The 72,089-nt window shown below is 32.6% G+C and overlaps 2 protein-coding genes and 1 pseudogene across 4 annotated transcripts; all 3 read right to left on the bottom strand.

Moving 5' to 3' along the window:
* Positions 1 to 22,539: 22,539 nt before the first annotated feature.
* LOC115717732 (uncharacterized) lies at positions 22,540 to 39,238 on the bottom strand (annotated as a pseudogene).
* A 5,671-nt stretch (positions 39,239 to 44,909) lies between these two features.
* Positions 44,910 to 48,894, bottom strand: LOC115715575 (RINT1-like protein MAG2L). 3 transcript variants are annotated; one of them, XM_061115476.1, is made up of 4 exons: positions 48,297 to 48,894; positions 48,108 to 48,206; positions 47,014 to 47,132; positions 44,910 to 46,921 (listed from the first exon to the last, which is right to left on the bottom strand). In XM_061115476.1, exons 1-4 carry the CDS (start codon positions 48,607 to 48,609, stop codon positions 45,071 to 45,073), a joined length of 2,382 nt encoding a protein of 793 aa, XP_060971459.1. In that variant the 5' UTR covers positions 48,610 to 48,894; the 3' UTR covers positions 44,910 to 45,070. The 3 variants fall into 3 exon arrangements, with proteins under 3 accessions (XP_060971459.1, XP_030500070.2, XP_060971460.1); XM_030644210.2 differs by having other exon boundaries at positions 44,910 to 46,906; positions 48,297 to 48,891; XM_061115477.1 differs by having other exon boundaries at positions 48,293 to 48,483.
* Positions 48,895 to 52,175: 3,281 nt separating this feature from the next.
* On the bottom strand, positions 52,176 to 59,084 carry LOC115716734 (uncharacterized). The gene is made up of 5 exons (XM_030645616.2): positions 58,613 to 59,084; positions 54,908 to 55,038; positions 54,485 to 54,610; positions 54,239 to 54,366; positions 52,176 to 52,749 (listed from the first exon to the last, which is right to left on the bottom strand). The coding sequence occupies exons 1-5, from the start codon at positions 58,803 to 58,805 to the stop codon at positions 52,437 to 52,439; spliced, it is 891 nt and encodes a 296-aa protein (XP_030501476.2). The 5' UTR covers positions 58,806 to 59,084; the 3' UTR covers positions 52,176 to 52,436.
* Positions 59,085 to 72,089: the final 13,005 nt, after the last annotated feature.

Raw genomic sequence — 72,089 nt, 5'->3', positions numbered from 1 at the left:
TCGGATCCGATTTTAGCAAGTTTCCCGTTTCTGGTCAGATCTGCTGCGTCAACATCCGAATCTGATGTAGCAGATCGTGTTTTCTTAGGAAAGTTTTTGTACAGCTGCTAATTCGAACTTGTGGTTGCCTCTTTGGTTTCTATGTTCTATAAATAGAGCCTGGAGAGCAACCATTCGAATTACCTCTTCCATTATTCATTTTTTTGCATTTATCTTTTGAGAGAAGAGAGTGTTTCTTTGTTTTGTGAGAGCCTAGTTGTTCATCTAGGTTCTAGTTGTTATATTTCTGTTCTTACTCTGTCCTAGAGGTTGTGAAGAACTACTTGACTGAACAAGAGATTGGTCTTCGGGAGAAGACTTGGTAAAGCCTTACTTCGGGAGGAAGTAAGCATTTGGTCTTTGGGAGAAGACTTGTTGAAGCCTTACTTCGGGAGGAAGTAAGCACTCACACTTCAAAGACGAAGGGAGTTCGGGCTTGAAGGTGTTTCAAGAAGTCAGATTCTTAAAGTGGATTACAAAGGATTGCGGTAATACTTTAGAGGGAGTCTAAACTTGTTTAAGTCAATTGTCTTTGTAATTTTGATACTTTACTAATTGATTTCATTCTTTGGGCGTGGCCCCGTGGACTAGGAGTGTTCGTGAGAACACTGATACCACGTATAAATCTCTTGTGTCAAGTTATTTATTTTTCTGCAAATATTTTATATTCTCGTCCGTTCGTTTGTGAAAGCGTACTACTTTCGCCGTCGCAAACACTTACAGTTTTTATATTTTCTTATATACAACCGACATTTGCAAAAACACGGTTTTTCAATTGGTATCAGAGTGGGACACTAAACTCTTAGTGTGGTCCTATAACGTTTTTGTGTTAAAATGTCATTTTTTGCAGAAGGAAGTTCGATTTCTAGACCACCATTGCTTAATGATTCTAACTATCCTTATTGGAAAGTTAGAATGAGGGCCTTCATCAAATCTCAAGATGAGAAAGCTTGGAGAATGGTTCTTTCAGGTTGGTCTCTTCCAGTTGAGACAGATTCTTCAGGTAATACTACTATAAAATCTGAACTGGAATGGTCTATTGAAGATGATAAAATCTCTGCCTACAATAGCAAAGCCTTGCATGCTATCTTTAACGGTGTAGGTGAGGGTTACATTAAACTTATATCATCTTGTGTATCTGCTAAGGAAGCTTGGGAGATCCTTCAAACTCAGTTTGAGGGAACTTCTGATGTGAAAAGATCTAGATTTATCATGCTTCAAACTAAATTTGATGAGCTTAGAATGTCTGATAATGAAACCTTAACTGAATTCTATGAAAAATTATCTGATATTGCTAATGAATATTTTGCTCTTGGTGAAAAGCTTGATGATTCTATTCTTGTGAGAAAAATTGTTACAGTACTTCCAGAAAGATTCGATACTAAACTTTTGGCAATGGAGGAAGCTAAAGATTTTAGCACAATGAAGGTAGAAGAATTGATGGGTTCCTTACGTACTTTTGAATTAAATCAACAGATTAAACAAAAGGACAAACCCAAATCCATTGCTAATAAAGGTAAAAGTATTGCTTTGAAAGTTGTTGATAATGAAAATTCTGATAATGAATGTGATGATGAGATTGCTTTATTAACTAAGAATTTTCAGAAATATATGAAAAAGATGGGAAATAAAAAGAATATTTCGAAAGGTTCAAAAGGTAATTCTTTTATTAAACCATCTGTCTCTAACAAAAAGGGAATTCAGTGCAGGGAATGTGAAGGTTTTGGGCATATTCAAGCTGAGTGTGCAAACACTTTGAAAAAGAATATGAAAAGTTTCAATGTCACTTGGAGTGATGATGAAACCGAAAGTGATGAAGATAATTCTGAAAATGTTGCCCTAACCTCTGTTATGACTAATGTGTTGTGTGATTCATAGGTGAAAGCTAAATTGGTATGTCTGAATAATACCACCGAACAAGAGGAATCAGATTCAGATGAGTCTGAAATCTGTGAAGAGTCTCTTGCTGAATCATACAAAGTCATGTATGAAAAATGGATTCAGGTTGCTTCTGAAATTAGAGAGTTGAATAAATTGAATAAAAAATTGTCTCATCAAATTGAAATGTGTGAATTGAAAATAAAAGAGTATGAGACAAGTGTTTATGATAAAGATGACAAAATTACTCTCTTAAAAAAGGAACTTGAAAATTTAAAGAAAAATGTTCAAATGCTTAACCCTGGATCTTCTATTTTTGAAAAAGCTCAGAATGCAGGTCAAAGAGGTTTCGCAGGCCTTGGTTCAAATGGAATGGAGAGTTCTGGAGTCACGAAGTTTGTAAAATCCAGTGTTCCAACGAACCACTCTGAGGCTACAAAGTCTGCTGTAACAGTTTCACAGCCTGTTGCAGCAAGAGCAGTTTCTGATGCTGCAAAATCTCCAGGATTTTTGAAAAGAGTAAGATCTCAGGTAAAAAGATTTGTTCCCACTTGTCATTTTTATGGTAGAAAAGGACATATCAGACCTAAATGTTTCACGTTGAAAAATCTGCTTAAAACAAATTATTTTGATAATTTGGAAAAATCTCAAAAGAAACATAAAGGCTTGAAACAAATATGGGTGAAAAAGAATTGTCTAGCTGGTTTTTCTGATAAAACTGCTGCATCTAAAATGTGGTATTTTGACAGTGGTTGCTCTAGACATATGACAGGTGAGAAGGACTTTTTGACTAACATTCGACCTATGCAATGTGGTGAAGTCACTTTTGGTAATGGCCTATCTGGAAAAGTTGTTGGTATGGGAACTCTAAATTTTGAAGGGTTACCTAGACTGAAAAATGTGATGTTAGTTGAAGGACTGAGGGCTAATCTACTTAGCATCAGTCAAATTTGTGATCAAGGGTTTACTGTTTCATTTGATAGTGATCATTGCTATGTTCTGAATGATGATAATGAATGTATCTTGCAAGGATTTCGATCCAATGATAACTGTTACACTCTAACCCCTGTGTTTACTTGTCATTCAGCTATCAACAACACCACAGATCTGTGGCATGCCAAGCTTGGGCATATTAATTTTAAAAACCTGAAAAAATTGTCAAATGCAGGTATTGTTCGAGGACTTCCCAAGCTTGGTAAGGAAAGTGAAGGTAAGTGTGAACCGTGTCAACTTGGGAAGCAATTAAAAATCACTCACAAGCCTGTGTCTGATATCATTACCTCAAAAGTATTGGAATTGCTTCACATGGATCTTATGGGTCCAATCCAAGTTGAAAGTTTGAATGGTAAACAATATATCTTTGTGTGTGTTGATGATTTCTCTCGTTTTACTTGGGTAGATTTCTTAAGAGAAAAATCTAACACTTTTGATGCCTTTAAAACTCTTTATTTGAGATTAAGAGTTGAGAAAGGTTGTAATATTGGGAAAATTGTTCGAATTCGAAGTGATCATGGTAAGGAGTTTGAAAATTCTGTGTATGATGATTTTTGCAAGTCTACAGGTATAACTCATGAATTTTCAGCTCCCAAAACTCCTCAACAAAATGGAGTTGTTGAGAGGAAGAATCGAACATTGCAGGAAATGGCAAGAGTGATGTTAAATAGCAAGAAGTTGACAAAGCGCTTATGGGCTGAAGCTATTAACACAGCTTGCTACATAATAAACAGAGTGTTTATTCGTCCAGGTACCTCAAAAACATCTTATGAAATCTGGAAAGGTAAGCGCCCTAATGTAAGTCATTTTCATGTTTTTGGATGTGTGTGTTATGTCTATAGAGATCGTGAGCATATTGGTAAATTTGATGCTAAAAGTGATGTTGGTGTGTTTATTGGATATTCCTTAAATAGTAGAGCTTATCGTGTTTATAACATGAGAACTCAAACTATTTTGGAATCAGCTAATGTGGTTGTTGATGATTTTAAAGATTTTTCAGAATTTTCCACAGAAGCCAAGATAGATAGTCTCATGGATGCTCCTCCAGAAGCAGCAAAAGCAGATCCTGATGCAGCAGAACCCATTTCTGATGCTGCAAATGACGAATCTGCTGCTGCAACTGAGACTGGAGAACCAGAACCGTCTATCTTGACTCATCCAAACATCATCACTGATTCTATTCAGAAAGAACCAAGCACTAGAGTCAAATTGAATCATCCAAAAGATCTCATTCTTGGAAATCCTGAAGAAAGCATGGTAACTCGCACAAGGTATGTTAATTTAATCAGCTTTCTTTGTTTTGTTTCTCAATATGAACCGAAAAATGTGAAGGAAGCCATGACCTTTGAGGAATGGCTCAATGCAATGCAAGAGGAACTCAACCAATTTGTTCGCAACAAGGTATGGATTTTGGTCCGAAGACCAAAAGGTATAAATGTAATTGGAACAAAGTGGTTATTTAAAAATAAAAGTGATGAGTTCGGTACAATTGTGAGAAACACGGCTCGTTTGGTGGCACAAGGATACACACAGGTAGAAGGTATTGATTTTGATGAAACTTTTGCTCCTGTTGCAAGATTAGAATCAATTCGTTTACTTTTGTGTATTACTTGCATTTTGAATATTAAATTGTTTCAAATGGATGTAAAATCAGCCTTCCTAAATGGTATTTTGAATGAGGAAGTTTATGTTGAGCAACCAAAAGGATTCGAAGATCTTCAATTTCCAGACCATGTATACAAGCTTGAAAAAGCTTTGTATGGTCTGAAACAAGCTCCTCGAGCTTGGTATGAAAGGTTGACTCAATTTTTACTTTCTCATGACTATCACAGAGGTAGTGTGGATAAAACTCTTTTCATCAAGCATATAAAATATGATTTTATCATTGCTCAAATTTATGTTGATGATATAGTTTTTGGTTCTACATCTAACCATGAAGTGCAGGTATTTGTCGATCAAATGAAAAGTGAATTTGAAATGAGCATGGTTGGTGAGCTTAATTTCTTTCTAGGTCTTCAAGTGAGACAAATGGAAGGAGGTACATTTGTATCTCAAAGTTAGTATGCTAAGAACCTTGTCAAGAAATTTGGCCTTGAATCGGCTAAACAGGTAAGTACTCCAATGAGCACCACACTGAAATTAACAAAAGATGAGGATGGAGTAAAGGTAGACACTACACTCTATCGTAGCATGATTGGAAGTCTTTTGTATTTAACTGCTAGTCGTCCTGATATTTGTTACAGTGTGGAGTGTGTGCTAGATATCAAAGTAATCCTATGGAATCTCATGTATCAGCTGTAAAAAGGATTATTAGATATGTTAATAGCACCCCTGATTATGGAATTTGGTACTCGAAAGATACTAATTCTAATCTTGCTTGTTTTAGTGATGCAGATTGGGCAGGCAATGCTGATGATCGAAAGAGCACAACTGGAGGGTGTTTCTTTCTTGAGAATAATCTAGTATCTTGGCATAGCAAGAAACAGAATTCCATCTCCTTGTCCACTGCCGAAGCTGAGTACATAGCTGCTGGCAGTTGTTGTACTCAACTACTGTGGTTGAAACAAATGTTGATTGATTATGGATTTGAATTGGGTGTTTTGACTATTTTTTGTGATAATACTAGTGCCATAAATATTTCCAAAAATCATGTTCAACATTCTAGAACAAAGCACATTGATATAAGACATCACTTTATCAGGGAACTTGTTGAAAATAAATCATTGCAATTAGAATATGTTGATACTGAAAAACAATTAGCTGATATTTTCACAAAGGCCCTAGATGCAAGTCGCTTTGACTCCCTCAGAAAGTCTTTGGGAGTATGCATTGTTTAATTTTATCATGTCCATAATTTTTGTACAATAGTGTTATGTGATTCTTCTCTAGCTTTTAATCTCCTATCATTGTATTTTGACAAATCATGTTTATGCTTTTGGATTATAATTAGTTAGGATCTCATTCTTATCATACTTTGTGATGTTGTATTAAAAGGTTCATGTTACTCTTTATTTGTGTCTAGGATTAAATAATGTACTTATACAGAGTTGAGCAATTTTTGTTTCAGTCTTGTCAGGCCTTTTGCTGGAATAGAGCTACCCATACTGAGGTGTGAAAGCCATCTGTTGAGTAAGCTGGAACATTGTAATTAGCAACTATGATGAGGATGCACTACCATAGAAAAGGGCTACCTTCAGTATGGTGTGATAGCATCCAGTTGCGGGATCAAATTGAAAAAGGCGAAAATGAAAAATCTTGCCAAGGACAATGATCCTATTTTCACTGCACACACTTATGTCTGACAAGTGTGTTCAATTTTGTAAGTCTCCTCTATTAAAATTAAATTGATAATCCTGGTTCACAATTTTTAGTAACATACATATCTTTTTTCCTCAACATCAATTAAGTATGAGTTATTCCTGAGATACTAATTAGTTATTTTTCTTAAAAGCATAACATGTATTTTATTTTGTCAATTGTCAATGATATTTGATTTCTTTGCTTGATTCGAATCACGTATATTTATTGTACACATTGTATTTTATTTTCGGTTTTAATTAAAAAAAAAAGGAGGCGTGGGACTTGCTTCATGGGTTAAGGAAATCTTGTGCCTAAATGGTAAGTATCAACATTCATTCTTCTTTGATTTATTTTGATATTTTTACAAGTAAAGATTAATCTTTATATGGTAATGTGCCTTTATTCTTGAAAGATTGATTTATTTTTGGAAAAATTATTGGCAATTCTAGTTTCTTTTTATTTTATTTTTTTTTTAAAAAAAAAAAAAAAGGGAAAGGAGTTAAGGAGTGGGCGGTTTCCTTTTATGTGTTCATGGGCTGGCGGTTACCATTTAAATTTTCAAAATTGGTTTCCTTTTCTTGTTTTGATTCCAAGGTTATATAAACCAATCTTTGTCATTTAACTCACCACCTACCCGAACCCTCTTTCTTGTTTCGTGTATTGTCTATGTTCATCTTCTCTTTCAGATCTAAAATGGTGAGAACCAAGAATCTAGGGCACACTAAAAAGTTAGAAGAAACCGTTGCAACTCCTTCCAATGCACCCCCTGCTGCCTCAGTTCATCCTCCTGCTGTTGCAAAGCCTGGAGATTCATCGCTTCCCCAGCGTGAATCTCAAACCGAGAAGCCAAAACGTCCACCCAAGCAAGTTGCTCGCAAATCAGTAAGACCCATTCGCACCTGGACTTCCTCTTCTGAATCTTCAAAGGAATCTCCTCCTCCATTGGCAGTTCCACCTCCTGCTGCATCAATGTCTGGCTCCACTCCAACAGGCCCTTCTACTCGAACTCGAGCCCAGCAAGCCTCTGCTGAGAAGGAACTTCGAGCCTCTCAATCTCGTGAGAAAACCGTCCCTCCAACCAAGAAGAAACTCAAGACTAATCCACCCTCGGCCTCATCAAGTTCCAGTTCAGAAGAAGAGGATCCAATGGAAGTTTCTTTAGACAAATCAGTCTCACTTCACTCTGAGAAGGACAGTGAGGACACAGAACTCGAGCCTGAGCTTCCTCATCCAAAATCTGCTTCTGCAGCAAAGGCCTCTGCTGCTGCCAAAGGCAAGCAGCCCATGGAAGATCCTTCATCTGGTAATGTCCCTTCCTCTCTTTCTGGCTGTCCTCGATTTTATTATCGTGACAATGAACGTGACTGGAATTTATATGCAAACCGTAAGTTTGAAAGTGAGAGGAACTATGACTTGCATGCTCATCGTGTTTATGGTATTGTAAAGTTTATTCCATTTCATCAATGGGAAAATACTCTTACTGGTTTCATTGGATACATTGCAAACATTGTTAAGGATTTTTATGCTAATCTCACTGATGACTTCCTTAATGAGAATTCTAGACTTTATCGAAGAGTTTATGTTAGGGGTCATTGGTTCTCTTTTTCTGAAAAGGATATTGCTCAAGCTTTGCAATTGCCCGAGAATGTATCCAATGCAGTGATGTCCATGGATCGTGAGTTGATGCACTCTGAACTCACAGGTGCTCGTTCAGAGTTGAAACCAGGGGAGAGTCTTCGAATCACTCACCTCACTTTTGCTCATGCCTCTCTTATGCGGTTTGCCTTAAGAAATTGGGTTCCAAATTCAAACAAGACCGTGGTATCTCAAGATGTGGCTTCACTCTTATACCGCATCACTTCGGGCACTTCAATTGATTTGGCCTCCCACATTCTGAACCAAATTGTCTCCTTCCGAAGAGGTAAAAAGCCAACCTTTAAACTTGTGTTTCCAAATCTAATTTATAAGGTTTTATCTTCTCAGAAGAATGTGGCCCAATCACATGAAACTCTTGAGCCTCCCATCAGTGGACCTACATTCCAGCCCTCTGAATACTTTGATGGTGTGTTTCAAAAACGGCCAAAGGCTGGTGCTGCTGCTGCTTCTGCTGCTGTAAGTTCAGAATGTGCATAATCGCCTTGGAGCAATGGAAGAAGTCCAGCATGAGATGTCCAAGCAACTGTCTTCTTTGATTAAACTCTACTGAGACTAAGTTGTTTCTCCTTTGTTTTTTGATTAAACTTATATCTATTTTTCTTTCTTTGTTTACTTTGGCACTCCGATAAACAAAAAAGGGGAGAGATATTTTTTTTAATGTTTGTTGCCCAACTCTGGACCCTTTTTCCAGGGGGAGTTGTGGTTGGTTAGTTCTTGTGAACATATCTTTTAAAGTTAGCATGTTTTTGGTTTCTTTGTGATATTTGATTGTGTTACTCAGGGGGAGTAGTATCTTTTGCTCTTGCTAACTTTGCCTTGCAGGTACTTTTTGTTAAAAATTATTTTGTTCATCTAAAGTGCCAAAGGGGGAGATTGTAAAGTCCTTTTTTGGCAAGTTAGGTGACAAAATAATTTTTCCATTTATGGTAAGATTGTTATGCATTCATTTTCAATTTCTTACCTTATAAATTCGATTTTTAGTTGCCCTTTTCCTTGTTTGGAAAGTTGCACTTTCAGCTGAACTTTCCTTTATTGAAAACTTCTCAAAAGAGAAGGAATTCTCTTTTGGAAAGTTGTCTTTTTTAGGGAAACTTTGATTATTACCTTTTCCTTATTAATTTCGATTGTATCTTGATACAATCAGAATATCTAATCTATTTTTGGCAGGAATCAAGCATTGATAGAGGATCGAACCCGATTTTAGCAAGTTTCCCGTTTCTGGTCAGATCTACTGCGTCAGCATCCGAATCTGATGTAGCAGATCGTGTTTTCTTAGGAAAGTTTTTGTACAGCTGCTAATTCGAACTTGTGGTTGCCTCTTTGGTTTCTATGTTCTATAAATAGAGCCTAGAGAGAAACCATTCGAATTACCTCTTCCATTATTCATTTTTTTGCATTTATCTTTTGAGAGAAGAGAGTGTTTCTTTGTTTTATGAGAGCCTAGTTGTTCATCTAGGTTCTAGTTGTTCTATTTCTGTTCTTACTCTGTCCTAGAGGTTGTGAAGAACTACTTGACTGAACAAGAGATTGGTCTTCGGGAGAAGACTTGGTAAAGCCTTACTTCGGGAGGAAGTAAGCATTTGGTCTTCAGGAGAACACTTGTTGAAGCCTTACTTCGGGAGGAAGTAAGCACTCATACTTCAAAGACGAAGGGAGTTCGGGCTTGAAGGTGTTTCAAGAAGTCAGATTCTTAAAGTGGATTACAAAGGATTGCGGCAATACTTTAGAGGGAGTCTAAACTTGTTTAAGTCAATTGTCTTTGTAATTTTGATACTTTACTAATTGATTTTATTCTCTGGGCGTGGCCCCGTGGACTAGGAGTGTTCGTGAGAACACTGATACCACGTATAAATCTCTTGTGTCAAGTTATTTATTTTTCTGCAAATATTTTATATTCTGTCTGTTCTGTTTTGCTGTAGCAGAATTACTTTCTGCTGCTGCAAACACTTACAGTTTTTATATTTTCTTATATACAACTGACATTTGCATAAACACGGTTTTTCAATTCTATATATATATATATAAAATATTAATTAGATTAAAAATGATATTTTAATTATTTATATGTGATTACAAATACTATTTCTTTATTTCATTCTTACCAATTATAATCAAATCTTTCTAAAACAATTTGTAAATAGATAATCTTTTTATATTCTATACAAATAAACTTTTTAATCGAAAAAAACAATAATAACGAAAAAATATATATATTTATAAATTACCGACGTATTTATTTATAATATATGATCAGTGTAAAAAATTGGTCTCAAACAAAACTTCTATCTATTTTTTTGTCTACATTATTCTCTTTTTTTTTTTCTAAAATGATTTCTTAAACTCATTTATAAGGGTAAGCAATTGTGTCTATACAACTTACATTTGAAAGAAAAAAATTGCATATAAAAAACAAACATATTTTAATTAGTATGTTTCCAATTATTACATACTGAATGTTAATTGAATGTTTTTTTTGCATTTTCTTTCTCTCATCATATTATTCCACTAATCTCAAAATCTTTAATCAAATAATTAAAATGTGTTCAATTGTAAGGAAAAGTTTAAAAAAAAAAAAAAGACTAACACAATATATAGTCAATATATATATACATAAATAATATACATTCTACACAAATAATTGAATAGGAAATATCTATCAATGCCTAAATAGAAATAATATACTGTTATAAATAGTATTAATTATGTGGATGTCCAAATCTTTTATTTATTACCATTAATGTAATTAACATTCCCTTTTTTTTAGTTTCCCTTTCTCTTAGTTTCTTAATATTTGACTCTTATATGTGTATAAATAGGAGATCACCTATTGGAATAAAACACTCAGAAAATTCTAATCTCTTCTCTATTTTCTTTCTCTAAATTATAATATTACATAATACTAATATTTCATAATACGTTATCAGCACGAGCCTCTAACCAAGTAATGGACATTTGTCATTCTATACATGATTCTACAAATAATGGTGATGATATGTGTTTGGTGGATAGCGCAACCACTCATACAATACTTAGAAGTGATAAATATTTTTCAAATTTATCAAGAATGAAGGCAAATGTTAATACAATATCAGGCACTGCAAATTTAATTGAAGGCTTCGGAAGAGCCATTATATTGATGCCTAGAGGAACAAAAATTATTATAGATGATGCCTTATTATCCACCAAATCAAAAAGGAAGCTGTTGAGTTTCAAAGATATACGTCGTAATGGATATCATATTGAGACAATAGATGAAAATAATTTTGAATATCTTTGCATTACATCTATTGTTTCAAGAAAAAAAATGCATATTAGAAAAATTACCTGGTTTGTCTTCAGGTTTGTACGTTACACGTATAAGTACAATAGAAACTCATGTTATTGTGAACGAGAGGTTCACAAACCAGAAAAATTTATTTGTTATTTGGCATGACCGGTTAGGCCATCCCGGTTCAATTATGATGCGTAGAATAATAGAGAACTCACATGGTCATCCATTGAAGAACCAAAAGATTCTTTTATCCAGTGAGTTCTCATGTGCTGCTTGTTCTCAAGGAAAGTTAATCATTAAGCCCTCACCGGTAAAGGTTGGAATTGAATCCCCTGGATTTCTTGAACGAATTCAGGGCGACATATGTGGGCCTATTTGCCCACCATGTGGACCATTCAGATATTTTATGGTATTGATAGATGCATCAACTAGATGGTCACATGTTTGCTTATTATCTACTCGTAATGTAGCATTTGCAAGATTGCTTGCTCAAATAATCCGATTACGAGCACAATTCCCAGACTATGCAATCAAGACAATCCGCCTTGATAATGCTGGTGAATTTACATCACAAGCTTTTAATGATTATTGTATGTCAATAGAGATAAATGTTGAACATCCTGTTGCTCATGTGCATACACAAAATGGTCTAGCAGAATCATTTATTAAGTGCCTCCAATTAATCGCAAGACCATTACTTATGAGAACAAAACTCCCAATTATAGCTTGGGGACATGCTATTTTACATGCTGCGACACTTGTACGCATTAGGCCAACATCATATCACAAATTCTCCCCACTACAATTGGCTTTTGGTCAGGAGCCAAATATTTCCCATTTAAGAATCTTTGGTTGTACAGTATATGTTCCGATTGCTCCACCACAACGAACAAAGATGGGTCCTCAAAGGAGGCTGGGAATATATGTTGGGTATGAATCTCCATCTATCATTAAATATCTCGAACCCACAACTGGAGATGTATTTACAGCACGTTTTGCTGATTGTCATTTTGATGAGACAAGTTTCCCAGCTTTAGGGGGAGGGGAAAAGAAACAGCTGGAAAAAGAAATTATATGGAATGCACAATCATTATCTCAATTTGATCCTCGTACAAATCAATGCGAACTTGAAGTTCAAAGAATAATTCATGTGCAAAATATTGCAAATCAATTACCAAATGCATTCACTGACCCAAAGAAAATTACAAAATCACATATTCCAGCTGAAAATGCTCCAATTCGAATTGAAGTCCCAGAAGGACAATTAATTAATGATTCTAAAGCACGTTTGAAACGTGGTAGACCAGTCGGTTCCAAAGATAAAAATCCTCGAAAAAGAAAGGGAGCAAATAATCAAGATGACCCTAATGAAGAGGCTGAAAATTTCGAGGAAGATGTTGACATAAACAAATCTCTTGAAGAGATTCAGGTACCTGAAATATTAGCAATAATGAGATCTCAATAAATTATGTCAATACAGGAAAAGAATGGAACCGACTCGAAGTAATTGTCGACAATATTTTTGCTTATAATGTAGCGCTAGAAATTATGAATGAAAATGAGGATCTTGAACCTAAATCTATCAAAGAATGTCAAAATAGAAAAGATTGGTCAAAATGGAAAGAAGCAATTCAAGCAGAATTGAATTCACTTGCTAAACACAAAGTATTTGGACCTATAGTCCAAACACCTGAAGGTGTGAAACCCGTTAAATACAAATGGGTATGTTTACGTAAAAGAAATGAGAAAAATGAAGTTGTGAGATACAAAGCAAGACTTGTAGCTCAAGGTTTTTTTCAAAGGCCAGGTATTGATTATGAGGAGACATATTCTCCTGTGGTGGATGCAATAACATTAAGATATTTGGTTAGCCTGGCTGTGAGTGAAAAACTCGATATGCGATTAATGGATGTAGTCACAGCTTATTTATATGGATCACTAGATAGTGATATTTACATGAAGATCCCTGAAGGATTTAAGATGCCTGGTGCATATAATTCAAGCAATCGAGAAATGTGCTCAATTAAATTACAAAGATCATTGTATGGATTAAAACAATCAGGACGCATGTGGTACAATCGACTTAGTGAATATTTATTAAAAGAAGGATATAAAAATGATCCTATTTGCCCATGTGTTTTTATAAAAAGTTCAAGTCCTGAGTTTGTTATCATTGTTGTATATGTTGATGATTTGAATATTATTGGAACTCCTGAAAAACTTTCAGAAGCTGTGTAATATCTAAAGAAAGAGTTCGAAATGAAAGATTTAGGAAAAACAAAATTTTGTCTTGGTCTACAAATTGAGCATTTAAAATGTGGAATTTTCATTCATCAGTCAACTTATACTGAAAAGATTTTGAGACGGTTTTATATGGATAAATCACACCCATTGAGTAGCCCAATGGTAGTTAGGTCACTTGATGTAGAAAAATATCCTTTTCGACCTAGAGAAGAACATGAAGAGCTCCTTGGTCCAGAAGTACCATATCTTAGTGCAATAGGAGCATTGATGTATCTTGCTAATTGTACAAGACCTGATATAGCTTTCTCTGTCAATTTATTAGCAAGATTTAGTTCTGCTCCAACATATAGACATTGGAAAGGGATTAAGCACATACTCCGCTATCTCCAGGGTACTATTGATAAAGGATTATTCTATTCTAATAATTGTGGGTCACAACTTATTGGCTACGCAGATGCAGGATATTTATCTGATCCACATAAAGCCAGATCTCAAACTGGCTATTTGTTCACTTGCGGTGACACTGCTATATCCTGGCGATCAACAAAGCAAACTCTGGTAGCTACTTCCTCAAATCATGCTGAGATACTTGCAATTCACGAGGCAAGTCGAGAATGTGTTTGGTTAAGATCAATGACACAACATATTCGAGGAACATGTGGATTAACATCTAATAAAGAAGTACCAACAATTCTCCATGAAGATAATGCTGCTTGCATCGCTCAACTTAAAGGATGGTACATTAAAGGAGACAGAACTAAACATATTTCACCAAAATTCTTGTTTACACACAATCTTCAAGAAAATGGTGATATCGATGTTCAACAAATTCGATCAAGCGATAATCTCGCAGACTTATTCACGAAGTCATTACCAACATCAACTTTTGAGAAGATGGTTCACAAGATTGGAATGCGTCGATTAAAGGATCTCCACGAATGCCAAAATGAGGGGGAGTAATTTCATACTGCACTCTTTTTTCCTTGACCGAGTTTTGTCCCACTGGGTTTTCTCGGCGAGGTTTTTAATGAGGCAGTTATTATGGACATCCAAGGGGGAGTGTTATAAATAGTATTAATTATGTGGATGTCCAAATCTTTTATTTATTACCATTAATGTAATCAACATTCCCTTTTTCTTAGTTTCCCTTTCTCTTAGTTTCTTAATATTTGACTCTTGTATGTGTATAAATAGGAGATCACCTATTAGAATAAAACACTCAGAAAATTCTCATCTCTTCTCTATTTTCTTTCTCTAAATTATAATATTACATAATACTAATATTTCATAATATATACCTATTTATTGTGAATTTTATATGTAAAAATAAAATAATTTATTAAAAAAAAATTGTTCGTGGATAAAATTTTACAAACCTCTTTAAATAAGTCTATAATAAAGTTGCAAAGCATAATATACAATAATAAATGACTAATATTGTACCATTTACAAAAAGAAAAATAAATCAATTTCTAAATTAGATTGAAATTGAGAGAGAGATTTACCTTTATTGCACACCAAGATTAGCAAACAAAATTTCTGTATAAACTTTTATTTTTTCGACAGAATTGTTTGCAATGCACAATTTGTTTCAATAGTATAAATCTTGTTGGTATTTAGTATGACATAATCATCATTCACATAAATAAAATATAGCTTAAAAGAGAATGTGAGTTGGAGAAAATTAAAACTAACACAGTTAATAAACTCTATTAGCTCTTTTAAATTCTTGAATATGGATGCAAAGATTGATAAACACAAATGTAGCATTTTCCTCTTTCTTTCTTCTTTTCCAATAGTGTCATTGTACTCTCTTCTTTTTGCTTTGTAGCTTCCCACTCTAATAGTTTATCTCATCTCATACATGAGAAAACGTATATAAAGAATATATAAATAGTTTTTTAATATCACTTCTTCTAATTTTATATTTGATAATTAAGAGGTGAAATGGAATAGTTGTAAAATATAATTATGATAATAGTAAAATATGAAAGGAGTTATAATATTAGTGTTATGAAAATGAAAGGTCCCTAATTAAACATTCTACATTATTAAATAATGAAAGGAGTTATAGTATTAGTGTATGAAAATGAAAGGTCACTAATTAAACATGTTATATTATTAAATAATAAATGATTAAATGGAAAAAGTATTAAGAAAAGATTTTTGAAAAATAGAAAAACTAAGAAAGCAAAGAAAATACAAAAAAACTTATATAAGATGCTATGTCAACCACCCTAATAATAGAATTATATAGATATATAGATATAGATTGACACATGCAATAGGTTTAATATTAATAAGTAATTTTCTTCAAAAAAAAAAATATTAATAAGTAATTAGTATAAAAATCAATTCTATAAAGTTGTTTTTATTTATTAGTTATAATATTTATTTAATTAATATTTATGAAATCAAAGTTGAAAGATCATAACCTTTTCGTGTCTCCAATACTAAAATTAAAAAAAATCTATATCTACATAATAAATATTTATAAATATAATTATTATTATAATTATTCCTATATAGTAAAAATATAACAATCAAGTAGAAATAAAAATTGACTATATTCATATATGTATCTATTCTATATAAAGTGTGCCTATATAACTGAATTCTTGGTTTATGAGAAATTTATGGGTATGATTTTTTATTTATATTTAATAAAATAATAAATATTATTTATATATAATAAAATAATAAAATAAAAATAAAACAAATCTCGTTTAAACTGATATTTGATATTTGAACTGATATTATTTATATGTATACAATATTATATATTATTTAAACCATAAATTTACTATCCTATTTTAAATTTAATTAAAACCAACAAAATATATATACTTGTACGTATATCTCTCATTTTTTCTATTTTTTTTATTAAAGTTAATTATTTTAAATAAATAAAAACCAATAAAATATATATACTTGTACGTATATCTCTCATTTTTTCTATTTTTTTTTATTAAAGTTAATTATTTTAAATAAATAAAAATTCATAATAAAAATCTAATTTCTAAATTTTCTCTATTACTATACTATTTTGAATTTAATTAACAACAATAAAATATATGTACATATATTTTTCATTTTTTCAATATAAATTTTCTATATACATATATATTTATATAAAAAAAATAGAGATAAAAAATAGTAGTGAAGAGATCCAAAAAATTTCACATAAGCTTCAAACACACTCTAAAAAAAGTATCATTTATAATTCTATGTGTTACTAATTTATTTGTTTATTTGGATGATTTTAGTCTATATATCTCAAATTATACTTTTTAATTTTTATAATTCGGTTATAGCAAGTAAGAATATTTGGGTTGATGTAATCATAACAGTATATATATAGCTTTAGTTGAGCATGAATTGTCCATTTGATTTTGTTTTAAATTTAGATTTTACAATTGTATTTGAATACTTAGCTATATATATATGTGGATCTTGAGTTTATCGGGTTAATTTGTTAAAAATATATGTTTACTAATTTGCTCAAAACAAATATATATAAACACATATATTTTGTTGAATCTATCATGGAGTGCTATGAGATTGATGAGAGGCTTCAAGAGAAGAATGAGATTACGATGGCTGCAGTTCAAGTTTCAAAAAAAAAAAAGTCAGAAGTGGCAACTTGCATTGTGAAGAAAGCTGGAAGCCCAACTGAGAAGAAAGTTGGCCCAAATCTAAATATAAGGTTATGATGTTATAGATGATATTAAGAAAAATTTGGAGAGCATTGCTTTGTTATAATATTATTTGGAAGCTATCATATTTCTTGTTGTTTATATTCTTTCTTTCATATGTCCAGTTATATGCCTGCTACTCTTATTCTTTATAATTTTATTATTACCGGCTCGAGTTAAGTATCCATAGTAAGTGTGTAGCATTATTATTTTTCAAATATATTTCAAGCTAATCTCCATTCTTCTCTTCTCTTTCTGCATATTTTAAATTTGACTTTTCACTATTGATTTTCAAATAACCCCACACACTAATTAAAATTAGTTTTTAAACCATTTTAAATTATATGATTATTTATTGAATCTTTCTCAATTAAATTATAGAGCACCTAATATAAAACTAAGTATACGTGCTTGCACGTAACTTTCTTCTAGTATTAGAACTATATGGGAAAGAATAAAGGTTTGTGAGGCAACAAACCTTGGAGAGTTCTTTTATCCAAGAAAACTTTGTCTTTTTTATTGGTCCCTTCAGAAGATGCATCAATTTGTTATTAAGTATTTGACACGAAAAATAAAAGAAAAATTAACGCATAAATTCTAACAATAATAAAAAGAATGAGAAATTGCTATTAATAAAATAAAATAAAAGATATAAGCACTTGAATGAGGAAAGATAAATAATTTTTCAAGTATGATAACAAAAGGAAAAAAAAATTGGACCCATTCCATTTATCACATAAAAAATATGAAAATATAAAAATTTAAACCTTAGCAATATATTGATAAGAAAGCTAAGAAACACCATATGCAATACAACCAACATAAAATAAATAATAAAAAAAAGAATAAAATATCATGATATTAATCATCAATAATGGAAAAAAAAATAAACGTACAAATTAAGAAATAAGAACAAATAAAAATACCTGTAAAGACTTTCATTGTCTTATTGTCTTGTTTATATAAAGAAATCATAGTTTTTGTCTTGCACATTGGCTTCTTGTAGAAAATGAAACATAGGAAAATACTTTAGTGAAATAGATATATATAAAATTTGGGAGTCTTTTTAAGAAATGAATAATCTTCTTCATCTTTAAATATTGAGATAATTAGGAGTTACAAAATAGAAGCCTAAAAGATATTTGATGGAAATTAATGAATTATGGGGAGTGGAAGAGTTTTTTTAATTAGTTAAAAGAAATAGAAAAAATTTATAAACATTCATCAATAATTTTTTAATTTTTAATCCTTAATTAGTTATTAATTAATAGTTAAATGGGATAATTAAATTTTTAATTATTAAAATGAAAGAAAAATTGAGAAAATTAAAAATTGGGAAAGAAATTCATTGAAGTTGCCACATCAAACTCTATAAAACACTCCTTTATATATATTGATATTGATTATTAAAAAATTATTTATCAAGATGTAACAACAATTGTTAAATATAATATAAATATTATATAGACATTTATATAATAAATAAGATATTAGACTTAATTAAGTTTAATTTTAAATTTAGACTAATTAGGTTTAATTATGTCAAATATATATAGAATTTTTAGGGATTTCTTTTCCGGAAAGGTTAAAGTATTTAAGTTTGCAATTCCATACTAAAAAATAAAAGAGATTGCAAATGCAAATTAGTTTTTGCATTGTAAAAATGAAATTATAGAAATAGAGTAATTTTTTTTTTTTTGAAATCAAAAGAAATATATTTTTTTTTTGGTAAGTATCAAAAGAAATAGAATTAATAGTGCTAAAAAAATACAAATTTGAATAACAAATAAACTTCACTTTTCTTGAAATTAAAGAAATAAATAATTAAATAGATAATAAGCTGCTGAAAAGGAGATATAAGGCTTAAAGCGAAATTAAATTTTAAAACCTTTATATAAATTATTGTAATTAAAGCATTTTTAATGGTGCATTTTTTCATTTGTGAGTCCAAGGATGGGGAAGACTTTATTTTTGACAGAGGAAAATAAAAAATCATTTGGAATCCTCCTTCTCCTTCTGGGATTCACTTTTATTTTGTTCACTGTGAATGGGCAAAGAATGTCAAGCTTCTGGGGTTTTTCTTGGAAAAGGATGCGACTTAGACATTGGTGCAATATCGAGTCTTTGATCGAGGTCGAAAGTTGATGTTTATCAGAGTTCTTTTGTGAACCAAAATCATGATTTATGAGGCGGTGGCTATTCAAATGACATTGTTGGAATATTTTTTTATAGAGGTCGACTCGTTAGCGGTGACTGTTCTTTTGTAGCTTATGTGACCAACCAAATAATTGACTCAACTGGCTTTGTTCTCCTCTTTGATACCCTTCAATTGAAATTCCTTCCACTTCCATGGTTGTTGATAGAGGATGAGCTTATTCGGATTCAACACTTGGTGCCATCAATCAACTTGAGGATAAGGTGAATTTCGGGCGATCGGTAATGTTAGGATCTAGGATTTAGTATAGTGTGCTAGCTTTTAGTAAATAATAAGGGTATAAGGGCTCGTTTGGTACTCCGTATTATATTGTATTGTGTTGGATTGTCTTACTATTATTTAATACAATTCTATATTTAGTATTTATTTGTATCAATATGTTGTGTAACGTTATAATATATTTTCAATAAACTCAACACTAACTTCGGGTCTAGGTCCCGAGTCCGGTCTGGTCACGGTCTAGCTCGTATCCCATCTGAGTCCGGTCTGGGTCTCGGTGAGAGATTGAGGTTGACCCCAAATCTTTTATAAATATTATAATACAAAACATAATGTTATTTATCATTTAATACAATACCACCTTTAACTGCCTACCAAACGACCCCTCTAATTTAAACTCGGATAACAAACACTCTATAAGTTTCCGTTGAACTTGATGACTAAACTCCCTCTAATTCAAATCGCATAACAAATCCATATTTGAACCCAACCCAAAATGTATAGGATTTTTTTTTTCTTAAACTAAATATATAAGGAGATTTTAAGAAAAATATGTAAAAGGTCAATATTATTTTAGATTTTATGTATTGCCAAAATTATTGAATGGATTCTTTATTTTGTAAAATGACACATTATACTCTAAAAAAATTAATTCAAGATACTCTTGTTATTCAATAAAACAAATTGTCATTTATTTCCTAGCTCATTTTCCGGATATGAGCAAATTAATTTGGTAATTCAAAATCCTTTTAATGTAATTGATTACAAAAAGGATTTTCCTTAACACATTAACTCATGGTAACACTATTAATATGAGTTGACTAGATGATAATCCCTTTATAACATAATATAATATAATATAAAACGCCCTATATTAAAGCCAAAATTAATCTATATATATATATTATAATGCTTAATTTCCAATTGTAATAATCATTAATTAATAAAAAAATCATATTTCACGAGAATAATTTATGGACTTAAATTCAGAATATTATAGATTCGTGATAAACACACAATTATGCCTTAAAATATATGATCACCCCGAAACCAAAGTATCCAAATATATATTTCTTTAATTTAAAAACATTTACTCTCAAATTAATTTTAAAAAAATCAATTACACATACACATATATATATAAGCTAAGTATGCTTGGCATTGCATACAAGCTAGAAAATATATCTTATTATAATATATAATATAATTCTCAAAGAGCTCAATTACACGAAAATTATAAGCATAATGGCTAGACTTCAAGTTCTCTCTATTATTCTTATTGGATTTCTCATTTCTTCCTTATTAGGTTGGTCTCAATTATATTTTTATTTATACATTTATATATTAGATCTGCATTTGTAATATAATATGCATATATTCATATAATATGCAAAGTGGGTAATTGTATCCTAACTTTTTCTATCCCAACAAACTTATTTTGTAATGACTATAAGGTCTATATCAATTCACGTTTATATTTTAAAAAAAATGAATGATTTGAAAACATGTAAAATATCAATATATTTAGATTACTAATTATTAATAGTGGATTTTTTTGTAAAGTTTTTGAATGTGAAGGTCAAAAGAATGGAGCTCATGAGTGCTGCAAGAGCTTTAAAAGTGGTAATTGTCCTCATAATGAGAATCAATGCAAATTAGATTGTGGTGGTTGTCGTCATGGAGATGGAGGAAAATGCAAAATAGAAGGCGGTGATCATGTTTGTCATTGTTATTGTTAATCCAATAATAATTTACATTATTATTAAATATTTTTAATAAAATGATGATTAACAATTTATTATATATTTTTATTTTATATATCAATATCCATCAACGAGAGTCTTGTCTCTTATTATTTTTGTTTTTGTGTGGTTGTGTTACTTTTTATATATATGTGTTTGGATGCATCTCATTCTCAATTGTGATTTTGTGAATGATTATTTCTTTTGTTAGAGGATATAAATGTTAAATTTATGTTAAAATTATTAAAAAAATATTTATCAAAATGTAACAAACATTGTTAAATATAATATCTATATTATATAGACATTTATATAATAAATAAGATATTAGACCTAATTAAGTCTAATTTTAATTAAGACTAATTAGATTTAATTATGCCAAATATATATAGAATTTTTAGGGATTTCAAGAAGGTTAAAGTATTTAAGTTTGCAATTCCATACTAAAAAAACTAAAAGAGATTGCAAATGCAAATTAGTTTTTGCATTCTAAAAATGAAATTATAGAAAAAGAGTTTTTTCAAAAAAAAAAAAAAGAAATAGATTGTTTTTTTTTTTTGGTAAGTATCAAAAGAAATAGAATTAATAGTACTAAAAAATACAAATTTGAATAACAAATAAACCTCACGTTTCTTGAAATTAGAGAAATAGTAATTGAATAGATAATAAGCAGCTGAAAAGGAGAAAATGCTTAATATAAAGATACTAGTAGACTCTAGAGTCATTTACTACAAGAAAAAACAATCTTGATTAATGTTTTTAAGAGGGAAAATGAAAAATAAGATATAAGGCTTAAAGTTGAATTAAATTTTAAAACCCTTATATAAATTATTGTACTTAGAGCATCTTTAATGGTGCATTTTTTTATGAAATTGGTATGGAATCTTCACATTATTTTACTCTAATAACATACTAAATTATACACTAAATTGGTGTACACCAAATTCTACATTATTAATGATGTTAGTTTTTAAGTATACACCAATTTGGTGTTAAACTTTTTTTTTTCATTCTAGTCCTTATTTTAATTTATTTTAAAAATTAATCTTATATTTTAGTCCTCAACTAAAATTTATTACAAGAGCAGGGTCGTCTCAAATATTTTGGAGGCCCTGTTCTAATTTTAAAAAATAGGTCCCTAACAAAAAAAAAATAATTTGCAAATATTATTTTTAAATATTATCAAATTACGAAAGTATATTTTACATAATTAAACACTTAAAAATTCAAACAATTTTATTAAAATTGTTATTAATTCCAATACAACTTCAAGCTAATATCAACATTCTATTTAAAAAGGGTCATCCTTCGAACGCTTTTTGAAGCAAATTCATCAACCAACTCTTCATATTTTATCGTCTCCAAAATCTCATTTTCAATCGCTATCGATGCTAATCCATTAAGCCTTTCTTGTAACATGGTAGACCGCAAGTAGGACTTCAACAACTTTAACTTTGAAAAACTTCTTTCTGCAGAAGCAACTGTCACAGGAATAGTCAACAGAATCTTATATGCAATAATTGTATTAGGAAAACAATCTACGCCTTTCAAAAACTTTAATATGTCGATAGCTCTCATTTTCTCTCTAGGCAATATTTTCCTTAATAGCTTCAACTCCACACATAATTCATTCCCATAAATATCAGATTGTTCATTATGTTTCAATGCGTTTTCAAAATGACAACAACAATAAGACTTTAAATTTGCATTGTCTAATGATTGTAACTTGTCAGAAGTAAACAAGAAACCAAAAATATTTTCATACTCTTGATATTGTTCAATTCTCTTAGTAAGAGAAGCAATGCCTTGATCAACAAGGTAAAGAAAATAATTAATTCTAAAATATTCCTCTCCAGATAACTCAACAGATGGAATATTTAAATTTTCATCAAATTGTCTTTTTCTTCGAATTGTGCGCCTTTAAGGAAATACTGGATCGATATTCATTTCAATAGCAATTTCCTTAGCATTATCCAAGGCGTTATAAAAACTTGTTTCTCTATATCCCGCGAAAAAAGAAATTAACCCTTTTATTTTGTCCATAGCAATATCAATAAGCATATTCTTTGATTGTAAAAGCTTACTAACCAAATTAATTGTAGATAAGATTTCAAACCAAATAATAATTGCTATTAAAAACTCAAAATCACCAAGTTCATTTATTGCTAAGGATTTTGCTTCACTTTTGATTTTAGAATGAAGTTCATCTTTTTCTGACACTTCAAGTAAAGCTTCTCTAAAATCTGTAATTTGAGATCTTATAGCTTTAACACTTTCTACACGACTCTCCCAACGAGTGGATGACAATGATTTCAGAGTCAATCCTTTCACATTATCTTTCAAAATTTGCCATCTCTTAGTAGAATTGGCAAAAATTGTATAAATGCGTTGAATAACTCTAAAAAAATCTCTAGCTTTACTACACGATTCAGCCATGTCACACAAAATTAAATTAAGACTATGACAACTACAAGGAGTATAAAAGGCTTTTGGATTTATGTCTAAAATTTCTTTTGTACACCTTGATGTTTTCCTTTCATATTTGACCCATTATCATAACCTTCCCCTCACACATCAAATATGTCAAGATCAAGTTTTTTCAGCTCATTTTGTAGCACATCAAAAAGTCCTTGACCAGCTGTATCATTCACATTTAAAAATCCTAAAAAAGATTCTTCAATGGTAACAGAATGTGGAGAAACATCCACATATCTCAATATCAAGGACATTTGCTCTTGATGGCTAACATCAGGAGTACAATCAAGTATCACAGAAAAATATTTTGCTTGTTTAACTTTTTTAATGATTTCAACTTTAATTGCAGAAGTAAGCAAAATTATTAACTCGTTTTGAATGTTATGTCCAAGATAATGAATGTGAATATCATCATTTGTAATGCGTTTAACATGTTCTTGGATAATAGGATCAAACTCTGTCAATATTTCAATTAAGCTAAGAAAATTGCCATTACTATTTTGATATAATTTCTCATTAGATCCACGAAAGGCCAAATTATGTTTAGCAAGAAATTTAACTATTAAAATAATTCTTTGTAAAACTTTTTTACAGTGATCTTTTTCTTTTTCAATTAGTCTTTGAGTCGATTTATCAATGGTTTGATTCTTTTGGAGTCTTAGACGGAATTCGTACCAAGTGGTCATATTTTTAACATGTTCCATGCTTATCTCATGCTCTCTAAGTCTTTCACCAATAAGCACCCAATCACTAAAGCCTTCATTTATTAATTGTCCTCCAACAATTTTTGTTTTAAAAACTTTGCAACAAAAACAAAATACTCTGTCTAACTCTTTTGAATAAAAGCCAATCTCTATCACACTTCTCTCCATTTGATAAAACTCTAGTATACAAATTAGCAGTGAATCGTCTAGAAAATTTACCTTTAGGACCGGCCATAATAGAAAAATCTCTTTTTGGACAATTCATCACTAATAAATCAATCATTTTTGGATCAAGTGTAAAGACCGCTTAGTTTAATTTGGAAATTAGCAGTTAATTATGATTTAATTATGAAAAATTATTTATAGATATTTAAATAATTATTTATGTTGTTATATTTGAATTCTGAAATGCATTTTATGTCATATAGTGAAATTTCATAATTTTGCATTCTCGGTGCCCGGCAACATGGAACTCGGTGTTTGGCTCAGTAGAATCACAACTTAGCATGTTAGTATTGTGGGACGGTTTAATTAGACATTGGAAATGTCGGGATTAGTCGGGAATTTAAAATTTCCCAAAAATACTCTTTAGTACCATTTTATGTTATTTTAGTGTGGAGGGGCAAAATGGTCATTTTGTCCCATTAATATTTTGTCCTTTAGTGGACTTAGTGTTGAGAAAATATGTGGTTTATTGGTTAATTGTTGGCTGATATAAAGGTTGGAATTATGTTTTATCATTTATTCAATTATTTTTAAAATTGAGAAAAAAATCAAAGATAAAGAAAAGCCAATTTTCCTCTCAAGCTCTCTCCTTCTTTCGGCCCTTTGAGCAGCAAGGAATTGTCACCTTTCCTTTGTGGATTCAAGCTTATTTTGTGTTCAATCCAAGCTCCAGGTTAGCTCTTACTCTTTCTCTCTTTGATTTCTTGAAATTAAGAATAGATGAAAGTTGCATGTTTAGTTTTTTGGGTTGTGCTTGCTGCAATTTGTTGTTGTTGTTTTCAGAAGTTTTGAAGTGTTTATTTGAGTCAATTCATGCTTGTTATGTTGTTAGTTCTTGGGTACCTTGTGTAGAGATTTTAGCTCAAAACTATAATTTTCAAGGTATTATGTTAATTTTCGTTGCTGTAGTTGTTGTTATTGTTTAATGTTGTTTTCTGGGGTTACTTTATGGTGAAACATGGTGAATGGAGCAGGTTTTAATGCAAGTAGGTGAGCTTTAGCCAAGTTTGAGTTTTGAACTCAAAGCTTGGAGCTCACATGGTGATTTTTGATTCTGTGATTTCTGGGTTGTTTTGATGCTTTGAAAATGTTTAGTGGGGTATTTAGAATAGGTCTGGAAGTTTTGGTGTGAATTGTGGTTGATTTGAATGAGTTATGAAGTTTTGGTTGTTTCCTACACTGAACCGGAATTCCGGTTCAGGGAAGCCTCCAGCAACCGGTCTACCGGTTGGGGCTTCCAGGAATTCCCAGAACCGGAATTCCGGTTGTAGAACCGGTCTACAGGTTGGGGAAAAATTAGGAACCCTAATTCTTCCCATTTTTATGTTGTTTATGGTATTGCCATACTTTTTATCGATAGAGAAACTTCTAGTTTCTAGTTTAAGTCCCCGGGAAGTGATTTAGCGTATCACTTATCAGTGTTGTGATTGTTATGGTTTATGAGCCTGTAAATCGTCGTGCAGTTCGTTCCACTCAGGCTGACCGGCACACCTGAATTCAGAATCAAGGTAAGATTAGTATAACAGTATGCATATGTATTACATGTTTAGCGTGCATGTTAGGAAGCCTGTTAGATTACATTAGATATGTATGTTGGCTTCGTACCATCCGACAGTATCACATCGGTACTGCTAGAGTATGACTAGCAACTAAAGTATGACCAGTGTACCGAGTATAGGGTGATATTATAGTCGATGGTACTGTACTGTTTGACTGTATCACATCGGTAAGGCTAGAGTATGACTAGCAGCTGGAGTATGACCAGTGTACCGAGTATAGGCTGTTACTTTGTCAAAAGTACCGTCGTACGAACGTTCGGGACTCAGTATCGTGTGGGACACGGCAGTTAGGGTTGTGATCAGGGGTATGGGCGTCTGATCATAACTCGGGAATTATGTATGTTTTATGATTTATGCTTTTCTTACTGAGTCTGTCGACTCACAGTGCTATGTTTATGTGTAGGTAAAGTCAAGGCCAAGGCTGAGGAACCGTGAGGACGAGCCGATGAATATTGTACATGTCGAGGCAGTTAGGCTTGGAGCGTACAATCCTCGGGACACCAGTGCTTTTGTAGTTGGTCGCTGGGCGACAAGTATTTTGTAATGGACAGTAAACTTTTGTAAAGTATTTTGTAATCAGGATCCCGAGTATTTTGTATAAAATATTTTAAGTTTTAATTAAAAAGCAAAATTTTAATTAATCACGATTTCCATAAACCTCGTTGATTAGCAACGAGCTGCACAGTACGTTTAAAAATCACGTAACACGCCTAGTCTAGTTAGGGTGTTACAATTTAGTATCAGAGCCGCCAGGTTGTCTTCCGAAGATCGTCACGACATGTACAATCATCATCAGCAGTTAGCTCGTTCTACGGTTCAGTAAGCTTTTATTGCTTTAGTAGCTTATTTTAATTATTATGAAATGAGAAAAGCCTGTTAGGAAGCATGTTAGTAGCCTAATAGTAGAATAGGCGCATGTTTTTAATTTTCAAATTAAGCGGCATTAGTAAGCTCTCGTTGATCATGACCTGATATGCCAACTCTTGGTTTCGCAGGCTGTTCAGACTAGATGGACACCAGGCAAAATACCAGGAGTCAGGGCAACTCGGTCGGGTCAAATCAAGGTCAGGGAGCTCAGTTTCCCCCAAATGTTAGGGGCCGAGGTAGAGGTCCCAGGGGCAGGGCTCGTGGTCGGGATGATGTTAACCCGCCACAGGCTGCCCAAGCTAATCAGGAAGCCCAGAATTGGGAAATTAGGTTTGCAGAAATACAAGCCAAAATAGAGGAGCAAGATAATGAGATTCAGAGATTGAGACAGTAGGGTGCTCCTGCAGTGCCTGTGCCAGAAGTTCCAGTGGCACCTGCCCCTGTTGTCCAGGCCGAACCAGTAGTAGCGGCAAATAGAATGGAACCCCTGTATGAAAGGTTCCGCAAGCAGGCACCTCCGGTTTTTCCAGGAGGTCCGAATGTCATGAAAGCCGAGCAGTGGCTAAGAGTGATTACGAGAATATTGAATTTCATTGGTGCCACCGCGAATGACAGGGTGGTGTGTGCCACCTTTCAGTTTCAAGAGGATGCGTTGGTCTGCTGGGACATGGTGTCCCATATACATGATGTCATTACGATGACCTGGGAAAAGTTCCAGGAACTCTTTAACGCAAAGTACTACAATGAGGCCGTCAGAAGTGCCAAGAGAAAAGAGTTCACCCATCTGACCCAGAAGGAAAATATGAGTGTGACAGAATACACAACGCAGTTTGATCGGTTGGCAAGGTTGGCCTCAGGAATCGTGCCAACCGACTTCAGTAAAAAGGAAAAGTATTTGGATGGACTAAATGTGAAGATTAAGCATGACCTAATGATCAGTACAGACGACAAGACCACCTATGCGAAGATGGTAGAAAAAGCAATGCGAGCTGAGGGCACAGTTGGATGTATGTCGGAGTTAGTTAGGACTCCAGTGAGTGGCGAGGCTCCTACCCCTCCTGCATCAGGCTTTAGTAGGGGAGGTAGTGGTTCAGCCACGGATCAGAAGAGGAAAACATCCACTGCATCCGGTGGCTCGGGGCAAAACAAGAGGTTCTGGGGGAACCAGAGTCGAGGAGGTCGGCAGGGTAGTGCTGAGACCTGTTTTTCGTACCCAGAGTGCCCCAGTTGTAAAAGGCACCATCTGGGTGAGTGCAGAGGTCAGGGGTGCTTTCAGTGTGGCATGCCCGGACAGTACAAGAGGGATTGTCCCCAGCTCAGAATAGAAGCACCAAGGGCTCCGGCGAGACCCACTCCAGCTAGGGTGTTCGCCATTACGCAGGCTGATGCAGAAGCCAGCCCTTCAGTGGTGACAGGTCAGCTCTCAGTTAACAACTCATTTTACTCAGTATTGTTTGATTCTGGGGCCACACATTCTTATGTGGCAGCCAGAATCTTTAGTAAATTAGATAGACCGTATGATAGTTATGAATCAGGGTTTGGAACCCTATTACCTGGCGGAGAGCTAGTTATCTCCAAAAGGTGGATTAGGTCTATGCCGATCAGAATTGACGGTAGAGAGTTAAGTGCTGACCTAATAGAAATGAGCTTAGTAGATTTTGATATTATTCTAGGAATGGATTTCCTATCTAAATACTCAGCCAGTATTGACTGCAAGAGGAAGATGGTAATCTTCCAACCGGAAAGTGAAGAACCATTTGTATTTGTTGGTTCGGTTCGGGGATCTCAGATCCCGGTGATTTCGGCCCTGTCAGCTAGGGAACTACTATGTGGCGGCTGTTTAGGGTTTCTGGCCGTGGTGATGGACACCACTCGGCCAGATACCATTCGGCCAGAGGACATCAAGGTGGTTCAGGAATTGTTAGATGTTTTTCCCGAAGAATTTCCGGGTTTACCACCTCAGCGGGAGATTGATTTTGTTATTGATTTGGCACCCGAAGTGGAACCAGTCTCCAAGGCTCCGTATAGAATGGCTCCAGCTGAGCTTAAAGAATTAAAGATTCAGCTTCAAGGGTTACTTGACATAGGGTTTATTCGGCCTAGTGTGTCACCCTGGGGAGCTCCGGTATTATTCGTCAAGAAGAAAGATGGGTCTATGAGAATGTGTATTGACAACCGAGAGTTAAACAAGCTAACAGTGAAGAATAAATATCCACTACCTAGGATCGATGATCTTTTTGATCAACTTCAGGGGAAGACGGTCTTCTCCAAGATTGATCTCCGATCGGGTTATCATCAGTTGAAAATTCGAGAGGAGGACATTCCGAAGACGACTTTCCGTACTAGGTGTGGACATTACGAATTTTTGGTTATGTCGTTTGGACTAACCAATGCTCTTGCAGCATTTATGGATTTGATGAATAGAGTATTCAAGGATTTCCTCGATATCTGTGTAATTGTGTTTATCGACGACATCCTTGTGTATTCTCAATCAGAAAATGAGCACGAGTTACATCTTCAGATGGTTCTGCAACGACTTCGGGAACATAAGCTTTATGCCAAATTCAAGAAATGTGAATTTTGGCTATCTCACGTGTCTTTCTTAGGGCACATTTTTAGCAAAGATGGGATCAAGGTGGATCCAGGGAAAATAGAATCCGTTAGGGATTGGCCAAGACCGAAGACAATGACAAAAATTAGAAGCTTCTTAGGTTTAGCTGGTTATTATCGTTGGTTCGTGGAAGGATTTTCTAAGATCTCAACACCCTTAACCGAAGAACATCCACTGCAACCGGTGGCTCGGGGAAGAATAAGAGGTTCCGGGGGAACCAGAGTCGAGGCGGTCGGTAGGGTAGTGCTGAGACCCGTTTTTCGTACCCAGAGTGCCCTAGTTGTAAAAGGCACCATCTGGGTGAGTGCAGAGCTCAGGGGTGCTTTCAGTGTGGCATGCTCGGACACTACAAAAGGGATTGTCCCCAGCTCAGAATTGAAGCACCAAGGGCTCCAGCGAGACCCACTCTAGCTAGGGTGCTCGCCATTACGTAGGCTGATGCAGAAGCCAGCCCTTCAGTGGTGACAGGTCAGCTCTCAGTTAACAACTCTTTTTACTCAGTATTGTTTGATTCTGGGGCCACACATTCTTATGTGGGAGCCAGAATCTTTATTAAATTGGATAGACCGTATGATAGATTCGAATCAGGGTTTGGAACCCTATTACCTGGCGGAGAGTTAGTTATCTCCGAAAGGTGGATTAGGTCTATGCCGATCAGAATAGACGGTAGAGAGTTAAGTGCTGACCTAATAGAAATGAGCTTAGTGGATTTCGATATTATTCTAGGAATGGATTTCCTATCTAAATACTCAGCTAGTATTGATTGCAAGAGGAAGATGGTAATCTTCCAACCGGAAAGTGAAAGATTACGATTGTGAGATTCTCTATCACCCCGGGAAGGCTAATGTAGTGGTCGATGCCTTGAGCAGGAAAGGTCCCGGGCAGGTAGCTAGCATGATTCAAATCTCACCTAAGTTAGCGGAGGACATGGTTAGATCTAGCATTGAGTTTGTGGTAGGCCAGCTTCACAACTTGACGCTGCAGTCTGATCTGTTAGAAAGAATTAAAGTCGCTCAGATGACTGATCCAAAGTTAGTAAAGGTTAGAGAAGAGGTTTCAACTGGTCAAGCCAAGGATTTTTCAGTGTCAGACAACGGGATGCTGTTGTATAAAGCTAGGGTTTGTGTTCCGGATAGTGTGGAACTCAGGAATGAAATCTTTGAAGAGGCTCATTCTACCCCTTATTCCCTGCATCCCGGCACCACTAAGATGTACCAGGATCTTAAACCATACTTCTGGTGGAGCGGTATGAAGAAGAATTTGGTAGAATTCGTATCGAGATGCCTAACCTGTCAGCAGATTAAGGCTGAACATCAGAGACCAGCAGGGTTGTTGCAGCCTTTAACCCTACCTGAATGGAAGTGGGAGGATATCATGTTGGACTTCGTGGTTGGGTTACCTAGAACCACAGGTTTGTTCGATTCCATCTGGGTTGTGGTGGATCGATTCACGAAGTCTGCTCACTTTATGCCTGTTAGAACAACCTATACAGTAGACCAATTGGCAGAATTGTACGTTAAAGAGATAGTAAGACTTCACGGGGTACCTAAGTCTATAGTTTCGGATAGGGATCCGAAGTTCACCTCCAAGTTTTGGCAGAGTTTGCAACGAGCAATGGGTACAAAACTGAAATTTAGTACAGCATTCCATCCTCAGACAGATGGGCAGTCCGAAAGGACAATTCAGATATTGGAGGACATGTTACAAGCCTGTGTTATGGATTTTGAAGGCTCTTGGAGTAAATATCTACCGTTGATAGAATTTTCTTACAACAACAGTTATTAGAGTACGATAGGGATGGCCCCCTATGAGTTGTTATACGGTAGGGAGACCTATCCACTGGGATGAGACAGGGGAGAGAAAGTACCTAGGTCCAGAATCAGTGCAGCGGCCCAATGAGGCAATTGAGAAAATTAAAGCTAGAATGCTTGTCTCACAGAGTAGACAGAAAAGTTATGCAGATCCAAAGCGCAGAGATGTTGAGTTCCAAGTTGGGGACCATGTGTTTTTACGAGTGTCTCCAATGAAGGGATCAAACGTTTCGGGAAAAGAGGCAAGTTATGACCTAGGTTTACAGGACCTTTCGAGATTCTCGAGAAGGTTGGTCAAGTGGCATACCGATTAGCGTTACCTCCAGCTCTTTCAGCAGTTCACAACGTATTCCATGTCTCTATGTTGAGAAAATACGTTTCAGATCCTACTCATATACTCAGTTATGAGAGTCTTGAACTACAGCCATACATGACTTATGAGGAACAGCCAGTGCAGATCCTGGATAGAAATGATAAAGTCCTTCGGAATAAGACCATAGTATTGGTCAAAGTACTCTGGAGAAACAGCAAGGTGGAGGAAGCCACCTGGGAACTAGAGTCAGATATGAGAGCTCAATATCCAGAGTTGTTCAGGTTAGATTTCGGGGACGAAATCCTTTTAAGGGGGGGACAGTTGTAAAGACCGCTTAGTCTAATTTGGAAATTAGAACTTAATTATGATTTAATTATGAAAATTATTTATAGATATTTAAATAATTATTTATGTTGTTATATTTGAATTTAGAATGTATTTTTATGTCATATAGTGAAATTTCATAATTTTGCATTTCCGGTGCCCGGCAACATGGAACTCGGTGTTTGGCTCAGTAGAATCACAACTTAGCATGTTAGTATATTGGGATAGTTTATTAGACATTGGGAATGTCGGGATTGGTCGAAAATTAGAATTTCCCAAAATACCCTTTAGTACCCTTTTATGTTATGTTAGTGTGGAGGGGCAAAATGGTCATTTTGCCCCATTGATATTTTGTCCTTTAGTGGACTTAGTGTTGTGAAAATATTTGGTTTATTATTGTTGTGTTGGCTGAAATGAGTAAATGAAACCTTTTTATTTTCATTTTACAAAATTGGAAAAAGTTAGAAAATTGAGAAAAAAAAAACATTTCTTCCTCTCTCAAGCTCTCTTTCTCTCTCTCGAAATCCTAGGGGCTGCTAGGGTTGATTTTTGTTCTTCAATTCAGCAAGTTTTCAACAAGTTTGGTGTAGTTCTAGTTGAGGTAATCTTTGATCAAGCTCCTCTTTGTTTTCTTGAAATTTTAAGAATTGAAAATGTTTGCATGCTTTGAGTTTTGCTTGCTGTAGTTGTTTGTTGTTGTTTTCAGAGAGTTTGTGTTGAGTTTTTATGTTGATCAATGCATGATTTAATGGTTGTTGGTTGGATTTAAGTGAGTTTGGAATTTTAGCTTAAAAACTATGATTTTCAAAGTGAAATGATGAAATCTGTTGCTACACTTGTTGTAGATGTTTGTTGTTGTTTTCAGAGGTTATAATATGCATGTTTGGGTAGATTCAAGCTGGTTTGAATGCATGTTAGAGGGGTTTAGCCAAGCTTGAGTTTTGAACTCAAAGCTTGGAGCTTTAATGGCATTTTTCGTATCTGTGATTTCTGGGTTGTTTTGGTGCTTTGAAAATGTTCTTTGGGGTATTTAGATCAGGTCTGGAAGGTTTGGTATGAATTGGGTTTGATTTGAATGAGATATGAATTTTTGAGTGTCTCCTGCACTGAACCGAAATTCCGGTTCAGTGAAGCCTGCAGCATCCGGTCTACCGGATGGGGCTTCCAGAAATTCCCAGAACCGAAATTCCGGTTGTAGATCCGGTCTACTGGTTAGGGAAAAATTGGGAACCCTAGTTCTTCCCATTTTTATGTTGTTTAGGGTATTGCCATGCTTTTTATCGATAGGGAAACTTCTAGTTTCTAGTTTAAGTCCCCGGGAAGTGATTTAGCGTATCACTTATCAGTGTTGTGATTGTTATGGTTTAGGAGCCTGTAAATCGCCGTGCAGTTCGTTCCACTCAGGTTGACCGGCACACCTGAATTCGGAATTGAGGTAAGATTAGTATAACAGTATGCATATGTATTACATGTTTAGCGTGCATGTTAGGAAGCCTGTTAGATTACATTAGATATGTATGTTGGCTTCGTACCATCCGACAGTATCACATCGGTACCGCTAGAGTATGACTAGCAACTGGAGTATGACCAGTGTACCGAGTATAGGCTGATATTATGGTCGGTGGTACTGTACTGTTTGACCGTATCACATCGGTAAGGCTAGAGTATGACTAGCAGCTGGAGTATGACCAGTGTACCGAGTATAGGCTGATACTGTAACACATCGGTAAGGCTAGAGTATGACTAGCAGCTGGAGTATGACCAGTGTACCGAGTATAGGTTGTTACTCTGTCAAAAGTACCGTCGAACGAACGTTCGGGACTCAGTATCATGTGGGACACGACAGTTAGGGTTGTGGTTGTTGGAAATTATTCTACCAGGATCTTAGATCTACTCACAAGTATGTTGATTAATACCCTTAATATGAACTTTCTAAAACGATGAAATAAACACATATAAAGTTTAGTAAACCTTACATTGGGTGAAGCGGAATAATATGACTCCTTCCGTTCAGATATCTAGCCCTTGATTCCTTTCTGTAGCAGAGCATTATCAATATCTGAACCCTGATCTCTTTCTCTGATTCTTTAGTGCTGAAACTCCTTCGTGCTGAAAGTCTTTCTTCACAATCTTCTTCACTATGATTGAGGTATCACTTGCTGTGCGTGGGCACTACTCCAACACTAAGTATTTCGAAATCTTTAGGAAGAAGAGAGAAAGGGAGTGGTCGGCCAAAGATAGGGAGAGCGAGAGGCTCAGTTTTTTCTGAATGAAAAGTCAGAAGAAAAGTGTAAAATTTTAGTGTAAATTTCCTGAAGCCTTCACTATCTATTTATAGCATTCCACTAGGGTTAGGTTTGAATTATTTGGCATTAAATTAATGAAAATATCAGTTTGAAAAATCATTCTAAGTGGCCGGCCGTGTAGTGTAATGGGCCTTACTTGGATTTTGCAGTTTTCTCAATTCTACATCTAATTTTCTCAAAAACGCCAATTTTTTAATTCAACCATTTAAATGCCAATTCTAACTATTTAATAACTATAAATAATTACTAAATAATATTTTCATTTATCATTTTTATTAATTGAACCATACAAAGTATCATAATTAACAAATATGCCCCTAAAACTCTTTCTTTACAATTTCGCCCTTACTTAGTGAAAAATTCACAAATAGACATAGTCTAATTTGAGAATTATAATTTATTAATCAAAACAAATTATATGAGTCTTACAAGCAATATTATCTCAACTAGTAGGGGGACCATGGGTCTATATAACCGAGCTTCCAATAAGCAGATCAAGAATTTATTACCTAAATTCACTGACTTATGAATTCTTCGTTGAATCCACGCATAAAACTTAGAATTGCACTCTCAGTATATAGAATGCTCTATATGTTCCACCATATAGACACATCATTAGTTATCCATTGTTATAATCCTAATTTGATCAATGATCCTCTATATGAATGATCTACACTGTAAAGAGATTAGATTACTGTTACACCCTACAATGTATTTAATCCTTAAAACACTTAACCCCGTATAAATGATATTTCAGCTTATGTGAAATGAGATCTCCACCATTTATTTTCGTTTGGTCAAGCTCGAAGGAGATCATCCTTTACTTACTATTCGCCAGATAGAAGCTATAGATTCCATGTTTATGTTAGCGCTCCCACTCAATTGCACTACCGTGTTCCCAAAATGTACGTATCACCTTGACCAAAAAGTAGGCTTAACTAACAAATTAAAGAACATGAATAGCCTCTCGAGATCGAGCCTAATCATAACAGGATTAAGATCATTTGATCTAGGATCAACTAGGCGATATTGACTTGAATAGATATTACGGTAAGTTTAATAAATCTAAGTCAAAGTTCAATATCGGTCCCTTCCGATGCATACTCCATGCATCCAACCTGAGCTTTACTTTAACCAATGCTCTGGAAAGAACATAGCATTTCTCCAAATGCAAGTAAACTCTTGTTGTAGATTATCATATCAGTAAAACCCTGTGTCTGATAAATCTAGGAAACTTTATTCACATAGTCATGTTTACTTTCCAATGTGTTGACCACACAATAAACAGGATCAAGTATGTGAAAAGGGTTTCAGATGAATTCATATATTATGTACATATAATCATGAAATAAATCATGTGAACCATGCAACATTAAATGTTATTTCTGATCTATATTAATAAGTAAATCTGATTATATTGAAATGAGTTTTATTTAGGGCATAAAACCCAACAGTGGTCAGGGGTATGGGCGTCTTATCATAACCCGGGATTTGTGTATGATTATGAATTATGCTTTTCTTACTGAGTCTGTCGACTCACAGTGCTATGTTTATGTGTAGGTAAGGGCAAGGCCAAGGCTGAGGAACCGTGAGGACGAGCCGATGAAGATTGTACATGTCGAGGCGGTTAGGCCTGGAGCGTACGATCCTCGGGACAACAGCGCTTTTGTAGTTAGTCGCTGGGCGGCAAGTATTTTGTATTAGACAGTAAACTTTTTTGTAAAGTATTTTGTAAATAGAATCCCAAAGTATTTTGTATGAAATATTATATAAGTTTAATTAAAAGCAAAAATTTTAATTAAGCATGATTTCCATAAACCTCGTTGATTAGCAACGAGCTGCACAGTACGTTTAAAAATCACGTAATACGCCTATGCTAGTTAGGGTGTTACAGGTAAGGCTAGAGTATGACTAGCAGTTGGAGTATGACCAGTGTACCGAGTATAGGCTGATACTGTAACACATCGGTAAGGCTAGAGTATGACTAGCAGCTGGAGTATGACTAGTGTACCGAGTATAGGCTGTTACTTTGTCAAAAGTACCGTCGTACGAACGTTCGGGACTCAGTATCGTGTGGGACACGGCAGTTAGGGTTGTGATCAGGGGTATGGGCGTCTGATCATAACCCGGGAATTATGTATGTTTTATGATTTATGCTTTTCTTACTGAGTCTGTCAACTCACAGTGCTATGTTTATGTGTAGGTAAAGGCAAGGCCAAGGCTGAGGAACCGTGAGGACGAGCCGATGAAGATTGTATATGTCGGGGCGGTTAGGCCTGGAGCGTACGATTCTCGGGACAGCGGTGCTTTTGTAGTTAGTCGCTAGGCGACAAGTATTTTGTAATGGACAGTAAACTTTTGTAAAGTATTTTGTAATCGGGATCCCGAGTATTTTGTATAAAATATTATAAGTTTTAATTAAAAAGCAAAATTTTAATTAATCACGATTTCCATAAACCTCGTTGATTAGCAACGAGCTGCACAGTACGTTTAAAAATCACGTAACACGCCTAGTCTAGTTAGGGTGTTACATCAAGAGCATCCCAATTTCTTGGATCAAATATGTCAAGTAAATTTTTAAATGAGTTTGTTTGCTCAACATTATTATTATCCTCTAAAATTTTATTTTCGAGTGAATTATTCTAATGATCATCATCACAATTATCATAATCAAAATTTTGATTTTCCATATTATCATTTTCAATAGGCACATCACCTTTATTTTCCACATTATTATATTCAATAGGCATGTCACTTCTATTTTCTACATCATCACTTTCATTATGATTCTCAATAATAGGCAACACATTTTTAGAAATTTCAGTATCGACAACATTATGATTATGATTTTCAAAAGAAACTTGTGGTTCTTTTATAATGAATTTATCAAGAGCTCCTCTTTGAGATTGCGTTAACTCCTCAATTTTTTTCTTTTTCTTACGCTTTTCATACCCAGACTCATATTTTTTAATTTTATGAGACATAGTAAAAAAAAAAATAATAGCAACAACTAATATAATATTTCAAAGAACAATCAAGATAATAATAATTATTAATATAAAAGTTCAAAAAGGGACGAAAAAACCTGATATTCGTTGCTAATTCCGTCTTCAAAGTTTAAAACTTCAAATTGTAAAAATTTGCAGTCACCAATTGCCCAATGCTCATTTAAAATTGATTTTCTGATTTATGGAATCATATTTTTAGAATAAAGTTATTGTACTAATAAACAATAATTATATAAATAATAATTGATCTCAATTAAAAAAAAATACAAAAATATGATTGATTGACAGTATTAAACAAGGGTGAATTACAACATATACATATTACATATTTTTTTTTCTCCATTAGTTTCAGCATTAATTATGTAAATAGGTATATTTAGTTTTTAAGAAAATAAAAGGTAAAAAGACAAATAAAAAGAAACTAGCTAACTACTAATACTAACTACACTGTTAATCATAAAAATTGAGATACGAATATGATTGATGATGACTAGTAGTCTAATAGATCAAATATAACAAAAATACAAATTTGAGATTAAAAGTAATAAACAATATTGATACAATGAACAAAGAGTAAATATCAAATACATACCTTCTATTAACCGTTGATAAATTTGCCTCATAAAATTTCAATGAATGATATTATTCTCCAATTCTTTTATTTTTTATATATATATATAAAAAAAGAAAACTAAAAATATAGATGATAGCAAAATATATCTAATATCTTTCTTCTCAATTCTCATAAATAATTTTGATTTTTGATGTTGGTGAAAAGCTTAAAATGGGATACATATAGTCATGTAGATGAATATAAAAAGTTTAAAAAAAAAAAAATTAAATGGTATTAATAAATTTAGTACCGTTAGTTTATTAGAAACTAAGAAATTTGGTAATTAATTGACTAATATTTAGTTTATAAAAAAATAAAAATAATAATTAAAAAGGTTAAAAATTAATGAGGTTTTGTTGGGAGGGAGAAGATGGAGAGAGATAAGACCAACGAATTGAAAATTAGAATGCTGACCAAGTCAGTTTTTTTTAAAAAAATAAAATAAAATAAATTGGGCCATTTTCTTGCGTGGGCCCTGTGCAGTAGGTCTGCCAGCACACCATTAAGGTCGGGCCTGTACAAGAGTAACAGTTGATTAAGATTTAAAGCACGCTAACATATTAAAAATACAAAATAACAATAACAAAAATACTAATACTAAATAAAATAAAAACAATATAACACTAAAAAGAATAATATAAATAAAAATAAATGTTAAATAAAATCATATTTAATAAAGGTTGTGAATTAAGTTGTAACGCTCTAAATAAATAGGCACGCTCCCAATATACTTATGAAACCCTAATCCTCTAATTGGGATTACTAGTAAAATTAGCGCGGAAATTAAACTTTAATTACAAACATAATGAAAATAAACTTGTAATACTTTTTCACTTTATAAAATAAAAGATACAAGTGTTGGGATCCCAAAAGTACTTAACAAAATATTATTACAAGTTTGTTTCCTCTAGCCGACCTATGCGGCAAAACAGAGTACAAAACACATCACTGGTAGACCCCAACCCGCTTGGTCTAGTGTGACCCGAACATGTACATTCCTCGTCGAGCTTCTACACTCATGGTTGATCAAACACAGCTTTACCCTTTCCTGGACAGTAGAGCACCCATGAGCCAAGCCCAGCAAGACAGTATAAAATATCAATAACATATTTATCATATTATATAAACAATAATGCCAATCTCATATACCTGTATGTCACAGACCTGCATGTTACACTCACATGCCTATTTATGTTTACATGGCGTAGACCTACGTGTTGCGCTCACACGTCTAAATACAATAAGGCCTTAGAATAGTTCATTTCGATTCTGGTTACCGAGTCCAACCTAATTATGCCTTGAACGCATAACCCTTAATCTCAATATATATATCACATAATTAATGGTGCCACTGCACTATTTGTCTATTTGCTATAGACCTGCATGTTATGCTCACACGCCTATACATGTCTATGTGGCATAGACCTATGTGTTGCTCTCACACGTCTATATATGTCTATATGGCATAGACCTACGTGTTACGGTCACACGTATATTTACAATAAGGCCTTAGTAAGGTTTATCTCAGTTATAATTACCGAGTCTAACCTGGTTATGTCTTGCTCACATAACCCTATTCATATATATTTACGTAATCCATAGATTACGTTCTTTCAGTGGTTTATCCTAGTAATATACTGGTCTAACCAAGTTATGTCTTATGCACATAACTCTTGACATATATGCATGCATTCAATAGATATCAAAGCATATAGAATCTTAGGGTAATAACCCTAACTTGCATACTAAATACTCATTCCTACAACATATTACGGCATGCCTGAAATAACATTTATTGAGGGTAATAACCCTAACTTATTCCTTCATTTAATTAACAACACAACCATACATTATTGCTTCCTTACCTTTATAATATTCTAGGGTAATAACCCTAGACCACATTAAAATTAACTCAAGGTACTAGTTTACCGAGTCTAGCTTAATCATGCCTTAGACGCATAATTCTTTATTCCAACATATTTATCATGGTATAACATTCAACATCTTTTAACTAACAGGGTAATAACGCCAGACCAAACAACAGCTCAACCCTAATCCCGGTTCTTAATTATTCACAATCACAATATCCAATATGAGCGCCATTGCGCTTAACTGTATGTGCATAGTACTGTCTTACCTGATGTCCCGCAATAGTAGGATTCCAAATCCCCGGGTGCTCCTGACCAGGTGCCGGTAATCCTCAAGCTCAATTCAAGAACAAACCCAAAGGTCCTCAAACTCAAAGCTTAATCCAAGCCAATATCAAGCAAATTCTCTTCAAGAATCAAATTTAGAAAAAGAAGAGGGTTTGAGGGAGAGAGGGTACGGGCTAGAGGAAGCAAAACCAGAATTTTTCCATTTGATTTACTCAAAATTTCATCTTTTATCAATTGACAAATAAAGGTCAAAAGATCATTTTGCCCTTAGGCTAAAATCACACACATATTCACTCACAAGGGAAAAAATGACATCTCACATATAATAAACCCAATTAATTTTTAGATTATTCATCAACAATTAAAATGCCAATATTTCAACTCAAATTGTATTTTGGGCCCGAACTCGATTCGGCCTGAAATACCCGGTTGTGACTATATCGCGCCAACCTATCAGAACACACCTGAAAAAGACATCACATGCATACTATACAATAATATAGTTCCATAAACGCGTAAATAAATTAATTTCACTGTTTTACCTTTCTCGAGTTAAAATTACTAAAATGCCCCTGGCTCACCAACGGGGTCTTCACATGTCATAAATCATATAAATTCTCATATATTAAATTATATAATAATATAATTTCTCAATTATCATAATTATCTAGTTAGGATTTTTCTAATCCATTTCATGATTCTAGTGTATTACATAAGTGGTAAGATAAATCCTTCCTTACTCAAACTCATATATCTAACTCACTTAGATTTGAGCTTCAATTTTTTTGTTGGCACTCAATTCCTAGTTTCATCGGTTCTATGGTCAGTTTAAAATATTTAAACTTCGTTGAAGCTAAGTTTGAGGGAAAAATCCCCCACCAACTTGGAAATTTATCAAGTTTGAGTAACATTATTCTTACCAATAGGGAAGTTGACATGTTATATGCTGATAGTCTTCATTGGATATCTAGTCTTTCTTCACTAGAATATCTAGATTTGTCAAGTAATAACCTTTAGTGCAACATCTGACAGTTGGCTAAGCTCATTAAACAAAATCCCTTCATTGTTAGAACTACACATGGCTTGGTGTAGAATTACCAATAGTCACCCCTATCAAATGTTAATTTTACTTCTCTAGAGTTTCTTAACTTATCAGACAATAATTTTCAATCTTCATTGCTGAACTGAATTTCCAATCTCGCTAAGCTTGTTCATCTTGATCTAAGACCATTCTTTTTAGATGATTCATTTCTTAAAAATGGTCCTAAGAGCTTATCTTCTTTAAGATACCTTGATATTTCTTCTTCTAATCTTAGCTCTCTACCAGATGTGTTTTTTGGTCTTAAAAATATTCACACTCTTATACTTGAAGATAACTATCTCGATGTTTCAGTTGTATGTCATTTATATAACATGACTTTATCTGAAACATCTTGATATATCTTCGAATATTCACACAAAAAGACCAATATTCCCAACTGCCTTTATTTTCAAAAATATAAAAAAAATTATTAAGGTTATGATAAATATGACATAAAAAATTATTAAGGTTATGATAAATCAAACTAAAAGTATAGTTTTTTTAAAAAAAAAAAAAAACCATATAAAACATTAAAAAAAAAAAAATCTGAATTTAAAATTCATAAAAAATAAAAACTTAATTAAATTACCATAAAAAATATTAAAATTTCCTTCATGTTTATTTTTTTAAAAAAAATAGTGATCGCCGGAGTTTTCACTCGTGCAAGAAAAGTTACCGGAGTTTGTTGTCGGCACCGAAAAAGTCGTCGGAGTAGTTGTCGGTACCGAAAAAGTTGCCGGAATTGCTGCCGGCACCGAAAAAGTCGTCAGAATTAGCATTATCGCCGGAAAAATCACCAAGAAACTGGTTTCTTGATGAAGAAATCGGTTTCTTGGTGATTTTTTCGGTAATTTTACCGGTAACAATGCCAATTCTGACGACTATTCTGGAGTTTGATGTCGATGCTGTAAAAGTCACCAGAGTAGTTGCCGGTGTAGGAAAAATTGCCAAAATTATTGTCGGCATTAAAAAAGTCATGAGAATTGGCATTGTCGCCAGCAAAATCACTAGAATAATCACCAAGAAAGTGGTTTCTTCATCAAGAAACTGGTTTCTTCACCAAGAAAGTGGTTTCTTCATCAAGGAACTAGTTTCGTTACACAACAATAATAAAGATTATGAAAACAAAACAAAAATGATATACACTGAAAATAATTGATACCAGTTTTATTAATCAACCAAATAGAAAAAAAAAACACAAAAAAATACTCATAAATATAAACAAAACAACGCACAATGCACAACAATAATCTAAAATAAAATATAAAGGTAAAAACCAGTTTCAAACCTAGAAACAAAATAATAAAAAGAAACTTAAAATAAAAAATATACAATATCATCATAAAATAGAAATACCTCATTACAGAACCCTTAAAACCTGTAAACCAGTTTTAAACTTATGAACCATGTGAAACTAGATTCGACACTATGAAAATCATAACGAAATATAAATGCTAAACAATAAAGTTAACTGAAACAAGTTATCAAAATTGGCATAGTCGCTGGAGTTGCTGCCGGTACTGGAAAAGTCATTGGAGTTGCTACCAGCGCTAAAAAAATCATCAGAATTGGCATTATCGCTCGAAAAATCACAAAAAAAATTACCAAGAAACTGGTTTCTTTATCAAGAAATTGGTTTCTTAATGAAGAAAAGAAACCATTTTCTTGGTGATTTTTTCGGTAATTTTTCCGGCGACAATGCCAATTCCGACAAATTTCCCAGAGTTTACTGTCGGTACTGAAAAAGTCACCGGAGTAGCTGTCGGTGTATTAGTCGTCAGAGTTGCTACCAACGCCAGAAAAGTCGTCAGAATTGCCATTGTCGTCAGAAAAATCATCGAAAAAATCACCAAGAAATCTTCTTGGTAATTTTCCGGCGACTATGCCAATTCTGATGACTTTTTCGAAGTTTGCTGCCGGTACTGGAAAAGTCACCGGAGTAGCTGCTAGCGTCAAGAAAGTCGTCAGAATTGGCTTGTCAATGGAAAAATATGAAGAAAGTGGTTTCTTTCTCTTCAAGAAAGAAACCGGTTTTTTGGTATTTTTTCAGTGATTTTTCCACCGACAATGCCGATTCCGACGAATTTTTCGGCACCAGCAGCAACTCCGACGACTTTTCTGGCACCGACGCTACTCCAGCGACTTTTCCGGCACTAGCAGCAAACTCCGGTGACTTTTCTAGCATCAGTGACAAATAAAACTTCCTAAACAAATAAAAAATTAAATATGGGACTTGAAAACCTAATTACATATATATGGCATATCAAATACCATAAAAAGACCTAAAAATAAAAAAATACCATATAAATTAGTCAAACTTAAATGTGTCATATTTATCATAAGAACCTTTAAAATTCTATAGTAAGTGTAATTTCCTCATATGGAAACTACCTATTGGGGGGTTATATTTCTCCCAAAAATTAAACACAAGGGTTCGCTTTACCAATTTTTTTAATTATTATTATTATTTCAAAACGTGTACTAAACATTAGGGTTGTTCAAAAAAATTAATAAATGGCCCAACCCAAATAAACCGTCCAAATTAAACCGAATAAACCGACAAAAAATACAACCTGAATAACTTTACAAAAAATTCAAACCGCCCAATGAATATATTGGGCGGGTTGAATATTATTCTAACCCAGCCAAATAACTCGAATAAAATGAATAAACCAACTTACATATATTTTATAAAAAATTATTTATAACATAATATATAATATATTTTACATTTAAAGTTTGTATTTTATAGTATTATTTTGAAATTTAGAATGTAGTTGATAATTTTAACTGTATTTGAATATTGAAATTGAAATTTAAAATTTACATATGAGTATATTTTTTTTATTCTATTTTTTGAAAAATATTATTTAATACTTTAATGTTTATTCAATTCATATTTATTTTTTAATATTAATTTAAACTATAACTATTTTAAATTTAAAAGGCATATACTATATATTTTTTTTTTTTTTCAAATCAATTATTTGAACACCAAAAACTAACAACAATAAAAAATAAAAAATAAAGATCGGTTTAAATGGGTTAACCCGACCAAACCGACAAAAATCATTGGTCGGGTTACACTTTTTTTTTCATTGGACGAGTTATATTTACAACTCGACATTTATATTAGATTGGTAAAAATACACTATAACTCGTCCAAACCGACCGATGTACACCCCTACTAAACACATTAATACTAAATTCAAACCTACTCAACCCACAGTAACAAACAGCCCCAAAGTAATTAGCAACTTTTCGTGTTATTTAATAAATTAAAATTTGTTAAAACTCAATTTAAGATTACATATGATCATTTATAGTGTTCTTTAGCAATTAATATAAAACAAAACATAAACAGAAGAATCTTTTGTTGCTCAAATATTTGACAAGGATTTAATTATAACTATTTAAATGATTTTACCACCAATTCCCTATACATAAAAAGATAAATGATACAGCCTTTTTATTTAAGAAATGCTAAAGGACACTCTTACCTATTGTTATTGGTGTAATTTAATATCGAACCCCACTTATTTTAGTTTAATAAAAATTATAGAGAACTACTAACTAATTATAAAACTACATGTCACAGGGATGCTTAGTGCCCCATAGCAATGCACTTTTTATTTAGCAATATAAATGAAACAACTTTACAACATTTAAACCTAGGTGGTATTTCCCCAAAAAAAAAAAAAATAAACATAGATGGAGAAAGATAAGCCAAAAATGAAGGAAAGGTCTCCAGCCCTTCTTATTCATTCATTTACCTCTTTCCTTGTTTACTTTTAAAAGCTTTAGACCTTTTCTAATATTGGGAAAAAATGCTTCCGGCCGAACACAATAAGATTTAAAAACTGAAAACAAAGCCTGAATATCTGTCTCAAACTGGTTCACCCTATTGGCATAGAACTGAATCTCAGCAAAGATATTACTGAAAAATATAAAATGATCCAGCCCCTCAGCAAGACTTCTCCACAAATCTAAAAAATCTTTGGGGTTAAGAGTCATTTCCAAAGCATGGAGATGACTTTTCAAAGCATCCAATGCATCGACAAAATCAACCGAAACGGCTAAATTTGAGGCAACTGATACTTCCTGCTGAAGATGTTTGGCTTGTTTGACATAATCCCATGAAAGAGTTTCAAATTGACGAAGAATAACAGCAATAATGTCCATCAACCAATTTGTTTCAATCTCACACAAGCTCTTAATTTCTTCCTCAAAAAAGCAATTATGATCAATATTTCCAACATTTCGCGGATTCTTGCAATCATTTTCAGCAACTTTCATCTCCAGAAAATCAACAGAATCACTCCATTGTTGCAGTCTAAACTCAATGTATCTAGCAGCATTGATTAATATACATCTTCTACCCAAGGCATCATCATTGAGATTTTCAGAATCAATTTCAGTTCCTTTGTACCTTAAAAGCAAAACTTTAAGGAAGTACCAGAGAAACCTTACTGCAGTTGACCTAATAAATTGTATACGTGGTAAAACAGCCGGCATGGTTTGGCACCGGTCAATCATCTCCCAGGCAATCTTTAGGGCAGATTCTGCAATAAATGGAGCTTTGTGATCTTCTCTAGTGGAGAGTATATAATGCCCGCGTTCTGTATCGGGGAGAAATCCAGCTTGGAGTTTGCTATCAACATTCCAACTTTTATGATCCTGCAATTCTGCTTTAAGTTTCTTGTAGGCATTTTTCATTTCAATTTTCGCCCATATCTTCAGCCATTCAGGCCTATCACAAAACATTGTCAGCAAAGAAATACCTCTTGAAAGCCCTTGAAATCTATCTGACTCTGTCAAAAAGTGACAGATTTCCAAACTAACAAGAGATTGTATTTGTTTATTGAAGGTGAGAAGTAGATCTATAAGATGAAGCCATGACGGTATAACCTCAACTTTCATATGTTTATCATTATACTGGTCAGCAAGAGAAGAGAAAAGTCTTGTTTCCAAAAACCTAGAAAGTATTTGGACCATTGCAGAAACCCAAGCTTCTTTAGCACTACAGCTTACTAGTCTTGCTCTATCTATCAGAGGTTGTAACACTTCATCTATTCCCTCAATGAAATCTATTGTTATTTTGTATGCAAGAGCAAACATAAATTCGGGCTGATCAACCCACTTTGAAAAGTGGTGCTCCATTCGTGATGCAATTGGAGATACCAGTTCATCAATGGCCCAAAGTCGAATGTTACATTTTTCTTGTTCCAAACGATTACTCTGCCGTTTTTCCCTCCGGATTTGAAAATGTTGTAAAGCACAAAGACTTATGAAGCTATTTGAGTAAGTCTTTCTTTTTTCACCTTCCATGATAACTAATGGGTTTGGAAGGTCTGAAATGTGTCCGCCTTCGACTTTAGATAGTGAAAGTTTTGGGGGCCATCCAAGAGAAATGAGAAGAGACCGATGATCTGCTGATACTTGCGGTCGAAGAATAGTCAAATTTTTTTCAACCCTAGCATCAACAGATTTTAAAAGATGATGCCAGTGTGGTTGAAGTAACACAAGATCAACCAGCTTGTCTTCAATATCGTTCATGGCTTTTATGGCTTGAAGCAACTTTTCATGCTTTGTTCCAAACTCCTGCATTCCGAATATCTAGGTCATTATGTAACACTATCCTCCTGCTAGTGAATTTACCATTCCGACAATGACTCAAATATCACAAGAAAGAGAGACAAACGCATTACATTAGACAATGAGGATTTTGAAAGCTTTGCTGAGAACATAATGCTAGTCTGGCAATTCATAAAACACAAAACAGCATCCTCTAGATCTCCAACCAGAGCTTCTAACTTTAGAGTAGTCTCTGAAACATTAAGACGGTAGTTCAGTAGGGTCACTTGGAAATTCTAAGAAAAGAACAAAGATCACGGTGGCACAACTCCGCCAGTGGATTCATAATGTACAGGTTTTTAAAAATCGTAATCACAAAATAAAAGGCATACACTTCAAGAAAATTACAGACAAATAAGCATTTAAACAACGTATGGCAAGTTCCATCACAAGAAACAAGTATATATGACTACAAAAAGGAATGAAGGGCATTGGTAAAGATTGTGGAGAAATGATATAACAAAAATGATCTCGAGATAACATGAGATGATTAAAGTTTTGGAGTTGAAGTTGCTTACAAAAGCATTAGGGACATTTTTCTAAAATATGATACTATGTTTAAGTTATAAAGATATTTATACAGAAAGAAAAACACAACTTTCTTTTCCTTTTTTATTTTTTGGTAACATTCCTTGAAAAGAAAATCTCATCCCCACATGTAATGCATTTACAAACATAAATAAAATACAAATAACGAAAAGTTAAGGCCGCAAAGAAAAACATTGAGGACTACAAAGTGAATCAAAACTCTTGCAAAGGCAGTCATACTAATATTTATCAAATTGTCAGCATTTCTTTCTTCTTCTTTCTTTACCTTATTTTTTTGACAAAAATTTATTTTCTTATGTTCAAGTGATATACGAAAATCCATAAGATCCTACAAAAACATGGAAGCTTAAATCAACAACTAAGAATGTGTTTATATTTTAAGACAACTAAATGAATGAATAACAATCCAAAAGGAAAATTGATAGTTAAAGCCTCCTAAATAGAAATTTACCATTAAAACTGATCCCATCAACTCAACAGATTAAAGACAATCCTTCACCCACACCAGAAAAAGAAAAAAGAAATGCATACCAAATTAAATAGGCCAAAGAACGGGAAACCACAACAACAAATTATAGAATATGAGAAAGGAAGAAGGAGAAAGAAATCCTATGATTACCAACATAACTGCGGATTGCCTCAATTCGAAGCACTTTCTGAGTGAGTTGGGGGAGTTCTTTCGCCAAAACTCTATGAAATCTCTTGGAACCAATCCCATCTGTGAAAAGGACCCCAAAATAAGGGGCTCAAAATTCTACAAGAGAAGAGAGATATACAAACCCGAATATAGAAAGAAATTTATACAAACGTTGTGAAGTGAGGAGACTGAGGTTCTGAAGATCATGATTGAGACGGCGGGCATCACTTTTGGCTTCGAAAGAGTGAGAAATCCAGGAAACGCAAGACTTGGCGAGTATGGTTTGTAGGGCAATGAGGTCTCGGTCCAAATCGAAGCAGTTGCGGTCAAGCTCCGAAAGGAGAAGAGGAGCTTTGTGAGGAAGATCTTTAGGAGTTTGAAAATGTTGGTGTAGAAAGCTCAGTTGTTCGGAGGAGAGGTCAGTGTGTTTGGGCAAAGCAGGAGTTGCAGAGCCATGGGGAGGAGGAGGAGGAGGAGCTTCCATTGTTTAAAGAATCGCAGCACAGCGGGTCAGACAGTTTTCAAACACAAAGCAGAAGCCAACAGAGTACGGGTATGGGCTTTGTTCTCTTTTGCATTGAAAAGTGTCTTTTTCAGTTTTCTCTTTTCTTTTCTTTTCTTTTTTTGTTTAAAAGAACTATTATGACTTTCTCACAGTTAATTATAATTGTTCAATTGCCCACAAAACTCATGCTAAATTGAATTTTTTTGCTAGTTAAGTTTGTGTGTGCACATTCAATAGAGGGTAAGAATATGTATGTTTTTGATACGGGAAAAAGAGTTATAATGTACATTGAAACAAGAATAGATTCAAACGACAAATTATTTACATACTTTTTTCTTATCCGCATAAATTCTATTTTCGTGAAATTATTGAAATGACTACTCTAGCTACAATCGCTATTGTTATATGAAAATAATTGAGTTATAATGGTACTAAAAATAGCGTGCTTGCTAATGAGGCATTGGACCCGTCCTAAATTTACTTTAATCAAGATTAATGTTGATAAAATACTTTTTTCTAACGAGAAGCGCTTTGGGTTGGTGGCTCGTTCAGCTGTTGGTATTGTTATTCAAACTAAGACTTTGAATAAGATATGGTGTCTTTCAAGGTATGAAAAAAACTTTGTGCTAGATCAAAACTAATCGATGGATGAGTGTGATTGTGGAGTTGCATTGTCGTAGAGTCATTTCAGATTTACAAAATAATTAAAAAAAATGAGTAATTTGTGGCATAAATACTTAATTTTCAGTTGCAAATAAATACCTAAGTTTAATGACTTGGACCAATTAGGGATTATTACGTGGCAATTTACTTAATCAGGTACTTACATAAGTTCCAAAATTATAACTTAGATATTATTACCGCCAAAAATTAAACTTAGGTATTTACTTGCAACTGGAAGTTAAACTTAGGTATTTATACTGCAAATTAATTGTTATATTATTTTTTATTGTAAGTCTTTGATTGCCGATGTTAGTAATGTTTCTTTTATTTTTGTCAAACGATCTACTAATAAAATTGTGCATGCTTTGACGCGATCTTCTCTTATTGAGACTGATCGTATTTTTAGTAGTGTTTCTTTACCTACTGTAATTGTTTCCTTAATTTTGGAAGATTTGAATTAAGGAAGTTTCATTATAATTCAAAAAAAAAAAAATAGCATGCATGCTATTAAAATTTTAATATATTTATATAAAGTAATTTATTGCATAAATATTTAATTTAATCCCTGATTATAAAAAAAAAATATTTAAATGGTAATAATACTTAAGTTATGTTTTTGAAACTTCGTAGATACTCGCCGTTTAATGTTAAGTCATTAACCACGTGTCTTTTTTTTATTGGTATAATTAAACTAATATTTAAAAAATGAATAAAAAATTAATGACCTGAACCAATTAAGAATTACTACGTGAAAACTTACTTAACACTTAATATTCAAGTACCTACAAAAATTCCATAATTATAACTATTACTACCAAAAATTAAATCTAAGTATGTGCTTATAACTGACAATTAAATTTAAATATTTTACACCACAAATTACTCTATTTATATATATATAGGAAAATACTTAGGTAGAGTCATGAAAAACATATGTACATACAGACATTTTTTCATTATGTGTCACTCTTACATTTAATACTAATATATAATTAATTATTTTTATATTATTTTTTTTAATAATTTTGTGATATCAATATAAGGAAAATTACTTAATCTGAAAAAATAAATAAATAAATAAGGAAATTTATTAATTAAATATATATATTTTTTTTTGTGATATCAATATATATGATACACCCCTATTAACTTTAAATAGGATTTAAAAAAAAAATAATAACTGCCAAAAAATAAAATTACCCTAATAAGGAGAAGTATTATAGATATCTTTTGTAGGAGATTTTAGTGTCAGAATTTTAATCAAAAAATAAAAAATAAAAAGACTTGGTGATAGACCTTGTTAATTGTTCGGTGACTTTCATTGATGAAGTTAAAATGTTTTCTCTTTCATTAGATAATTAACGATTGGAGTTTAGAAGGAACACAATTTTACAATAAATTCTTCTTGTTAGACACTAGTTTCAATGAGAAGATAAACTATCTCGGTGCAAACTGTAAGATATATCTATTAATGTAATTGTGCATTGTAATTTATTTTTATTTTTTATTTATTATTAAAAAATTTATTTAGAGTTTTTCTTTAGTTTTTTTAGAGGATAAATTACAATGCACTATAATTATTTTATTTTATTTTTTAAATCATTTTTAAAGTTATTAGGAGTGTATCATATATTTAAGTAGTAACTTATTTTTTAAAAATAAGTAACTTTCGTTATATTGATATTAAAAAAAATAATATAAGAGGAATTAATTAAATATTAATATTAAATATGAGAGTGACACATAGGGTGTGTTTGGAAGTAACTATGTAATTACTAGGTAGTGTAATTACTAGGGTGGTAATTACACAATTTAGTAATTACACTATATTTTAAAGGGTGAATACTATTTTGGACCCTCTGTTTTGCAAAAGTTACCAATCGGACCCTGTGTTTTGTTAAATGACAAAATAGACCCTGTATTTTCTAAAATAGTACAAATAGGACCCTGAATTGATTTTTTTGTCAAAATAAAGTTTAATTATAATCCGATCTAAAAAGCTATGGCAAAACTGTATATATTTTTTGTATCTGTTTGTATTAAGCATTGTCTTCAAGTTGGTTGTATTAAAAAAAAAAGTTGTCAAAAATTAAGCTCAGGGTCCTATTTTTACTATTTTAGAAAATACAGGGTCCATTTTGTCATTTAATGAAACACAGGGTCCAATTGGTAACTTTTGCAAAACAGAGGGTCCAAAATGGTATTTACCCTATTTTAAAATGCAAAGTGTGTTTGAATATGATGTGGTAATTACATTTGAATTCCTAATATCTTGTTTGGCAAAATAATTAGTAATTACATGGGGAAAATAATATTTTTCACTAGCTAATGTTTAATATGGAAAGTTTTTAGTAATTACACAGTGTAATTACATTCAATTCTCATGAGGGTTATGAGAATTGGAGAGTGTAATTAGAACCCCCAATTACTTCCAATTACATAGTTACAGTGTAATTACATGGTCAGATAAACATGCCAAATTGTGTAATTACCTTCAATTACACTGTGGCTTTCCAAACACACACGAAGAAAAATATTTGTACGCAGAAACGTTTTTTGTAACTCTACAGCATTTAAATATAAATATATAGATACTTAGAATGAATTATCTCAAAATATTCTATGAAATTACTTTCTTCGTATAAATGATCATTAATGTTATGATAGAACCTCGTAGTGATACATCCTATCTTTATAAAAATAAAAATTTAAGGATCAACTTATTAAATGAGAAAATAAACAGAAACTATACTTCTTTTTACAAGTTCAGGAATATTGTTGTCATTTTGTTTCAATATTTTAAAAAGTGAAGCACATCTTCCATATCTAAGATTACCTAAGTACAATCATCAAATTTCATATTGGTATGAGAAACAAGGGACTATATATAAGACCACAAGGCTTTCATATATTTCAGACAGTTCCCAATCCCAGTTCTTGATGCTGGGCGATAGGGATGAATGATCCCAGTACATATCATCTGCTGTACATCATCATCAAATACAATATCCACTGCATTCTTATACAATTATACAAGGAAGTATACATGTGGTTTTACCTAATTTGAAAATTGCAGTGAGCAGATACAAAAATGAAATGCCAAAAAGGAAAAAGAGCACTTCAAAAAAAAAAAAGAGTGCTACCTAATTGTTAAATGCTGTGAAAATCTGTAAGACACCAAGCCTTCTCCCATATTGAAGTGCTAACCAGCCCGCAACAGAGAAGTATACTACAAGGAAGCAAGTGCGGCTAAAAGGGATTCTAAGAAGAGCTCTTACAACATTTCTGACAGCAGCGAATCCCGGAAATGAATATTTCATTTGTTGCAGGAGCATAACAAAGCTGATTGAGATCAAGGAAGTTGAAAAACCAGTAATAACTCCTGCTATCATTTCCCACCTCCAATACTTTGATTTGTTTTTGCTTATAACCCAAGACTGTAAAATCTTCATTGATCTGAAAATATAGGAGCCAATTATCAATATTTAGCACCAAGACAGCATGAAAAATCCAACAAACACAAAAAACACTGCACTCGCGGACCATTTACATAAACAGGTTAGAGCTAGAGAATGTGATTGCATTTAAGAACCTCTCAAAATTAACAATGAGCATCCATCTGTTATCTGGCAAAAGTGAAAATTTATCCCGAACACAGACGAAAAGAGCAGACACTACCATTTTTATAAAACTCAGTATGTTCCAATTGTACAGTACAGTATTATCCCCCAATGAAAATTACAAGAGAAATAGCAGCACACTTTAAAAATAACAGACGCCTGATAAAAGGTAAATGTTTTTGTCTACAGTACATAAACAATCATAAATTGAGGCTAGTCCAGTGACTGGATACAAGAGTGAGTAGTGTGACTGATCCGAGTTTAAGTGCCTTTTTAAATATATCTTACACAAAAATAAGTAAATAAACCACAATTTACACCGATTCAAAATCAAAAGCTTAAAATTACAGCAAACCAGGAGCTCCTTCATTTAGCGAGCTTTGACCGTACACATTTGCAACACCAGACCACATATCAAATAGCACTTCGATTGGTGTAATTAAATTGTTAATCATCAGTAGTTTTACTGTTACTGGTCTGCAGCTTCCATTAGAAAAAAAAAACTAAAAAAAAAAACTTCATCCCATACACTAAGGAATAAATTGCATAGGGTAGAGAAACTGCAACAGAAATGAGGGATCCCAGTCATAGGATATCAAAGAAATGCTTGCTGAACTTGATTTCACTAAAATATAAAAGATGTCACTCCAACATCTGAATGCAGTTATTTCAACATAAACCAATGTAAGGTCCACATTTGCCCAAATTATTAACTAATAAACTGAAAATGTAAATTTATAAGAATCTCTAATCTAACACTATCTGACCAAGAAAAAACTGCAAAATGAATGCATGTAAAAATTAAAAACATAACCCATAACCCATACCTTAACTGTCATACAAATTGCAACTTTAACTCTCTGATATGGAACCACAGAAACACATTACCCATTATATGAATTCAGTTCTTCTACTTTAGTGTAAGTTTATGGTTCTGATGTTCCCTTGCATTAAATGATCTGTCTAAGGATACATACAAGTATTATAGTGTCCCAAATTTGTGTTGCATAATTTGATCATCTTATTAAATACAAGAAAGGTACCATAATTCATGGAGACAAAGCAAGTGACAGTTGTTGGTTAAAAATACATATAAACTTTCTTTCACTATTGTTCCACATAAAGCACATACACAACCAATGAAGCTATTGAGAATTGTATCCAGCTCAAGGGACTCAGCTAAAAGGCTCTGCCTAAATCAACTTACAATACACCACAGGTATATACACTACTTATCTTTGCAACTAATCTATAACATACAACAATGACTGATATATTATAAAACTGCACAATAATAGATAATCTCAAAACTTTAGACTACTTACAGAAAGACATATCTCTTAATCATCTCAAAAGTAGATGGATCTTTTGCTTGGCAACTGAAAAATCCATCACCATGTAAGCTTACTTTGGAAATTCCATAAGTGTACCAACAGTCATAAGTTTCATTCACCTAATCACAAAAAGTGAAAAAAGACAACCATCTTAGAATTTACCAAAAACTTAAGAATGCAAGATAAAAAAAAAAACACTAGCAAAAGATAAGTATAGTATGACTGATAAAATTTAACCTTGAATTTAGCTTTGTTCAACCATGCAGCGCCAAAATTAGGCCTGCAGTTTAAAGGAAGGGCCTCATTTGGAGCTTCTGCAAATGCCAGTCGAGTAACACCTGAAGACAGGTCTCTATATTCCACCTGCAATAAAACAAAATAATTTAGTAAAAAGCACAAAATAAAATGCCAGAATAACATATAAAACCCACAATCACACATAAGAAAGATGAGAATATATATTCTAATGCTTCCCATGAACTTTCCATTATATATAAATTCCACAATGGATAACCAAGCAACCAACCTACAAATATAACACAACAAAAGCAACCCACACAATGGAAATCCTTTGTTGTAATGGACTCAGTGGAAAATTCACATATAACTCTAGGAGTTCCTCATGCTAAAAGAGGTATGGATTGAGACTATAGTACAAACCTTAAATATTGACGCCCAATAGTAGTCATAACGACAGCGAAATTTACTTTTCTCAAAAGGATAAAACACATGCTTGGCTTTGTAGTTGAGCAGTCCAAGTTCACAGACCTTGGATGATTTGAGATCCACACCTACGAAAGGGATGCAAAGAAAAAGGTTATATCTTAACAAGAAGAAAGAAGGTAATGTTTAAACAAAAAATAAAGTACTAAAAATTTAAACAGAAGGAGATAGATAACAACTTTTATACGTGTAGGTTATATTTTATATGCTAATTCCCTGAAACTTATATCTCATTTTGTTGTAGTTAACGACCAAAACATTTCAGTTGTCCATAGCCCCAAATGAAGGACTGTTGGGCAGAAAAGGCAAAAGCACCAATAGAATCAATGAGTAACACCACATTCATAGGCTGTCCATATGTAAATATTTATCAATATACTTAATCACCCAATTGCAAAGGACAACAAGAACAATTTTCCGCAGGCTGAAGCACACTGAGAGTAGGTCACTCATATAAAAATAAGAACAAGAAATGAAAGAGATACAATTACAAGAGTTGAGTTTATTGGAAGAAAAGGCAATTAACAAAAATATATGTTCCAATGGGCAAATGATGGGGATGCCAACTCTAAATTGTTGCTTAGACTTATTCATGCCAGAATGTCCAAGAATTTTATTTCCAAGTTGGGGAAGAAGGTGGATCTACTGGTTCCGGAGAAGACAATTAAAAAATTATTTTATTATACAATGATTTCAAAGATCAAACAATGGTGGATTCAAAGGATTTCAAGGGGTAAACTGGGCTCCTATCGTAGAAATGTTACAAGACTGACTGATAAGACCAATTAGAGAAAAAAGAGACCAAAGAATCAGAGTTAGATTGTAATGGAATGAAAGTTGCAAGATGTGATGGGGTTACTATGAAGCTATTTCAGCAAAGTTGGGAGGATCTAAGAGAGGATATCATGGAGGTCTTCAAGGAATTTTACAGTGATCGCACCATCAACGTGCGCACCAAGGAAACTTGTGTATGATAACTAGCCTATATAAGAACACGATAAGCAAAATCCTAATGATGATAAGAAAAATCCTATATGAGGTCCTGTTTAAAGTTCTATCCAAAATATTGAGAAGACATTTCAGAAACAATATATCAAATGTCCAAGGACGTTTCATAGCTACAAGACAAATAAGTAATGTGGCTCTAATAGTGAACAATGTTGTAAAAGAAAACAAAATGCATGCAACACAACTGCATTGTTGAAAATAGATTTATAAGGTTTAGAATAAAATGGAGTGGCTTTTTTTAATTATTGAAACTTGTATTGGAAGAGAAAAAGAGGATTCAAAAGGAAATGGCGAAGATGGATCAATGATTGCTAATCATTAGCAACCTTCTCAATTTTGAGCAACAATAGACCACGAGACTAGCTTAGAGGATCAAGAGGAATGCAACAAGGTGATTTGTACCACCCTTTCTTTTGACTAAAAGTTTTGAGCAGTTTTCGTTCTTAGATTTGAATAGAGATTGGAGATTGTTGAGTAGTGTTGCTTAATAGCACCTGAATTGTTAATGTCTTGGTGGTTTGGTTTTGTTTCAAATATTTTAAATGTTTTTGATATAGCACTTGTAATCATGGTATTCCTCCGCCACAAGTGAGGCTATCTATATATAACGGGGGAGGGGTCGGTCTTAGACAAAGGCCTCTTTCTCTTTTTCACAAAAAAAAAAAAGAAGACTAGTGGGCAAAGCTAAGGCATAGGGCTTGTTCCATGAGCTAAATATTGGTGGTAAATAAATTTAGAGGATTTTGTACAACAGTTGGCAAACACATTGTCATGCTCAAGGGAGTGGGCTATAAGATATTTGGTCATACTTTAGAAGCCATCCTGATAAAAAGTGATTTATGTAGTCCGATGATGGATAAAATTAGTAAAAGCTAATTGAGTTGAAAGAGGCTTCCTATATATAGGGGGTAATTTCACATTGATAGAATTCTTTTTGTCAACATTATCGACAGCATAGAATGAAAAGATTCTTATTGGAAGAGTGTGATAGGGAAGGAAATGATCACCTGGTTGGATGGGAGAAGTAAACCTAAGGAATTTGAAGATTTGAGAAATTGGCAATATTGTAAAGTTGTAATAAAGCCTTACTTGTGAAATGGTTATAGCAATTCTTGACGGAAAAAGACACCTTGTGGCTTAAGGTAATCAAAAGTAATATAACTACGAAATGGCTCCAATTGGGTGAATTACATAATTGTCAATTCACATAATAGTTAAGGGCAAAATAGAATCATTCCCTTGGAACATTAAGATCCTTCATAACTTAATTAATAGAAAAATGCCAAGTTTTAGCATTGATTACAGCATTACAAACTTATACACGCTAAGGATTATGAGGCTTTCTCATCCAAATCAACTTCGAGAAGTTAGCCAAAGAGGATGGTTTGCTGAATTTAAGTCTTTCCAATTCACAGTATTCATTAAGTTAGAGCTAAGGTAAAAAAAATGGATGGGTAGCAGCTTTGAACAAGATGAATACCGTGAGAACTTACAAAGGTGGGAACTTTTTCTTAAAGGTCTTGCCCAATCAGCATGTATTGTGTAAAAGAAACTTTCCAGTGACCACATATTTCTACATTGATGAACGTTTATAGGGGAAATTTGGGTTTTCCTACGACAGATGGGATTTAATTAAATGTGACCAGAATCTTCTTGTTAGGAAATAATGCAACATGAAGAGAGTGTAGGGCGTCGTGGATTGCGTCGAGCTGAAGAAAGACGATATTGTGGAATGTGGTTGTCTCGCTGTTCTTTCCGCAACATGGCTGGAGATGAACAATACAACCTTCAACAATGTAGAAGAGATTGTGGGATTTATTTTGGAAAGACTTTTGAGCAGTAGCTTAATGGACCCTCAATAATAAAGGCTTAAGGAATACTATTTGTGACTAATATTTGTGATGGCTTTTGTGATAGTTTACAGTTTATATACTATGTGAACTTTTTTTTCTCCGTGGCTCAAAGGACTGTAAGAAAGCTGAGAACCAATCGTCTCATGTGATATAATTTCTGTTTCACATCTAAAAGAAAAAATTACAAATCCAAGGGCCATGGGTATTACAATTGCACACAGATGTTGTATTTCTAAACCTCTCTAGTATACTATATAGATGACTTTCTGGCTTTGTTATGGGCTTCTACTTATATTGATTTTGAAGACAGTCCTTCATTCACTGCATGAACCACTAAAAGGATTATGTTCTCACCTGATTTCTTTTTCTTTTACCTCTTATTGAAGGTGGCCTTCATGTTCTCACTATCTTATATCGTGATATATTTCTTCAATCAATAAACATATACTGTAAGAGCTTATAACCTTTGAGTAACATAATAAATAGAAAATTGATCAAATTTCAAAAATCATAAAATATTAATATACCCACTAAATATAAAATAGAAACCTACCCAGTTCATCCAAAATCTAGAACTACGTCACTGTGCATAAAGAACGGACTTTGTTTCAAGGTCATGTCACTAATAGCTGTAATTTAACATGGAACTAATAGTTTTCCTTCAATGCTAATCATCATTTTCTAAGCAACTAAACACAGCCAATTGAACTCCAATACAAGTACGCACAAATCATAAACACTCAATCTTTAAGAATAAATAAATAATTAGAAGAACACTTACTACTAGAGACGATCTTGCACTGAGAAGGCACCGAGATCGGACCGGAGACCGGTGAATCGGCGAGGAAAACAGCAACGAGGCCAACCAAGAATGATAATACGAAAAATGAAACTATAGGGAAAAGGAGAGCCAGAGACCAACGGAGTATAAGAAAGGGCAAGCTGCGCTTCCTTGTTCTCCTCTCAGACTCCATGAAATGACGAAACCCAAAGCCGCCTTTTGAGTCTTATCGCAAATTAAGAGAAATACGAGGAGCTTCTATGCAAACTCCGGCCACCGGAACCATTTATCCGGTGATCGGTTAGATTTTCAAAGAGGAGAGGAGAAGTGAGAAGAAATGGGATTCATTTTTCTTTCTTTCAATTGGTTTCTTTTTCTTTTATATTTTTTTTCTTCACAATGAACCTTTCATTTCTTTCTAGCAAAAAAAATGAACCTTTCATTTCTTTTTATTATTATTATTATAATTTATGAAGTGATAAAAATAATTTGATTATAGAAAATATTATTAAAGTGTATATAATGGTAGAGAAATTTGTAAATTGTGTTTAGTTGTGTGTCATATTCTCGTTAATTGAAAAGTATGAATCTTAAAAAATTATAATAAAAAATAATTTTTTATTATGTCAATTTTTTTTTAAGATTAAATAGTGACTTTATTGAAATATTAACATTTTGAGTACAAGAGAGCTTTTAAATCAGTCCAAATATTATGCTTAAAAATGCTACGACCAGAAAGATATCTAGAGTGTTATGTCACAGCATGAGCAACTCTATTAGTTGATCGTTTGATAAAACAGTATTGACATTACAAAGTGAGGATAGTAAAAATTGGCAATCTTGTATAATAAGGCCGAATGTGGAGCACATCTTATGATTGCTGCGAATGCTTTGAACAGTGAGCATGCTATCCGTCTCAATCTCAACATTTTGCCATTGTTTGTTTTTTACCTAGTTGAGAGCTTCTTTGATACCAATGGCTTCAACAATTTCTGCAGAGTAGACATTACCCTGGTAGCAAGATTCGGCTTCAATTAATTTAGCACACCAAAAATAAGATTTAAGCAGTCTGTTGCACGCGTTACTATTTTATTTTATATGCATGTAAAACAGATTTTTCAAACACTGGTTTTGGTATTGTAAATTATTATGAATTTTATAAAATTTTCCAAGATGTCTTGTTAGAGAGTCTCACATTGCTAATGTGGGAAAAAATAGAATGTATTAGACCATCTTCAATGGAAGATATTAAAATTGTACTATATTTGGCACAAAAATTAGTTTTGTAGTAAATTTACATCAAATTTTAGCATTATCCTCCAATGCACAATTACAAAATTTTGATGTAAAATATTTTAATTAATGTTTTTATTAAAAAAATAAAACTAATAACTTTATTATCAATTTTATTATTACTTTAATATGTAAGACAATAAAATAATAATAATATAAATACTTCATAATTTAATGCTATAGTTAATTATACTAATAAAATAATACAAATGACATAATTGTAAATAAAAAAGTAGTGCATATATTGTGATGTAAATTTTACATCATAGCAAATATTGTGCCAAATTTGGCACAAAATTTGCTATATGCCAAATTTACACCATTTTTTGGCACACAATTGGAGCACAATTTTTGTTAAATGAGCTATATTTTAGTTTTATACCACTTATTTGCATCTCCATTGGGATGCTCTAAGATCCATGAGTTATTCCTCTCATTATTAATTGTTCTACTTTTTGGATCAGTTTTTAGATTTTGTGGCTCTTTTTTGGCTCTACTTTTTCGATCGGCTTTTTTTTTATTTTATTTTATTTATTTTGGATTGGAAAGTTGTTACGGGTTTTTTTTTTATTTTTGCTCTGATACAATATTAGAATTGTAAGATGCATGGGGTTCCATCTCAAAACTTAGTTTCCATACATTAACAATGTGAGACTTTCTAGCATTCTTAAATAACTATAACATACATGAATATGAAAAAGAAAAGGGATATTGGCGGCTAAACCACCTGAACTTTAAGGTTTGTAACACTTAACCACAAAAACTAAATTTTTGGCGGCTAAACTACCTAAACCCTGGTTCCGCTTTGTTCTGCACACCTCCGTCCAAAAATCACAGTTAAGTGCCACGGTGGACTGTCCATGTGTACACACTTGTACACGTGGCAAGTTTTTAGTGGTCCACGTAATATTAGGTTTAAAAATAATTATAAATATTTAAAAAAAATTAAAAAAATCGAAATTTTTTTTTCCTTTTTTACTTTTTTAATTTAAAAAAAAATTAAAAAATAAATTTTTTTTTTTACTTTTTTTCTTCTTCTTCTTCTTCTGTCTTCTTCTTCTTCTTTCTTCTTTCTTCTTTTTTTTGCAGAAACCATCGGGACCCCACTTTTCTTTCCTTCATAAATTTTCCCTCGATCTAAACATTCTCCAAAAACAATAAAACCAACAATTATCATAACAGACCAGACCCCAACATGGGCATGGATTCATAGTGTTGGAATTTATTTTACCAGGATCTTAGATCTACTCACAAGTATGTTTATTAACATCCTAAATATGAACTTTCTAAAACGATAAATTAAACACATATAAAGTTTAGGAAACCTTACATTGGGTGCAGCGGAATATAATGACTCCTTCCGTTCAGATATCTAGCCCTTGATTCCTTTCGTAGCGAGCATTATCAATATCCGAACTCCGGATCTCTTTCTCTGAATCTTTGATGCTGAAACTCCTTTGCTGATGATCTTTCTTCACGATCTTCCTCACTATGATTGAGGTATCACTTGATGTGTGTGGGCACTACTCATACACTAAGGATTTCGAAATTATCAAGGAAGAAGAGAGAGAGTGGTCAGCTAAAGATAGGGAGAGAGAAGACTCAGTTTTTCTGAATAGAAAAAGTCAGAAGAAAAGTGTAATTTTTCTGAAGCCTTCACTATCTATTTATAGCATTCCACTAGGGTTAGATTTGAATTATATGGCATTAAAATAATGAAAAAATCAGTTTAAATTTCCTACAAAAGTGGCTGGCCCTATACTAGTGGATTTGGGCCTCACTTTTTGCAATTTTGCAGTTTTATCTTTTCTGCATCTGATTTTCTCAAAAACGCCAATTTTCTAATTCAACCATTTAAATGCCAATTCTAACTATTTAATAACTATAAATAATTATTAAATAATATTGTCATTTATCATATTTATTAATTGAACCATACAAAGTATCATAATTAACAAATATGCCCCTATAAACTCTTTCTTTACAATTTCGCCCTTACTTAGTGAAAAATTCACAAATAGACATAGTCTAATTTGAGAATTATAATTGATTAATCAAAACCAATTACATGAGTCTTACAAGCAATATTATCTCAACTAGTGGGGGGACCATGGGTCTATATAACCGAGCTTCCAATAAGTAGATCAAGAATTTAGCACTAAAATTCACTAACTTATTAATTCTTCGTTGAATCCACGCATAGAACTTAGAATTGCACTCTCAGTATATAGAATGCTCTATATGTTCCACCATATAGACACATCATTAGTTATCCATTGTTATAATCCTAATGTGATCAATGATCCTCTATATGAATGATCTACACTGTAAAGGGATTAAATTACCGTTACACCCTACAATGTATTTATTCCTTAAAACACTTGACCCCGTATAAATGATATTTCAGCTAATGTGAAATGAGTACTCCACCATTTATGTTCTTTTGGTCAAGCTCGAAGGAGATCATCCTTTGCTTACTACTCGCCAGATAGAAGCTATAGATTCCATGTTTATGATAGCGCTCCCACTCAATTGCACTACCGTGTTCCCAAAATGTACGTATCACCCTGACCTAAAAGTAGGCTTAACTAACAAATCAAAGAACACGAATAGCCTTTCAAGATTGAGCCTAATCATATCAGGATTAAGATCATTTGATCTAGGATCAACTAGGCGATATTGACTTGAATAGATATTACGGTAAGTTTAATAAATCTAAGTCAAAGTTCAATATCGGTCCCTTCCGATGCATACTCCACGCATCCAACCTGAGCTTTACTTTAACCAATGTTCTGGAAAGAACATAGTATTTCTCCAAATACAAGTAAACTCTTGTTGTAGATTATCATATCGCAAAAACCCCGTGTCTGATAAATCTAGGAAACTTTATTCACATAGTCATGTTTACTTTCCAATGTGTTGACGGCACAATAAACAGGATCAAGTATGTGAAAAGGGTTTCGTATGAATTTATACATTATGTACATATAATCATGAAATAAATCATGTGAACCATGCAACATTAAATGTTATTTCTGATCTATATTAATAAACAAACCTGATTATATTGAAATGAGTTTTATTTAGGGCATAAAACCCAACAAACTCCCACTTGCACTAATATAAAACAAAAAGTGCGTTTCAAATAATCTCAACACCTTGATATGCAAATCAAGTGTAGTAGTAGTAAACTCCTCGTAATAGGATCTGAAAGGTTGAATTAACCACAACCTTTTCTCCACTATTACTCTTCCTTAATCACAAAATCATTGATAATGTGAAATTCCTCTCTATATGTTTACTCTCTTGGGATACTGGATTCTATATCTTTGGCAACTACTTTTGGTTAATCGGGAAATTAACACTAGTAGTTTAAGGCAATTTGGAATGGTGCCAAAGATGTATAGAACTTTCCTTAGACTGAATAAGTACCTTTCCCGCAAGCCTTTAACATTCCGCCTCTCTCGGTAGACCTAGAGACTTCGCATAGGTTTTTACACTTCTCCAAAATCACTATTCCACCCCCGTAGTAACCACCATCTTATCGTAAATATTTACTAGCACATAGGCAAATTTCGAAATCTCGATATGGTGTAGTCTAAGAGTTTTAAACACACCCTTATTGACTAACATATAGTTCCTCTTCTTAATCTTAGGATTTACTTCGATTGTCTTCCAATGTTCTTCTCTGGATTAATCCGATACCTACTCATTACTCCCACTCAACAGCAGGTGTCTGGTCTAAGGCATACAAAAGCATGTCTAAGACCTCTCACTGTTGATATAAGAAATTCTTTCATGGCTTTATCTTTTCTGGAATAGTTGAGACTTTTCCTTAGATAAATAAAATCTATACCTAAGAAGTTGTGAAGCTTCTATAGATTGCCATTAGAAAGAAAATGCTTCAGCATTTTACTAAAGTAAGTTGCTTGCATTAGAGTAAGTAATTACCAGGTATACCACAAGCCATAGGTTTAGATAAACTCAAACCTGTAATACTAGGAACAGGAAGTTTTGTTAAGTCCATTGAATAGACTTATAAACGAAAATTTCCTTTTATGTCCTTGTAATAGAAAACTTTAGGTTATTCCATGTGAATGGATTAAACCATAGTTCTATAGGCTTTCTTCTTAGTTTCTTATCTTGACAATCCATTACTTGTTTAAACTCACAATGGATTTTAATCACTTGTGTCTCCCAAGTCATAAGAAGGTGAGTTCCTAGAAACTCTCCCACTTTACGACAAGGTACCGTGAATTATGTCGAAGAAAACTAAATGGTATTGATCTCTTCGGTTGTGACAAGACAACAGAGGCAGTGGGATCATCATATGTCATATAAGATGATAGAACACTTTTGGAATCAAGAATTAAATATCTCCTTTATTTGCTACTTGTTTTTCGGACTTAGTCATTTTCTTAGAAAAGTAGTATTTGTTTGAACAAACACTTTCTTATCTATTGACAATGGGATGGTCCACCCCTAATCACTTAGAATAGCTAAGAAACCATGGTTAACAGTTCTAGCTTTTCTTAAGATTTTGATTAGGTCATCCATGAATCTAGTAATGATTTACATTAAGTATACAACCATTACATCATTCTGAAATTGTATTACCATAGAAGGATTTAGGCAACGACTAGTAACTAATCATCAACATGCAACTCGAAATTTCTGGGGAGGTAAGTTTGGATATAATTCAAAAATCAATTTAATGATCTTTGAACTGCATATCTACTAACTATTTCTCCACCCCTATCGCCCGCAAGATCTTTAACCACTTACCTTAATGGTGTTTAACCATTGCTAGAAATTAATGAAATTTTTCAAACATTTCAAATTTCTTTGCATAAGGTATAATCTAGAGTTATCGTTTTAAGAATACAACGAAAAACTCATATCCACCCCTGAATGTACATTCATCTGCGAATGAGATGAACTACTTTCAGTGGATATAGGCATATTAACTCTTTGCAGAGATTGATCTTGTCAAATCCACTATGAACAAGATACAAATGCCATAGATTAAGAAAATGTGGTAGTGTCTATGATGACATAGGTTTAGTTACATCAAAGAGTTCTTAGAATACTTCAAGTGGATCCTGGTCACAGAATACCTAACTCACATTCCATACAGTTTTAATCCATTAATAAAAGATGGATATTAAACACTTGAGAAAGTGTAACTGTATTGTATTCTGGAATTAGAAATTTAAGAAAATTTCTATTTGGAATCTAAAATTAAAGTCAAAGACTTAAATTCAACCAAATATAATGAGTAATTCTTTCTTGGACCACCACTACTAATACAAACTCTAAGTCAGATTTGCCCATACAAGTAGGAGATTTCTAAGATTGAGGATTTATATCAATTGGGAATAGAATTTCGGGATTATAATCATATACATCATTTAATTTCTTAAGAGAAAATATAATGACATGAAATGATTTATAGACCATTCATCCAGTGATATGTTTTGAAGCTAATTCGAAATGAATAAGCTAAGAGGAATTAGGATAATTTCGTTTATAAATAAGAATCCAACGATGCTTCGATTAGCGAAAGTCAAAGTAATCTTATTTATATAATCTTCTTGTTTCATATCGTAAAAATACTAGTCTAAGGTGTCATCAATTGATGAACAACTAGATGTCGCATATACAATATTTATCTTTCGAGATCTAACACTATTATGTATGTCTAATGGTGAAAATCCACTAGGGATTTATCTCATTAGATAAACAAGCCAAGTTAGACCAACAATGAAGATTCGAAATTAAAACTACAACTTAATACCGTAAAATAACATGGTTCAATATAAATTCATACACAATTCAGAAATTATAAACATATAGTAAGTAGGAATGACAAGTGAAAATGCTAAAACTTACAATCCTAAATAATTTCCAAGGTTTTCAACAAACTGATATCAGTGTCCCGTTTAGGCGAGAGTCAAAGCTACCATTCATTGAATAGAGTTGTCAGCTCGTCTAAAATGTTAAACATTCTAGCAACCTTTTATTCGATCAAGATTGGAATTCAGCGTTGTCCCGTTTAGGCGAGAGTCAAGGCAATTCTATCTTATGAGCTTCCACCATTGTTTCATAATTTGCAAGTCAAGTATGGTCGCCACCATTAGGGTGATCCATACCATACAAAACACTTACAAACTACTTATCATGCGAGGTTAAACGGTGCGAAATTGCTAATGAACGTTCCTCCATTAGGGAGGATTACTCACTAAAACAAACGCGGTGTAAAACCCACAATGGAGATCGAATGTCTCTATAATAAAGCTCATTATTTGAAAAGAGTTGTATTTTCTTTTATTCTCTTTATTTATTCTATTTATTTTAAATATATATTTATTTAATTAAAATTTCCAATTTAGAATGAAAAATTCTAAATATAAATTTTAATTTAATATTTATAAATTTTACTTAGATGGATATGAAAATAATATGAATTATTTCCATCTTTGTAATAATTTCCAATAAATATTTAGAAAAAATATTTAAGTTGTTACAAAATTAATTTAAATTAATTTACAACTCAAATTTAATTTTCTATAAATATATATTGCATTTCGAAAAATTAAAGTATATAAGAATACAATTTTCGAAAAATGCATATTAAAATAAAAAATAAATCCTGGAAAAATTATTCTAATTTAATGTTGGCCCAAAATTAATTAATAAAATTAATTTGCAACAAAAAATATAATTTTCCTATTTAATTAAATATATAAGAAAAATTTCAAATATTTAAGTATGATGATGAAAATCAACTTAAATATTAATTTTCTATGTAATTAAATACACTAGAAAAATACTTCAAGCAAAAATATCATCTATCTAGATTTTCCTTTGACTAATTAATTCAATTTCTAATAATATACTTTAATTCAATTTATTTTAAATTAATCAATAAATGAAAAAATCATTGATTTAAGTTGATCCAAGAATTAATTAAAATAATTAATTTACAACTTAATCTATTTTTCAAGATAAAATTCGAAATTCTAGCATTTAAGAAATGCAATTTCGAAAATTGATTAATAAAATAAAGAAAAAATATATTTTGAAAATTATTTAAATTTAGTTGAAAAATTAAATTTCAACTAAAAATAATTTTCTATTTAATTAAATGTCATGAAAAAGAAATATTTAAGTATGATGATTAAATCAACTTAGATATTTTATTTTCAAATTAATTAAATGTATTAAATTCAAGAAATAAATAATTAAGTGTAGAGAAGGCTTAATTATTAATTTCTAGTTTAATACTAGGAAAAATATACTTAAAATAAATTGTACCAAAATTAATTAAATAATTAATTTCACAATTTATAATATTTTCCTATTTAATATTAGAAATAATAAGTAGTCTAGAAATAACTATCTAGAAAATATCTTATTTGACTAAGTATCTTTTCCACAAAATTTGAAAATATCTAATTTAAGTTGTACTAGAAAAAATCTAGAACTTAAATATTTTCAAATTTAAATTTAATTAAATATCAAAAATTAAGTTGTAACCACTTAATTCAAAAATATTCCATTTTAAGTTAATATTTGAAAAGATATTAACTTAAAAAAATATCTAAAGAATCTTAATAACCAATGCCTAAAATTCCTCAACTTAATTTTGAAATTTGAAATTCAAAAGATATTCAGATTTAAGTTGGTTAGTTGTAGATAACTAAATATCAACTTAAATAAGAAAATTTAATGAAAAATTTAAATTAAGTTCCAGAAAGAATCTAGATGGTTATAATTCTATATTTAATTAAATACAAGAAAATACATATAGTTTAGCTTAGAATATAAAATTCCTTAAACTATATTTTTCTTAAATTAATTTCAAAATAAATGAAATTAATTATGTTGCTAATCAATTTTATTAGGTTAAACTAGTTTAATTAACCTAGTACAGTCATTCAAATCAGGCAAATGGGCCTTCACAATTGGGGTGGTTTGTGTGAGGGGGGTGTTGGGTTCAGGATGTCGTACCCACTTCTATGGCTCCCAACTCTCACACAAGGCCCAAAAGAGAGGAATTTAACCTTAATAAGAACAACTGTTATTAATTGAATAAGCCCAAAACTAAATGGGCCTAAATAAAATCTATCAATGACTATGACATTTTATTTAGCAACATTAACCTATATGCATCTATAATAAAATTAAACACATAGGCTCACACGTACACACTTTGGATGGGTCCTATCATGTTGCTAGGTCATACACAGATGAAAGAAGATTGTAAAATTTACCCGTTACAAATTATTAACTTGACCAAGTGGAGCCATCGCATCATTAGATTCGGCAAAAAGTAACCATGGCTATTTGCAATCAAGTAATAATAGGTTTTAAAAACTTACACATAAGCTAAAACACATACTCCTGCAACAAGGTTAGTTGGATAGTTGGATGTAGGATTTATTTAATTTTAAATTAAATATTTAATTTCGAAAATAATTAATTAAATAAAAAATAATTTTTCGAAAAATTTAAAAAAAAAAAATTTGAAAAATTCGAAATTTTTTTAAAAAATTAAAATTTAAAATTAAACCTACAATTTTTGAAAAATTAGGTTTCAACCAACCTAAATATCATTTCAAAAAAAAATTTGCTAACTACTTTTAAATTTTAAATGTTATTTTATAAATAAAAATTAAATAAAAAATTAGAAAAGATAAATAAATATCTTTTTCAAATTTTAAATTTAATTTAAATAAATAAAATAACAAAATTTAAAAAAATTAGCAAAATATCTTATATCATTTAAAAATTACATAATTATAAATATCTTATTTTTAAATTTAAAATAAGATAAGATATAATCAAATTTTAAAATAAGATAGATTTTTAAGCAAAAAGATAAATACTAATTCTATTCGAATTCAAATTACACTAATATCTTGAATTAATTTAAAAAAAAAAATAAATTAATTCAAAATGATAATTAGAATTGAATTAGGAATAGTAATAGTATATATACAAAACCATACAAAAAATTGGAAGTTAATTCCATGAAAAAGTATGAAAAATTGAAGAAAAAGGAAAAAATCCGAAACTGTACGGACAGTTCTCATGATCGCAGTGAAACTATCAAGACAAATTTCCGATTTTGTCAAATCTTCAAAAAATCATAACTAATTCAAATAAAATCCAAATTGAGTTCTGTAAAAAGCTAACTTGCTTAATTTTTTCCATACTATCCAATAAAAATAATTCCAGAAACGAAATCACAATTATTTTTCACGAAAATTTCACAAACATCAATCAATCATCAAATAACACTCAATACAACATGATACCATCCAAAGAACATACAAACAATCGTTTTAAAGTCCAAATTTCTTGCAAGTAAATCAATTACCATGGCTCTGAGGCCAGTTGTTGGAATTTATTTTACCAGGATCTTAGATCTACTCACAAGTATGTTTATTAACATCCTAAATATGAACTTTCTAAAACGATAAATTAAACACATATAAAGTTTAGGAAACCTTACATTGGGTGCAGCGGAATATAATGACTCCTTCCGTTCAGATATCTAGCCCTTGATTCCTTTCTGTAGCAGAGCATTATCAATATCTGAACCTGGATCTCTTTCTCTCGAATCTTTGATGCCGAAACTCCTTTCGCCGATGATCTTTCTTCACGATCTTCCTCACTATGATTGAGGTATCACTTGATGTGTGTGGGCACTACTCATACACTAAGGATTTCGAAATTATCAAGGAAGAAGAGAGAGAGTGGTCAGCTAAAGATAGGGAGAGAGAAGACTCAGTTTTTCTGAATAGAAAAAGTCAGAAGAAAAGTGTAATTTTTCTGAAGCCTTCACTATCTATTTATAGCATTCCACTAGGGTTAGATTTGAATTATATGGCATTAAAATAATGAAAAAATCAGTTTAAATTTCCTACAAAAGTGGCTGGCCCTATACTAGTGGATTTGGGCCTCACTTTTTGCAATTTTGCAGTTTTATCTTTTGTATCTGATTTTCTCAAAAATGCCAATTTTCTAATTCAACCATTTAAATGCCAATTCTAACTATTTAATAACTATAAATAATTATTAAATAATATTGTCATTTATCATATTTATTAATTGAACCATACAAAGTATCATAATTAACAAATATGCCCCTATAAACTCTTTCTTTACAATTTCGCCCTTACTTAGTGAAAAATTCACAAATAGACATAGTCTAATTTGAGAATTATAATTGATTAATCAAAACCAATTACATGAGTCTTACAAGCAATATTATCTCAACTAGTGGGGGGACCATGGGTCTATATAACCGAGCTTCCAATAAGTAGATCAAGAATTTAGCACTAAAATTCACTAACTTATTAATTCTTCGTTGAATCCACGCATAGAACTTAGAATTGCACTCTCAGTATATAGAATGCTCTATATGTTCCACCATATAGACACATCATTAGTTATCCATTGTTATAATCCTAATGTGATCAATGATCCTCTATATGAATGATCTACACTGTAAAGGGATTAAATTACCGTTACACCCTACAATGTATTTATTCCTTAAAACACTTGACCCCGTATAAATGATATTTCAGCTAATGTGAAATGAGTACTCCACTATTTATGTTCTTTTGGTCAAGCTCGAAGGAGATCATCCTTTGCTTACTACTCGCCAGATAGAAGCTATAGATTCCATGTTTATGATAGCGCTCCCACTCAATTGCACTACCGTGTTCCCAAAATGTACGTATCACCCTGACCTAAAAGTAGGCTTAACTAACAAATCAAAGAACACGAATAGCCTTTCAAGATTGAGCCTAATCATATCAGGATTAAGATCATTTGATCTAGGATCAACTAGGCGATATTGACTTGAATAGATATTACGGTAAGTTTAATAAATCTAAGTCAAAGTTCAATATCGGTCCCTTCCGATGCATACTCCACGCATCCAACCTGAGCTTTACTTTAACCAATGTTCTGGAAAGAACATAGTATTTCTCCAAATACAAGTAAACTCTTGTTGTAGATTATCATATCAGTAAAACCCTGTGTCTGATAAATCTAGGAAACTTTATTCACATAGTCATGTTTACTTTCCAATGTGTTGACGGCACAATAAACAGGATCAAGTATGTGAAAAGGGTTTCAGATGAATTTATACATTATGTACATATAATCATGAAATAAATCATGTGAACCATGCAACATTAAATGTTATTTCTGATCTATATTAATAAACAAACCTGATTATATTGAAATGAGTTTTATTTAGGGCATAAAACCCAACACATAGTTCCCAAAACCCTGTAAACCCCAACAACAATTTCTCTCTTTAATGGCAGATAAGGTAGTTCTCCCTCTTCTCTTCCCCAACCCTCCTCCCTCGTGTTGGAAATTATTTTACCAGGATCTTAGATCTACTCACAAGTATGTTGTTTAAACATCCTAAATATGAACTTTCTAAAACGATAAATTAAACACATATAAAGTTAAGAAAACCTTACATTGATGCAGCGAAATTAATGTCTCCTTCCACTCAGATCTCTAACCCTTGATTCCTTTCTGTAGCAGAGTATAATCAAGATCTGAGCCCGAATGTCCTTCTTCTTCAAGTTTTGATCCTTCACAGTCTTCCAATCTATGATTGAGTTACTGCTTGCTGTGTGTGGGCACTCACTCTTTCACTAGGGTCGAAATTGATGAAGGAGAAAAGAGAGAGGGTTTCGGCCAAGGTGTAGAAAGTGGGGAAGGCTCATTTTTTCTGAAGAGAGAAAATTCTGTCAGAAAGGCTTGTTGAAAAACTTGTGTTTTGACTGAGCCATCACTTTCTATTTATAGGCAACTACTAGGTCTAGGTTTAGAATTATTTGGCATTAAAATAATGAAAATATTAATTTAAAAAAGCTATTTAAGTGGCCGGCCATGGTGTGTTAATGGGCCTCACTTAATTTTGCAATTTTATCAAATTTTATCTCTATTTTCTCAAAAACGCCAATTTTCTAATTCTAACCTTTTAAATGCCAAAACTAATTATTTAATAACTAAAATAGATTATTAAATAATATTGTCATTTAATTTAATTATTAATTAGACATATAAAGTCCATTAATAAATAAATAAACCTAGAAAACTCTTTTCCTTACAATTTCACCCCTACTTAGTGAAAATTCATAAAATT

This window comes from Cannabis sativa, chromosome 5 (genome assembly GCF_029168945.1).
Source record: "Cannabis sativa cultivar Pink pepper isolate KNU-18-1 chromosome 5, ASM2916894v1, whole genome shotgun sequence".
Classification (NCBI taxonomy): domain Eukaryota; kingdom Viridiplantae; phylum Streptophyta; class Magnoliopsida; order Rosales; family Cannabaceae; genus Cannabis; species Cannabis sativa.
This window is presented reverse-complemented; position numbering and strand designations above follow the sequence as displayed.

Bases quoted from the DNA above. Each gene is read 5' to 3' on its own strand.
- LOC115715575 (XM_061115476.1), bottom strand. From the start codon at position 48,609: ATGGAAGCTCCTCCTCCTCCTCCTCCCCATGGCTCTGCAACTCCTGCT. The intron at 48,207-48,296 runs GTTTGTATAAAT...TCCTTTTCACAG, and splicing joins CAGTCTCCTCACTTCACAAC to ATGGGATTGGTTCCAAGAGA. The intron at 47,133-48,107 runs GTAATCATAGGA...TTAATGTTTCAG, and splicing joins GGCAATCCGCAGTTATGTTG to AGACTACTCTAAAGTTAGAA.
- LOC115716734 (XM_030645616.2), bottom strand. From the start codon at position 58,805: ATGGAGTCTGAGAGGAGAACAAGGAAGCGCAGCTTGCCCTTTCTTATA. The intron at 54,611-54,907 runs GTTTGTACTATA...GTTTTATTGCAG, and splicing joins ATTGGGCGTCAATATTTAAG to GTGGAATATAGAGACCTGTC. The intron at 52,750-54,238 runs GTAAGTAGTCTA...CTATATTTTCAG, and splicing joins ATTAAGAGATATGTCTTTCT to ATCAATGAAGATTTTACAGT.